Raw genomic sequence first — 61,190 nt, forward strand, 5'->3', positions numbered from 1 at the left:
TCTTCAGTCCTCAGCAATAAATCCAAACTCTGTCCGGCAAACCTGACGTGGCTATAAATCCCAAAGCCTCAAAGAGTTCTCTTCGAGTGTTCACTCCCAAAAATCACTTTGCTTCTGGCAAAGCTCGCCAGCCAAGCTGTTTCCTTTTATCCTCTATGGGGGCATGTTAATCTCCTTAATTAGTCACTGGCTCGACGCCTCCTCCCTAATTGAGATTGACGCCTCATCCACCGTCTGTTTCTCACATCTAACCAGGATCTTTCAAAATTCTCCTCCTCGCTGGAAAACTCTTGCATGTGTTCCTGGTTAGCTATTCCCGGCTGTTGCTCAGCCAGAGGAGAAAAATGAGAGGAGGTCGAAGGTCCTGACATCTCTATTAAATCAGGTTCGTCTCTCCTAGTTAAATCCATTTCCTCATCCTGACTACAATCCAAATCGCTCAGCAGTGGCGGCTCATAATTCACTGCCATGTCCTCTTCACTTGAGCTCGCATCTGCCAACGGAACAGATTCCAACTCCGGAGTCACAACACCAACAGTTGCCCATTGACCCCAAACAGCGGAAGCCCAGACAATCGTGACGCATAGGGGAGCATTCAAATGCAACAGACTACCAGCGTCAGCATAGCCCCAGGGGCATTCCAGAGCTTAATGGAACACCTATTGCAAGGAATAAAAGGGGTAGTTCCATACTTCGATGATGTCCTGGTATTAGCCAGGAACAAAGAACAACTACGTGATCACCTAAGGGAAGTCCTAGGTAAATTCAAGGAGGCGGGACTAAAAGTAAAAAAGGAGAAGTGCCAATTAGCTGCCAGCAAAGTTGAATTACTAGGATACCTTATAGACAGCGAAGGAATCCACCTCACTGAAAATAAAGTTAGAGCAATCAAGGAAGCCCCCAGACCCACAAATAAAACTGATCTACAAGCCTTTTTAGGACTCATTAACTTTTATAATATATTCCTATCACAGAAAACAACCATTGCAGAACCACTACACAGGTTGCTTGACAAGAAAGCAACCTGGTCCTGGGGGCAACGAGAAGAAACGGCATTCCAGGAAATAAAAAAATTGATCACATCAGACCGCGTACTAATACAATACAGCGAGACACTTCCAATAACACTAACCTGCAATGCATCACCTTTCGGTGTCGGTGCAATACTCAGCCATGTACTACCAAATGGGAAAGAAGCACCTATAGCCTTCTATTCAAAGACATTGTCAAAGCCTGAGTGGAACTACAGTCAACTAGACAAAGAGACATTGGCCACTGTCACTGGAATAAAACATTTCCACGAATATATCTATGGGAGAACTTTCACACTAGTCACAGACCACAAGCCACTCCTGGGCATAATCATAGGAAACAAAGCTACACCTAATATACTGTTACCATGAATGACAAGGTGGTTGGAATTCTTGGCTGCATATAACTACAAACTGAACTACCGATCTGGAAAAGGCATTAATCATGCTGACGTGCTTAGCCATTGCCCTCTACCTGACATAGAAGACAACCCAGCACCAACCACATCGACCCTTCAAATAGAGACATTAGAAAACCTACCCGTAATGGCAGCAGACATTGCTAGGGAAACAGCTAGAGACAAAACCCTGGAGTGAATTTTAAATTGGGTAGGAAAAGGATGGCCAGAAACAGAGAGCGACGAGACCATCAGATCATTCCAGAATTGACAAACAGAACTTTCAGTGCTTAAGGGGTGCGTACTATGGAGGAATCGGGGGATCATACCGGACAGAGTAAGGAAACACATACTAGAATTATTACATGAGGGACACCCAGGTATTGTAAAAATGAAAGCCCTGGCAAGGAGTTATGTATAGTGGCTAGGAATGGATAAGGAAATAGGGGATTGGGTGTCAACGTATAAAAGCTGCCAGGGATAGAGGCCAACACCCCCCACAGCACTAAAACTTGAATGGGAAACACCAAGGGGACCATGGTCCAGATTACACATTGATTTTGCAGGCCTGACCAAAGGACACACATTTCTAATAGTCATAGACACTTACTCCAAATGGCTAGAGGTAAGCATCATGCACTCCACTACAACATGAGACAGCTCATTAGACAGCTCAGGAAACTTTTTGCCACAAATGGATTGCCTGATTTGATTGTATCCGACAATGGGCTGCAATTCACGGCAACAATATTCCATGGATTTCTATCACAACAGGGGATAAGGCATGCACTAACAGCACTGGACACCCAGCTACGAATGGATGGGCAGAACGCATGGTACGTTACACGAAGGAAACATTACAAAAGCTGGGGCCTGGGGACACACAAGAAAAGATAAATAAGCTACTAACCATTCAACACATGATATCCGGTGCCACAACAAATTAAAGCCCAGCAGAATTACTAATGGGGAGGAAACTAAGATCACACCTAGACAGGCTACACCCCTAATATAGCCCAGAAAAATCAGCAGACTCCTCCAGTAATTGCCGCACATTCCAAACAGGGGACCCAGTTTATGCAAAAAATCACACAGGAGAACCACTGTGGATACCAGCAAAAGTAACCCAGATAATGGAGCCCCATTTGTACAGGGTAGACACCGTGGATGGGAGAAGCTGGAGGAGGCACATTGACCAGCCCAGAGCGAGAGTCACGAAGGGCGACCCAAGCAGAACCAGAGAAGAGGGGGGAGACCCCTCAAACAGACTAAACACAAGTAGGAAGGGAGGGGGAGACCCTCCATGAACAACAGAAATAACAGAACAAACCCTGACAACTATGCAACAACCAATACTAACACTAGCCCCAGTCAGGAAATGCAAACACGTACCTGAGACCAGGGAAGAGGGCAGGTCTGGAAGACAGAAACAGGCCCTGAAGGATAACGGGGAAGCAGTCCCTGGCGGGAGCAGCCAGGCCAACTCAACCAGCTAGGAAATTCCTGGTGGGAGCGGCATGGCTGACTCAACCTTACAGGACATTCCAAGAAGGTGGACGGGAGGAACAGCAGATCTGTCTGAACAGCTCAGGAGCCAAATGGAGACTGAGTTGTGCAGGTCCGGTAGAACCCATAAAAGCCCCCCCACCGATGTGATTACATAGGCTAGGCGAGGTTCCAATTGGTTGGACCGGACCAGGTGGGGAGGGGTGTTATGTATTAGCATACTTACCTTTAATTGGTTGGTCCGTGGCGGTGGGAAATTCGAAGAGCCATCACTGGCCACAGCCGCGAGCAGCCCAAGTATAAGAAAGGCTGCCGTGGTTTCTTCGCTGCTCAGTCCTAGACAGAAGTAAAAACAAATTAGAATCATGCTGGTGTCCTGAATCTCATTCCCGCAACATAACACCTTGTCTCCCTGGGTTCCCCCCCCCAAGTGCCAGCCACTTCATGCCAAGGATACATAGGTGGAGGGCACTGGGGACCAAGTTTTCCTCCACGTTCCACAAGAACTGTGGAAGGGGCACTAGGTTTCTTGATTGTCCCTTTTTTCTCTCCACACATTAGCATCAATTTGCACCTGCATCCTTCTATCAACATAGGACTGTTGCCTAGTTTAATAAAAGGATCCAAGTATTGTATCTCAGTCTGTCTCTCCTTTTTCTTCAAAACTGTCTTTAATTCCATGATCAGATGATTGTCCCCTGACCCTTGTGGGGGCTAGAAATCACTGGTCATGACAATCTCTCATGGGGCCACACTGACATACAATAATTTGACAGAGCAACTTTCGTGCCAAATTCCCCTCTCCTAATTCTCAGAAATTTGCTTAAATACATCCTATGGGATTGTCTGTGGGCACTGATGGCAGAGCCCCTCCTTTTACTGTTCTAGTATTAGATTTGTTATCTGAGATTTTACCTCTTTTTGCCTTGCCTCTTGGAGGTTTATTACCCATCCTTGTGACTATTTCTCAGGGGTCTTTCAGGGGTGAGATTCTACCGTCTCGAATCAGTTCGGTAGAACCGGTTGTTATGATTCTCTGTAGTTCGGAGAACCAATAAATCGGGCCTCTGGCTGGCCCCGCCCCTCTCCACCCATTCCTCTACTCTCTGCCCAGTCAGTCCTTATTGCACATGCATGACATCACACAGATGCACAACATCACTACCTGCAGCCTGTTTTTGCCTGCCAGGCCAGCCATTGCTGCCTGCCTTCCACTATGGCCCTGCCTGATCTGATCTCCCTGGGTGAGTGAGGCTCTGCAAGTCTATCTGCCACTGCCAGTCGCCTCCCCCACACTTGCCTTTTGCCACCAGCGGCAGTCACCTTCCCCCCACCACCACTTGCCTTCCACTGGGGAATATGTGGAGAGGCTTGTGTCAGTTCCAGCCAGGTCAGTGACTATTTCTCTTACCTGCTGCTCCAGCTGGGAGAGCGAGAGAGTCTTTCCTGGTACAGTGAAAAGCTTGCAAGTCCCCCTCTCATCGGGAAACAGCTCCCAGACAGCAGAGAAGTAGCCAGGTTGAATCCTGTTTCTCTCTGCTGCCCAGAGCCATTTCCCAATGGTAGAGGGGTGCTAAGAGGCAAGGGGGGGCATTCGAGGCACTAGCCTTGCAGGTTCACTCATTGACTGTAGCACCACTCCAGAGCCGGCGCCTCCAATGTGGAAGCGGTGGCACGTTACGTGCCGCCATGGCTGCGTTCGATGCGTCGCCGCCTGCCGCCTCTTAGCGCCCCTCTGCTGGCCCCCTTAGGGATGCTAAGAGGTGGCAGGGGGGCATTCGAGGCTCCAGTCCTGCAGGTTCACCCATTGACTGTAGCACTGCTCTGGAGCCAGTGCCTCAAATGCGGAAGCAGTGGCACATTATGTGCCGCGGTGGCGGCGTTCAATGCACCATTCCCTGCCACCTCTAAGTGTCCCCAAGTGGGGCAGCAGAGGGGTGCTAAGAGGTGGCAGGGGGGCGTTTGAGGCACCAGCTGGCCCTGCAGGTTCACCCATTGAGGCGCTGGCTTACAGTGCCAATTCTGAAGAAGGCAAAACCAAAATATACTGGTAAATTACAAGGAGAATACACACACACACACTCCCTTCTAACCCTGCTGGAGCAGGTGATTAGACTAGAATAGATATCTCATTATCTTTCTCCTCCCTCCCTCCCTCCTTCTTTATTTCTTTTTCTTTCTGTCCCTTCCTTCCACCACCACCCTCTTTCTTTGTCCCTTTTTCTTTCTTTCCCTTTTCTCTTTATTTTCTCTCTCTCTCTTTCTTTTCTCTCTCTCTTTCCCCCTGTCAGGCTCATCCCTTTGGATCAGGGGTCACCAAACTTTTGGACCTCAGGGACCACCAAACTCATAATTTTAAGTCCTGGAGACCACTAATATGTATTTTGACTGACAGTGGCTTTCTGGCATTGGTGGGAGAGAGAGATCTGATCCAACCTCTCTCTCTCCGTCTCTCTCACACACACAGGCAGGGGTAGGATTTAGACCCCTGATCTAAAGCTGTCAAAACTCCAAAAACTGGTCAAGTAGCTCAGGCGAGGCCAGTCATAAATTAGAACACTTGCTAAACAACCGGTCATTAAGTGAGGACCACTTATATTTGGTTTGCCAGTCACCTGGCCACACCCACCCAGTCACATGACCAGCAAGCCACACCCACCCAGTCATGTGACCAGCAAACCACACCGTCAAATTAGGCCACACCCACAGAAATTTGAATCCTACCCCTGGGTGGGGGGCACCGAGGATGAGTTTTAGCACCAAGGGGGCAGTGGATCGAAAAAGTTTGGGAACCACTGGACTAGATTATCAAGAAAGAGAGAATAACATGCAGCAGATATCTAGCAAAATATAGATTGCAGATTGGCTGTTTACATTGAAATCAGGTGCAAAATAGTGATGGTTGGTAAATTATTGGGCAGTTTAGTTTGGTATTTATTTCAGTAGGCTGATTTTAGAAAGCTAAACAGGATCAGACCTGGTAAGTACTTGGCTGGGAAGCCAACACAAAATAGGGTGTGGGGAGGAATGGGGTTGGGAAGGAAAGAAGGAAGATAGGATATGATGACTTTTATTGTCATTTGGCACTTATTAAAAGTGAAATATATATACATATCCATACACAAGATACATAACACACATATACACATACTACACACACATACACATAATCATTGCCCATTCTGAATACATAGTGGAAAGGAAGAAAGAGTATTGGATTTATATGCACAAATGTGTGTGAAAAAACTGCAAAGAAATAGGATTATAAAAATACAGCTTCCAATCTTAGCAGTTATAGATGAGAGAGAGAAAGAGAAATGAAAAACAGAGAGGGAGAAAGAGATAGAGAGAGAGAGATGAGAGAGAGATCAGAAAGAGAGAGAAAGAAAGAGACACACACAGAGAGAGATACCTGTTTAAAAGAAAATAGAAAAATGGCTCTTTGAGTGTTTAAGTTGCAGACCTCTGGGTTCGGCAAACACCATGGTTGTTAAGTGAACCCTGTGATCATTAGGCCAACACTGTGGTTGTTAAACAATTCCATTTTTCCCAATGAGCATTATTAACCAGAAAACAGAAGGAATTGTTGGAAACTGGCAAAAAAGATAAAAAACTTCAGTCACAAGACTGTGTGGGATGTTGTGACTGGTCATAAGTGTGTGTGTGTGTGTGTGTGTGTGTGTGTGTGTGTGTGTGTGTGCATAGCTGTCAAAACACCAAAAATAGGTCAAGGAGCTCTGGGGAGGCCAGTCATAAATTAGAACATTTACTAAGCAACTGGCCATGAAGCAAGGACGACTTATATTTGGTTTGCCAGTCACATGGCTACCTAGCCACCCAAACCAGTCACATGACTATCTAGCCACGTGCACCCAGTCACATGACCACCTAGCCACGCCTACCCAGTCACAGGACCACCAAGCCACACCAGTGGTGGGATTCAGATTTTTTTACTACCGGTTCTGTGGGCGTGGCTTGGTGGGCGTGGCAGGGGAAAGATACTGTAAAATCTCCAGTCAGAGGTGGCATTTGCCAGTTCTCCAAACTACTCAAAATTTCCACTACCAGTTCTCCAGAACTGGTCAGAACCTGCTGAATACCACCTCTGAGCCACACCCACAAATTAGGCCACACCCACAGAACCGGTTGTTAAGACATTTGAATCCCTCCCCTGGGGTCTTCCTAAAAGTGTTGTATTCTCTTCCACCCTGGACTTCACACCTTACAATCCCTGGGGGCGTCCCCCGCAATAGTCTCACCTCATCCTGTAGATGGCCAAGCTTGGCCACACAACCTGAGGAAGCCTGGTTTTCTTTTCCAATATCTTCCTCCACGATTAAATTGTCCACAACTTGATTTTTCTGGGCTTCGACCTTTTTAAAAAAAATTTTTTTTTACTGTTTACAACTATAAGTATCAAGCACAGTGCAACCATTTTGGCATTATTTTGCCTTACATACAAAAATAAAACCAAACCATTAACATTCCTATTATTGGTACAATATTTACATTTTGATTCTAATCCTCCTGGCTCTTTTTGGTCTGACCTTCCCATCTTTTTTGCAACAACAGGTAAAACTTATTCCAGTATCATAATATTCTGATTCTCCCTTATTTTTCAGTATTAAAGTTAATCTATCAGATTTTGCACAAGCCATTATTTTCCTTATTATCGGTTTTTTCAGTGGTATACTTTCATGTTTCCAGTATTGTGCATAAACCATTCTCGTCGCTGTCAATACATGTATACCTTTGCTATGACCTTCTGTCATTATTCCTAAGAGAAATATTTCTGGCTTAAATTGAATATGTTCCCCCACCATTTGCTCCACCCATGTCTGTATCAATCTCCAATCTTGTCTTGCTTGATTACATATCCACCACATGTAGTAGAATGTGCCTGATAGGTCCTTACACTTCCAGCATTTTGGTGATAAATTTTTGTACACTTTGATAAGCCTTGCTGGGGGAAGATGCCACCTATAGAATATCTTGTATAGATTTTCCTTATATGCCACCATTGTTAGTTTCCTATTATTTTTTCAAGGATTTTGCCATTTTGCCAATTCGATGTTATATCCGAAATTTTTAGCCCATGCCACCATTGTACTCTTTCTCTAGTTTATATTCTAATAAATATCTATATACTTCTGGGTCTTCCTCCTTGTGTTGGTTTTGCTCCAATGTACCTGGAACTGGGCACTCGGTCAGTCGAATGTATGGTGGTTTTGGGTGCTCTTTCTGGCAGTTCCTGGTAGCTACCTCTCCCTGGCGTTTGCTGACTCTCTTGTTGGGAGAGGGAGCTGATGAAGAAATTACACCTGCTAGGTTTTAAGGGGAATACCCTGGGAGATTATGGCCTTAAGGACGCCCAATTTAGGGTAGTCCGATGGCTTGTGGACATTGACTTGCAATATCTATTAGCCAGAGCTAACAAAACTTGCTCCCCTCTGATCTTCAGCCAATTTAATAATTACGGACTGAGGATGGCTTCTTATTTTTACACTCTAACCATTCCCAGGTATAGAAGAGCTTTCTCCCTAGCTCACTTTAATGTCTTGCCCTCAGCACTACTGGATGGGTGATTTAAGAGGCTCCCGATTAACGAGAGGCTATGCCCCTGTGACAGAGCTGAGGTTAAAACTGTGGAGCATGTCCTTTTATATTGCCCTATGTATAACACAGGCAGATCTAAGTTACTGTCTCTCCTTGAAACAGACCTTTCTAGGCCCAATGTTAATAATTTGTTCTTATATTGTCTAGGGGATGGCTCCTCATACATCACTTCTCAGGTTTCCAATTTTTTTTAAAGAGCTGTAACCATCAGAGGAGAATGCTGTAATTCCCCTTAGTCAAGTTTTTGGTGACCAATTGTTCATGACTAATTTTCCCATATTCTTTTTTTGTTGCACTTGTGTTTTGGTCTGTGACCGCAAATAAAGTATTATTATTATTTTAAAAATATAGATATCTATACAGCACCCTGTCATCAGACCTTGTCAACAGTTTGTCTGTGTTGTTGGTTCTGTATTAATGCCCCATGTTTTCCTATCCTGAATATATCTCGACTGTATTTGTAAGTAGGATCACCACTCCAAATTTACCCCTTGCGCTATCAGTTCTGTTCTTGTTTTCAGTTCTCCTTTCTCATTCAATATGTCTCTATATGTAACAATTTTCCATGTTTATCAAATTAGGATGTATTAGTGCTTTTAATGTGGAGGGCCAAACAGGGGTTTCCATATAATTTTGGTGTTTAATTTTATTCCATACTGTTAATAGTGCCTGTCTTAGATGGTGTCTCTGGAAATATTTATGTGCTGTGCCTTTTCCGTACCACAGAAAAGCATGCCAACGCACTTGGATATCATGACCTTCCAACGTTAGAAATCTTTTATTCCTTAATGTGATCCAAGTGAGTGTTGCAGCTTGGCAGTATAACTCCCATTCAGGCAGGCCAAATCCTCCTTTCTCTTTAGTTACCTGCATTAATTTCAGCTTAATACTCAGCCTCTTTCCCTGCCATATAAATTTTGACATTAATTGATTCAAGTTCTTAAAGAAGCTTTTCTCTAATTTTATCAGAATATTTTGAAATAAAAAGAGTATTTTTGATAAGACATTCATTTTTAGAACAGCTATCCTACCCATTAGAGAAATTTACAGGTTCTTCCATCTTTCTAAATCCATCTTAATTTGATAATGTCAGTCTGTGCTCCATTCAAAATCCAAGAAAGAAATACTCAGACTCCATAGATTAGAGCAAAGTTTTTCTTTTACTGAAATTCAAAGTGGAAGCTACAGGTAGAATTCTGAATCTAAGGAATTTGGAGCGCAGATCACATATACAAAGGGATGGAATTGTTCCCACCCCCGAAAGTCCAAAAGACTCTACCAATTAAAAGTTCTGAATATGATCATGTATATAGAATATAGAAACTTAAGAGCAGGAATTTATACCCCCCCCCCCCCGACTCCTCATTTATACAAGACAAGAATGTACCACCTCCAGTTCTCTTCCCACAAGATGCAACCCCTCCTCCCCCCGTTACTCATGGCAGCTGAAAGATGCAAAGCAGTAGAAAGCAATAGAAAAGTAGAAAAGATCTTGAAGGCTGACATTCGGCCCCCTAGAAAAAGGACGTTAGTCCTGTAAGAGAGAACAACACAAAAGCATTGATTAGCAATCATATACATTTTCTAGGGTTTATCAGGATACTTTGCATGAAAGTCTTTGATCAGCTTAGGGGCTCTAACATCTTTCTCATTAACCCACTCGGCTTGGGAAGATGGGAAATGTTTCCAAGCCACAAGGTATTGGAGGCGACCCCTCCATTTACGAGAGTCCAAAATCTCTTTAACTTCAAAATGTTGTTCACCCTCAATCAGCAATGAGATAGGAGGATCAGTCCGGGTTGGTCTCAAGGCAGAAGTGTGTTCAGGCTTCAACAAACTAACATGGAAAACTGGGTGAATTCGTCGAAGAGTTTTTGGTAGTGTCAATTGGACTGTCACAGGATTCACAATTCGTTCAATTGTGAAAGGACCTACATACTTAGGGCCAAGTTTCTTCGACTTTTGAGAGGTTTGTAAGTATCTGGTGGACGGGAAAACTTTGTCTCCCACCTGATAGGTTTTCTGTGGGGCTCTCTTTTTATCTGCAAATTTCTTATGGGACTGATGGGCGTCATCTAATGCTTTGCGGGCAACTGGCCAGTTAAGCTGGACTTGAGATATCCATTTGTCTAGTGACTGGATGTCAGGCTTTTCACGAGGAAGTTCAGGTATGGCTACAAAATCTTGTCCCGACGCCACTTTAAAGGGGGTGAACCCGGTACTACTATGAACAGAGTTGTTGTACGCCACCTCAGCAAACGGCAATAAGTCAGCCCAATTATCCTGTTGATAATTTATGTAACATCTGAGGTATTGTTCTAGCATCTCTCACAGGCCCCATTGGTTTGGGGATGGTGGGCGGAGCTTAAGCCTTGGGTGGAGCTTATCAACTTCAAGAACTCCTTCCAAAAGTTCGAGGTGAATTGAACTCCTCGGACAGAAATTGTACGTTCAGGGACACCATGCAGTCTATAAACGTGCAGTATGAACAATTTAGCCAATGACTTTGCAGAAGGAGCAAGGTATGAAATGCGCTTGTTTGGAAAACAAATCGGTTACTACCCAAATAACTGTGTTTCCGGCACTCTCGGGTAACTCTACTATAAAGTCCATAGAGATTTCCTTCCAAGGAGCTGTTGGCCTGGCCACATTTTGTAGTAGACCTGCTGGCTTACCAGGGGACTTTTTTGCTGAAGCGCAGACTGAGCAACTAGCCACATAAGTCTCAATGTCCTTTTTCAATGAAGGCCACCAAAATTGTTGCTTAATGAGATGCAAGGTTTTCACAAAACCAAAATGACCAGCCGCTTTGGAGTCATGGGCCTGTTGCAATACTTGGCTTCTCAACGACTCCGGCACATACAGTTTCGCTTCCACCCAGGCCAAGCCATCTCTAGCTGTACAATTATTCGAATTCGCCAGGAACCACTTATCCAGCTTCAGGGCTTCCTTTAATTGTGCTGTTAAATCACTCGATAAATCTGCTTCTTGCTTCTTCTTTTGCACTCTAGTGACCACCGGAGCGGCCAGCTGTTTGGTAGAAACAATCGGCCGTATCACTTCTGGATGAACACTGTTGTACTGAGGCAATCTAGATAAAGCATCCGCCATAAAATTCCTCCCCGCACCCCGGAATGTACTTTAGTGAGAAATTGAACCATTTAAAATACTGGGCCCACCGAACTTGCTTAGGAGACAGCTTCCGAGGCGTTTTTAAGGCCTCTAAGTTCTTATGGTCAGTCCATACCTCGAACGGGTGTTTCGCTCCTTCCAAAAAAATCTCCATGTCACTAGAGCCCAGCGAACTGCAAGAGCTTCCTTTTCCCAGACAGCCCATCTTCTTTCGGTGTCAGTCAGTTTACGGGAGGTGTAAGCGCAGGGTTGCAAAGTTCCATTTTCATTGATTTGAAGTAAGACCGCCCCCACTGCCACATCACTTGCATCGGCTTGGATCACGAACGGGGCATCCATGTCCGGGTGTTTTAGCACTGGTTCTGCAGTGAACAGTCACTTCAACTTTTCAAAGGTTGCTTGGCACTCCATGGACCACTCCAGTGGTTTACTGGGCTTCGGTAAACCAAAACCCCCTTGTATAAATGTTCATGTAACACTTGATTGATCATTTGCATAAATACGGCTGGTGCCCCCTGTAGGCCAAAAGGAAGAACATTGAACTGGAAACAACCCATCGGGCAATTAAAAGCGGTCTTCCGCTCACCCCCATCTTTAATTCGGATTCGATAATATGCTTCTCTCAGGTCCAATTTCGTGAAAAATTTTCCCTTAGCCAGGTGGGCCAACATGTCCTTCATCAGGGGGAGGAGGTACACGTTTTCCACGGAAATAGCATTCAGGTTTCTGTAATCGACCACCAAACGCTTGGAGCCATCTTTCTTTTCACGGAACAACACTGGGGCCGCTACCCGAGGCCTAGTGGGTTGGATGAAACCACGTTTCAGATTTTTATCAATAAATGATCTCAGCTCTTCCAACTCCTGTGGTGTCATCGAATACAGCTTCGGTTTCAGGAGCATTACCCCCGGCAGAATTTCAATGCTACAATCAGTTGACCGATGAGGGGGGAGCTCATCTGAAGCCTTTTTGCTGAACACTTCTTTTAAATCCCAATATTCTTTCGGATTTTTTTCCTCCCCCTCCAAGCTTTCGGTACCCATGGAGGCTAACTCAACCGGATTTTGAACCTCCTGCTGGAATCGCCTCTCCCCTTCCAGCCGCTGATTTGTGTATATGCGCAGCGACCCCTTTCTCCAGTTCACATGGGGATTCCATTTGTGGAGCCAGGGCAATCCTAGTATTAATGGTTGCTCCATCCCAGGGACCAAGATAAAACACAAAGTCTCTTTATGCTCCCCCATGGTCATCTCTAGGGGTTCCGTTATGAAGCATGCAGGGCAACCTCTGTGGCTATGGGCGTTTCTAAAGTTCTTAGTCTGATGCCCATTTCCTCAATCACTTTCATATTGATTACACATCTCGTGCACCCAGAATCTAACAAGGCTAACATCTCCCCTTTGGTCCCTAAAGTGGGTGCCCTTAATTTTACTGGAATGGTCATGGGGCCCTTACTTGGACTTACCAGGAAGTCATCTTCCGAATCGGATTCACTCTCTTCAAGGAGGGTTGGAGGTCCCAGCTCCTCTCCCGCCGGAGGGGCGACCTCTACAACCTCCCCCGTCTTTAGCACGGTTTCGCGAGGCTTGGCTGTGGGGGTTCAGGTTTCCTCCCTCCTCTCTGCACCCCCTTTGGATCCAACTTGACCCTGCAGTCTGCAATCCGATGACCCTCTTTTCCACATCGAAAACAGGCAGTGGATCTGGGTCTTGCCATCACTTCTCCTCTCAGCAGCTTAGGGGCCTCTTGGAAGCGTGGGGGGGATGGCTTGCTCCACCCAGAACCCCCCCTGCATCTATCTGTCTATCAAATCTTTCTCCACTTCTTCTGCCAGCAAGTACCACAGTTGCAAATCATTAGGATCCCTTCTGGAGATACACATTTGGTATACGTCTTCATTTAGACCATCTTTATAGGCTTCTATCAGGGCTCCCTGGGACCAGCCTCGGATATGGTATGCCAGCTGTCTAAACTCTTGGGTGTAGTCAGCCACTGACCTCCTCCCTTGATTTATGGTCTTTATCCTGATCCTGGCCTTTCTCTCCGCCAGTGGGTCTTCAAATCTTGCCCTCAACGCAGTTATGAATACGTTGTAATTCCGCAGTTGGAGGGAGTTATCATTATGCAAAGTCACCATTCTGCAGCTAATCCCTCCAGGGCCCTGGTAACACATCTCACTTTGGCTGCTTCAGAGGTGAATTTCCCCACCCCCCATACTCCTCCATATAGCTCCAGACTTGTGCTAGGAAGAAATCCAAGTCTTTGGGATTTTCTCCAAATTTCACTTCTAACAGAGGCAGCTTCAGAGCTATGCGTCTTCTAGGGATCACACCTCCTGCTGGGGGCCCTGGGGCTGCAGCCAATTGCTGCGCTGCCGCTGGCTGAGCTATGGGGGTGGGGGCAGCCTGGCTGTCTCTGGCTGAAGTTGCTCCCCCTTCCCCCTCATACCTTGGAGCGATGTGAGGCTGACCAAAAGCTTCATTCAGGAGCTGCCTGGCTTGATCCAGCATCAATTCTCTCTTTTCCTTCTCTTGCCATGGCCCGTCTCTCCCACGCCTTCGGGTCATGGTGATTCCAGGAGGGGGGGGGCTCATCGGGATCCTTCCAGCCAACACCCAATGACCATCTGGGCCTCTCAGCTGGAATTTCCTCCAGAGTAAGGTCGGCTAGCAAGTCGGCTGCTGGCACCTCCGGTATCAGCAACGATTGCCCCCCCACAGCTCCAAGGTCCTCTTCTTCACTAGCTGGAGATGACATGATGTCAAACCCCCTCAGTAGAAAACCGGATCACATATACAAAGGGATGGAATTGTTCCCACCCCCGAAAGTCCAAAAGACTCTACCAATTAAAAGTTCTGAATATGATCATGTGGGCATCTTCAGGTGGTGATGAGGCCTCTGTCCGTTGACCTTGACATATTTTGATAAAACTTCGCAGCTGCGCAAAGGAAAAAAAACTAAGCAAGGAAATAGAAACTTAAGAGCAGGAATTTATACTCCCCCCCCCCGACTCCTCATTTATACAAGACAAGAATGTAACACCTCCAGTTCTCTTCCCACAAGATGCAACCCCTCCTCCCCCAGTTACTCATGGCAGCCGAAAGATGCAAAGCAGTAGAAAGCAATAGAAAAGTAGAAAAGATCTTGAAGACTGACAGATTAATTTAGATTAATTTGTTAATTTAGTGTAGTTATCTTCTCTGAAAGTTATACATCTTGCCGTTAGGTATATACCTAAATATTTCACCTTTTTCACTATTTGGATATTCATTTCCTTTGTGAATTCTTCCTTTTGTTTATTTTTCATGTTCTTGACCAACATTTTAGTTTTTCCCTTGTTTATTTTCAGTCCTGCTACTTCTCCATACTCTGCCAATTCCTCCATAAGCTTCATGTCAGACATTAGAGCAGGGTCAGGGAACTTTTTACCTCTTACCCCCAAAAATTTATAACGCAGAGCGTTACCCTCCCTGCCTCTCCCCTCCCGGCCACCTCAGGCTGCTGACACATAATTTGAGGTCGAGGCGGGAGGAGGTGCCCTCCCCGCGCTGGGAAGAAGGCGGGATAGCTCGCTCCAGGGAATGAAATGTCACCCAGGCTTCCGAGGGCTTCTGGGAATTTTCTCGGGGCCAAGGCGGCAGTTGCAGGTGCCTCTTCGCTTCCTGTGTGCCTGGCAGTGATGAGAGGCTTCGGGAGGGAGCCGGGCTGGCTGGCTAGTTGGCAGGCAGGCAGGGCCTGGGGGCGAGGAAGCGGGAAGGGAGGATGATATTTGGGAGCCACGGTGACACAAACTGCGCGCGAAAAGCGTGCGCGGTCATCGCACGCTGGGAAAGCGTCCCTTTTCCCAAATGCTCTGCCCTATGCCAGAAGCTCGCCTTCCCTAAAAAACGGGCGGCGGCTCTTGCAGAATCTAGCCTGGAGTCATTTCCCACCCAGGAAACAAGGGTGGGGTGGAGGGGATAAATTTGCCTCAAGGGTGTTTTAATAACTGCTGCTATGCCGATAGTTCCGCCATTGGCCAGCGCAACCTCCTCATTACCCCCAGATTTTCACTTTTACCCCATTTGGGGTAATTTACCCCTGTTCCCTGACCACTGCATTAGAGGCTTCTCTAAAATAAAGACTAAATCATCCACAAAAGCTTATAATTTATACTTTTCTTGTCTGATTTCCAATCCTTTAATCTGTTCCTCTTTTTGGATATTTCTTTTCATTGCTTTTAACGTTAAGATAAAAAGCAGCAGGGATAGTGGGCAACCATGTCATGTACCTTTTTGTATTGTAAATTTTTGTGTCACCTCCCCATTAATTATTACTTTGGCCTATTGTTTTATATATATTGCTCTAACCATTTTAATGAATCCGTTGCCAAAGTCCATATGCCTCAGTTGAATTCCCAATTTATATTGTTGAATGCCTTTTGGGCATCTAAGAAAAGCAGTGCCACTTGTTTTTCATTATTAGTTTCATAATACTCTAATATATCTAATATTGTTCTCACGTTGTTCTTTATCTGCCTTTTGGGTAAGAAGCCTTTTTGATCAGTATGTATAAAAGTGTTAAGGAAACTTTTCAGACGTTCGGCTATTATATAAGCAAATATTTTATAATCTGTGTTCAGTAATGAAATTGGTCTATAATTTTGAATTAATGATTGATCTAAGTCCTCCTTTGGGATCAGCACTATATTAGCCTCTATCCATGATAAAGATATATTCGCTTCTGTGAGAACAGTATTCTATACTTCTAGTAGTATTGAACCAAGACTGTCCTGAAGTTCTTTGTACAGTTCTGATGGTAATCCGTCGGGCCCCAGTGCTTTATTGTTCTTTTGTTTTTTGATAGCTTCAATTAGTTCTGGCATTTTTTTAAAATAAACTTTATTAATTTTACAATTAAAACAGACAAACAACATGTATATAAATGTGAAAAAGAACAAAGAACAAAAAAAGAAAAGTAGGAAAAAAGATAAGAAAACAGTTAAAAACACTTTAGTCCTCGACAATTTGTGGGACCTTATTTTCAACCTTATCTGAAACCTTCTATTCAATTGATCTTGTGCAAATATATATATATATATCACTGCTACAATTATAACTTATCTTCTTTTGCCCTTTATTGTTTAATCGATCTTTGTTCTATCCATTCGTACCAGCAGTTCCAGCTGTCATAGTACATTGATGTATCTTTTCCTTTTAATGCCAAAGTTAATTTGTCCATCTCTGCATAATTTGCTATTTTTTGAATAATCAATTCCTCTGATGGAATATGAGGTTGCTTCCAACATTGTGCAAAGGCCAGTCTGGCCATTGTCAAAATATGTACTATTGTATAGTTCACTTTTTCTGAGATTTGTTTATTAAAGATCCCTAATAGAAAGAGTTCTGGTTTAAATTTGATCTGTTCTATTGTAATTTCCTCCAACCATTTTCTAATTTTCTGCCAATATTTTTGTGCCTCTACATAAGACCACCACATATGGAAGAAAGTTCCCTCCTTTTTTTTTACATTTCCAGCAATTCGGACTCATACAGATGGCACCTTCCCCCCTCAAGATTAGCATTTTGCTAATCTTGAGGGGGGAAGGTGCCATCTGTAAAACATCTTATAGGCATTTTCCTTGCAGGCTGCTGATTTTGTGATTTTATTATTTCTACTCCAGACCTTCTCCCATTCTATTAAAGTGATACTATGTCCTATATTCCTATTCCAGGCTATCATATTCCCTTTGACAATTTCTTCCTCTAATTATGCCTCTAATAGGTAATTATAAAATTTTGTTATATTTTTTTTGTCTGGACCTAATAGAATTTTATCTAGTTGCTGAAGTTTATTATTGATTCTAAATTCTTTCTTATCCTGTTTGTATCTACTCTGTACTTGAAGATATGCCCATCTATCGATTTGTAGTCCCTGGTCCTGAAGATCTTGCCACAATTTCAAATTTCCTTGTGCATCCAAAAAGTATTTAATCATCTTAATAATATCCAAATTATTTGGGTGGATCATTGCTTCCATTGTTGAAATCCAGATTGGTATCTTTAAATAATGTTTTCTCCTTATTTTTTTCCAGTTCTTATTTTCTTCCAATAATGCATCTCTAATTAAGTATTTCTGGGTGGTTTTCCCGATATCCCATAGAAAAGCATGCCACCCCCTCTGTAGGTCATGGCCTTCTAAAACTAATATTCTCTTGTTTGTTAAGTTCACCCATTCCTTCAACCATACTAAGGAGGCGTACAACTCCCAATTTGGAAGGGCTATCCCTCCCCTGCTCTTCATATCTTGCATTGCCTTTAAATTTATCCTCGGTTTTTTCCTTTGCCAAATGAATTTTGTGATTATTTTATTAAGTTCTTCAAAATACTTTTTGTATACTTTAATTGGTATCGTCTGAAATATATAAAGAAATTTTGGAAGAATAGACATTTTAATTGTTGCAATCCTGCCTAATAGTGAAAGTTGCAGTTTACCCCATGTTTCTAAATCCTTCTTTACCTGTTGCAATAGTTTGTTGTCATTATTTTCCTTTAGTGTTTTGCAATGTGCTGTCAACCATATTCCTAAGTATTTAACTTTCTTTATCACTTGAAATCCCATGACCTTTTCTAACTTCTGTTTTCCTGTTAGATTTTTAGTCATTAATTTCGTTTTCTTTCTATTAATTTTTAATCCTGCAACTACTCTAAATTGTTCTAACTCGTTCATCAGTTTTTGTCCTCTTTCAATTGGCTCTTCAATTAAAAAAAAACATGTCATCTGCAAATGCTTGCAGCTTATATTCTTTCTTAACCTTTAATCCTTTTATGTATGGATGCTGTCTAATATATGTTAGTAATGTTTCCAATGATAATATGAAGAGCAGGGGTGAGAGTGGGCAACCCTGTCTGACTCCTTTCTCTATTTTTATTGGGCAGGTATATTCCCCATTTATCGCAATGTTTGCCTGTTGTGTGTCATAGATAGTGGTTATAATATTTTCAAATTTGGTGCCTAAGTTCATGTTATAAATTCTTTGGATTAAAAATTGCCAGTTCAAGTTATTGAAGGCCTTCTGTGCATATAAAAACATAAAGGCTATTTGTTTCTTGGGAGGGGGGGTGTTCATAAAATTCCAGAACATCTAATACTATTCTTAAATTATTCCTGATTTGTCTGTTCAGGAGAAATCCATTTTGGCCTTGGTTTATCAGGTCATTCAAAATTCTTTTTAATCCGTTTGCAATAATGGAAGCAAATATTTTATAGTCCGTATTTAACAAGGAAATTGGCCTGTAGTTTTGTGTTTATTGGGAGTCCAAGTCTTCCTTTGAGATCAGCAAAATCAATGCCCCGCTCCATGAGTCCGGCATTCTGGCTGTCAGTAGGACATCGTTAAAAACTTCCACCGTATGGGGTCCTATTAGTTCTCCTATTGCCTTGGGATCCCGTCTGGTCCCAGAGATTTACTATTTTTCTTATTCTCTATTGCTGTTTTCAATTCAGACCAAGTAATATCTTTGTTTAATAATTCTTTCATCTCTTCCCCAATTACTTTATCCTTCATTTTATCTAAATATTTTCTTATCCTATCCTCATTGACCTCCTCCTTTTTATATAAATCTTCAAAATACTTATAGGCAATTTCTTTTTTCTATTCTATCCCCTGTTGTGTATCTCCATTTCCATCTATTAATTGGTAAATCAATCTTTTTTCATTCCCTTTTTTAAGTCTATAGGACAACCATCTCCCTGGCTTATTAGTGTGCTCAAAATAAGTATTCAAATTTATAATCATTCTCTCTTGTTCAATTCAATTCAGTTTGTGTTTAATTATTGTCATCTGGTTTTGCAATCTTGAATCCTTTGGGGTACTTTGTAATTGAATTTCTAATTCTTTAATTTTTTGTTGTAGTTTATTTTGCTGGGCATATTTTTCTTTATTCCTCTTGGCATTATAAGAGATTGTTATACCTCTTATTACTGCCTTGTGTCCCAAATGTTTTGTTTCGTAGTTGTTCCATTGTTATTTTCCTTTAAGAAAAAGTTTAATTCCTCCTTAAGTTTGTTCGTGTATTCTTTTTCTCTAATTAACTGCGTATTTAATGTTACCTTTTCCTAGTTTTTTTCCCTACCTTTCCAGATTATCTGAATTGGATTGTGGTCTGCCCATTCATTGGGTAGAATTTCAATCCCTTTTATTTCATTTGCTATTTCCCCATTCATCCATGCCATGTCAATTCGTGTCTATATTTGGTGGGGGTTTGAATAGAATGTAAGTTGTTTTTTCTCAGGGTTTAACCTTCTCCATATATCAATCAAATTGAACTCCCTCATCATTTCCATACATATTTTTGGAAGCTCTTTTTTTTCTGTTTCTCCCCCAATACTGTGGTCTTTTTGGTAATCAGCAAGAGCACTAAAGTCCCCTGATACAAATATTTCTTTTTTCCAATCCTACTAATTTTTCATATAAATACTTAAAAAACTCTTTTTGCTCTCCATTCAGGGCATAAATTGCCACTAAAAGGATTGGAATAGCATTAATCCAGATCTGCAAAACCAGAGTTCTTCCATCAGGATCTGACCATATTGACTCTGCTTTCATGTCCTCTTTCACATACACTGCTATCCCTTTCTTTTTCCCCGCATCTGCCGATGCGGTAAATAGCTTCCCTAATTTTGGGCACTCTAAATATTTTTCATCTGATTTCTTTATATGGGTTGCTTGTAGGCATACTATGTCAGCGTTTTGCTTAATTAATTTGGCTATTGTCCTTTTCCTTTTTATCATAGAGTTTAGACCATTTATGTTAATCACCTTTCTTCTTCCATTACTTAATTTTGTTTCACTCTTTCTCTTGTGACTGCTCTGGTTTCTCTTTGTGCCTTTCTCTTTCTTGTTGTTACTGGATGATTTTTCTTACTTCTTGTTTTTCTTCTTTATTTTTGATTGGTCTTATTCTTCTTGAAAGTTTAAGTCTCTCTCTTTGCCTTGTAGTTACTCCAAGTTCTACTTGTGGTTGATACTGTGCCTCGCTTTCTTCTTTTTCTTCTTGTTGTTGCTGGTTGTTTTTCAAGTTTTCTGGGGTCTTCTATCCCTTCTTTTGATGCTCTTGGTCTTCTTGGGATTCCGGTTCTGATTCGTCTTTACTGGTCTGCTCTTCAGAGCCTACCAGGCTTTCATAGAAATCTTGGGCTTTTTCAAAAGAATCTACTTTAAGTTTTCTTTCCCCCCCAAGTAATTAACATCCCTTCTGGGACAAGCCATTTAAACATAATACCTTTTTGATTTAATTGGGCCGCCAGGGATTTGTAATCTTGTCTTGCTTCTCTAACCCTTCTTGGGATTTGTTTAAGAACTGAGATTTCTTTGTCCTTATACTTGTTTCGTCTCTTGATATTTTATATATAATGTCCCAGACCTTTCTTCTTGCAAAACGTACATTGCGCAAATACATTCAAGGTATGATGATTCTAAAACAGAGGGATTCTATGATAAACTGATGGATTCTATGATAAACTGATGGATTTAGATAAGATTTTGACAGGTACTGATGAAAAGGTGATTAAAAAATTATACGGTTATTTACTGGGAATTAAACTAGAGGAAGAACAAGTTAAAGAAACTATGCTTGGAGGAAGAATTTTGGATTTAGAGAAATGGCAAAAACTGTGGTCTCAAAATTATAAAATGACAATGTCAATAGCTTATAAAGAAAATTTGTATAAGATGTTTTACAGGTGGCACTTTTCCCCAACAAGAATAGCAAGAATGTTCAAGAATAAATCTGAAAAATGCTGGAAATGTCATCAGAAACCTGGCTCATATTACCATATGTGGTGGACTTGTGAGGATGCTAGAAAATACTGGACTAAAATTCGCATGTGGTTGGAAAAAATGACAAAGAAACATATAGATTTGAAACCAGAGATCTTTTTATTGGGAATCCTACCTGATACATACAGTAAAGACTTGAAATACCTGATTGTAAATGTATTAACAGCGGCTAGGATTGTATTTGCTAAAAATTGGAAAAATGAGAAAATACCATTGCAGGAAGAAATTATTAAGAAAATATTGGAATGTGCTGAGATGAGTAGATTGACATTTGAAATTAGAGAGCAAGAGGATAAACAATTCTATAAAATTTGTGACCTTTTCTACCAATGGTTGGATGATAAAATACAATAATAGAATATTTAGAATTTTAGATAATAAGGAATATATAAAAAGATATTTTTTCTTTTCTTTGTTATTTGATATCATATTTATAAAATGTTTTTAGGATAGATTTGGTATGACTATATGATTTGTTATAAAATAAATTACGTAAATTATAGTTATCTCGTAAAGTATGAATGAATAAAATTATAGTCAAATGATTGTTTAATAGTGATACTAGGATATATAATTTTTGATTGATAATATGAGTTATTGTGTAACATAACTGTAATTGAGACCACGAAATGAATGCACAAAAACTGGTAAACCAACCGACACACTGTTTGTATATATTTATGAAAGAAAGCTGATGTTTTTATGTTTTGTCTGTTTTTTTTGTTTTTAAAAACTAATAAAATTGTTTAAAAAAAAAAGATTTCCACCATCACCTGATCTAAGTCTTCTTTTGATTCCACTCTATTTTGGAATCTTAGATATGTTGCAGCCTTGTCCATTTCTAAATACACCAGGGAATCTTCCATTTCCTTACTCACAGTCTTTAAGTGTTCATCCACTCTTTCCAATTTCTTTTCAGTTTGTTCAGTTTGTTTCTCTACTTCTTTTATTATCAATTTGTTTTTCTCCAACGCTTGCTGTAATGTTTCATTTCTTTTCATCTAATTTAGAAATATCTACTTTCATTTCTGCTTTTAATTTGCCCATCTCTTCTTTTAGTTCATTTATATCTGCTCTCATCTCTGTATGATTTTTGAGCATTATTTCTTGTAGCTTTGACATAGAATCTTGTAGAGTGAGCAGTGTTGAATGGCTATTGGCATTTGTAATAGAAGGCTGTTTCTCCAATGTTAATGATTTCTCAATTGCCTTCTGTGATGTCTGTGAGGGTATTGCCATCGGAGTTGTTAATGTCGTCTTCTTTCCAGCTTTGAGCGTTGTAGTAGCTATGGAAGTCATTTCTCCTAAGATTTGTTTCTGTTTTTATATTATATTAGTTATGTTGTCCCAAATTAGCATTAACTGTTAAATAATATATTGTAAAGTTTTCCAATAAGCTAAATTGACCGATAAACTAATTAACTAATTTTTGTATCTATCTCTTAATTTCCTAAATTCTTTAATATATTCAACAAACTTGTAAGTGCAAATACTATCCAATATAATCTCAAATTAAAATTCTAAATTAAATATATGCATATGTAAAATCTATTATTTCTCAATATTATAAAATCCATGTAATAGTAATGATACCTTCTCCTATCTTTCTAATTATATACAAATCTTATCTATTGTATATTCTATACCATTCCACATATGTATAAAGATATATATCTATATATGAGACAATATTATATTATAGTATTATAAAGAATTCATCAATGCACATAGAAAAATTTAGAAATAGATTAATCTGAAAAAGTCAATTATTTAAAATAATAAACAAGATATATTCAAATATTAATATGTAGTTAATTATAACTATAAATGTAGTAAATAATATAAATATTAAATGATTATTGTTATCAATATCAATGTTACTTGACAAGTTGCTGATAAATCAGCTAGGTCCGGCAGAATACCTCACAATTACACTCATCAAATGTCTCTCCTTCTTCGGTTAGTACATAGGTAAAGGATAATAAAATATAGAATAGTTGATCCAAATATCTAAAATTGAAGAAAGGGGAGAGTCTTAAATTAATTGTCCAGCTCTCCATCTCTGAAGCTAGATGATTTCACTTCCTCACATTCAGACAAAAAAAAAAAAAGAATTCCTGAATAATGTTTATGGCTTCCTAATATCTCAACACACTCAGCAGTACACACTCCTCCTTCCGTCTTGGGTTTCAAGCAAATAGTTTTTCCAAAATTCTCCACTAAAGTACTCCCCCAGCCAGCAACCCCTGTTCCACATCCAGAGAGACTTAAATCAGTTATTAATATCATCTATAACCACAAGTCTTTAATCTACTTCAAAGGTTCAAGTCTTCTCCCGATCTCAAAAGTAGCCAGTCCAATTCTTCCAAGCAAAAAATAATCCAAAAGCACCCCAAACCTCTGTGTGTCAAACTTTTTTCTCCAACTGGCAACAATATAGCAAACCCCTCCGATCTGAGCATCCTTCTCCTCTAAGTCACTACTGTTAATCTTCACTTCCTCCTCTCGAGCCCTTTCACTTTCACACACCTTTGCATTCTCTCTTATTCGCCGCTTCTTTTCAGGCTCCGATCAGCTTGTTGTTTCTCAACAAATCTCTTCACCATTCAACAATCGAACACTCTCGTAGGATCTCCGCACAAACCTCTTCGTTATCCGCCACAGGCTGTCACTCATTCTCTTCCTTTCGCAGGTGACAGTTCGGACTATGGGATCGCCATTACAAGCCAGCAATCTCTTGCTGGTTAGCCTCTACAGGGTTTCTCTTTGTTGAATGAGGAGTTTCCCTCCCCTCTCATCGCAGCCTGAGTCTCCCTACACTGGCATGGTTCTCTACGGGAACCGTGCACCCCAAGGGATCACGCCAAACAGCAAAAAGGATTTAGAAGGACTGGAGACGGGCTTCTACACCTCTGTTCAACCTCACATCATCACCAGAAGAAGCAGTTCTGGCATTCTTATTTCTTCATTAAGCATATCTTTTATTTCATCTGGCACTTTTTTGGTAGTCCAGCCTTTTCCAGATAACATCGAATTTTTTTCCTCTGAATAACCTCTACTTTTTTTATATAGGGACTTTGAGTCCCACACCATCCAGGACCTTATCTCAGGGCCAAGTCCAAAAGTAGGCAGCTTATGGTTATTCAATCACCCTTTCTCTAAGCCAGGATGGCATGCGTGTCCACTCCAGGAGCCCTTGCTATTTAAGTTCCCCACTCACAGCTCAGACAAGCTCATGAGGACTTAAGGGTGGCTGCCTCTGGATGAATGCACACCAAGGTACCTGGCCGGATATTATTCTTAGGAACCATTCGCTCTCCTCTTAACTGACAACTTACATGGCTGGAGGCCTCCCCTTTGATTTGTCCCTCAGGCAGTGGTGGATCCAAGCGTGTCTGCCCACATTCTCCACCAAACTGTTGTCCCCAAAACTGGGCTTTTGCTTGGTGTTGAAGCTGATAAAGTCACTGGACACAAGGTGTGGTACTAATTATACATTTATTTTGGTACCAAGATATAAGGATACAAGATACAAGGCCCTGATTACAATCTTACAGCAATTTTTACAGTCAAGGTGTGGTCGCATTCAACCCTTTGCCCTTCCACTAATAATGCATGCATAACAGATAATATTGATTGGTTATTTGGATATCAGCTCCCTAAACCTTTACATTTGTTATGCTAAACAGCTTTTCACCCCAGGTCATGGGTATCCCTAGTTACATGTGCCAGCTATGTGGTTTAGGGGTTTTTCCTTATAAGCGAGCTATTCTTGTTCCTAATATCCTGGCTAGTGGTTTTCTAACAGGTAAAGTACTAACTTCTGCCTCGTTATGAATGTGCAGTCCCACCCCCTTCCTACTGCAGAGCAGCTCAAGGCAGCACCCCCACCCCCTGCAACCCCCCCCTTCCACAGATAAAAGTAAAAGCAATTTTAAGTCTTTGTCTGAGGCAGCAGCCCCACTGCCCTGCAACCCCCCTCCTTCTGCAGAGAGAGAAGACAGGAAGGAGCAAGGCTGCTTAATTGTCTGTTTTAAGACCAAGAAATGAAGACAAGAGAAAATTCATATTCCTCACTCTGCCATCCTAGTTATGTGTCTGCCTTTCATAACTTACCCATCAGTTCACCAAACTTTTATCAGTGCCATGCCTAGCATTCTTCCTGCCAGACCCAACTGTGTCGTTCAAACAGAGCACTGCCAAACTGGTGCTGGAGCAAAAGCATCTGGCCAGGCACTTACTCAGCAGGGCACAGCGATTTATTAGCATATGATTTCATCAGCAAAAAGACTTCACTGAATATCTGACCTGAAATCCTTTCACAAACAAGTAGGTGAGCAACAGAGGTGGTATTCAGCGGGTTCTGACCAGTTCTGGAGAACCGGTAGCGGAAATTTTGAGTAGTTTGGAGAACCGGCAATTACCACCTCTGACTGGAGATTTTACAGTATCCTTACCCTGCCACGCCCACCAAGCCACGCCCACAGAACCAAGAGGAAAAAAAATTGAATCCCACTACTAGTGAGCAACAGGTGCTTGGCATAATAAGTTTTCTATCTATACCACCCAGCCTGTTACCCTCCTGGCTACCAGCCCCTGCCAGGCAGATGCGCAGAACAGGAAAGCCAGTGAAGCAACTGTGAAAGGGATACACAAGTGAGGTTGGTTATGCATCTCATGAGTGATCAGGTAGAGAAATGAAATTCATACTGACATTCTGCATGCTGCCTCATGGACTGGTGGACCACATCTTAAACTAACTATCTGGACATGCCAGAAGAGTACAAACTGCAAGAGAAAACAACAATAAACCAATTGAGGAACAGATAATGGCTGTTTCCCTAAGGCTATGATCAGCCAACAGAAACTTGCACAGTGCATTTTGAACTGTGTGATGCAAGCTGATGATATGAGCTAATTGAGAGAAGAATGGGAGAACAGCAGAAAAAGTGGGTGTCCAGGAACAAAGAAGCAGCTGGAACGTCATTGGAAGAAGTTACAGACCTAGAAGCAAGTCGTGATGACAAAGCATTTGTCCCTCTGATCACCACGTGAACAGCCACAGTTACAAAGAACATAGAACAAAGAATCATAGGGCTGGAAGGGACTTTGGGACTCTCTGCTCAAGGTAGAAGACCTTACCATCCCAGCCAAATAATCTTGTCCACTCTATTCTTGAAAACATCCAGTGATGGAGCACCCACGACTCCAGGAGGCAAGTATTAATTGTTCTCACTGCCAGAAAATCTCTTACTTTTAGGTTGGATTTCTCTTTAACAAGCCTCCACTCATTACTTCTTGTCCTGCCCTTTGACACTTAGGAGAATAAGTCAATCCCCCCTTCTTGGGACAGCTCTTCAAGTACTGATTTACCAACTACCAGTTTATTGGTCAGATGTACTCAACCCGCTCCCCAAAAAACTCGTCTGAAATCGAGGAAAGAACAAAAGTGAGATAACACATTTGCAGTATGTGTACAAATGAAGGTGGTGTGGCCGGCAGCGTTAACTGCCTGGAATTTAGTTGACAGTAGCGTAGTCGGATATGCGCAGGATTTCCTCGCAAAAACCATTTTACTGGAGTGGTTTAAAAAAAAACCTAGGCAAGTGAAAATTGTCATCTCCAAAAGGCAACGAACTTCCAGCTTCCAGTTGTAGAACCTCAGCCAAGAAATGAAAGAGACAATCCCAATCGAAAGAACCCCTGGGATCCGCTCTATCCATTAACGATACCGCTGGCTATGGAATTCTGGGAGTTGAAGTCCAACACTCTTAACGTTAGTAGGGTGGAGCAAGACTGCGCGCAGGAAGCCTCCCATGCGCGGTGGCTCTCGCGGAACTCCAATCGAATATGAGAGGAGGCGGGACTTTAGACAACAATCTGAGCAATTGGTGGAGAAGACGTCACGCGGAGCAATCCCAAGCATGGCGGTGCAGACAACGGAAGGTCAGAAATACAAGGGGCCAGCTTGCGGGCGCCCCTCGGGGAAATGAGTTGGGCTGCTTTTGAACAGGAAGGACCTTGCGGGAGTAGGACAGAGGAATGTGCCAGAGCTGGGAGAAAGTCTGATAGTAATCGTGACTGTCCATGTGCATTATTCCATTTAAATATGAATTAGGTTTGACAGTGCAGTTAACCTTTAATATATCATTATATCTCTGTGATCAATATGTATACGTATTTATTTCTCATTGGCTCTAGGTTTTAGTATATATTTAATATTTCCTAGCTTTTTAAAGGAGGTGCAGGCTGAATTCAGAGTGCTGAGCGTGAGCTACAAATAAGTGGAATGGGCATAAATATTTAAAAGAGCTGTGAAGAAGTTAGCTAGAATTCTGAATAATCATGTATTACTATACTTGTGTAATCTAAAAACTAGATGAGAGTTGCTATGTACTATTGAGTTGGGAATCGAAGTATAGTACATATTTCAAATCTTGATTGCAGACCATCAAGTAGTTTTTGATACTTAGTGGCCACATAAGTACATTTTGTTATCGATGATCTGTCCCTAGCCTGGTGTTACAGTTCTTCCAACGTGCTCTCAATGTCACTGTAACTGAGCCTATCCACATTGCTGCCAGTCGTCCTTTTCTTCAATCTTTCCTAGCATCGCAGCCTTTTCCAGAAAGCTAGGTCTTCACATAACACGTCCAAAGTAGGACAATTTGAGTTTGATCATTTGTTTCTCATCAAGTGGGAAAACTCTGAGCCAATATGTTCAATGATCAGTGTATTTGTTTTCTTGGCTGTTCATAGTATTTTCAGGATCTTCTCCAACACAAAAAATAAAGTGTCAATACTACTCATATCGTGCTAGGTAGATAGGTATATCCTGCTAGGGTAGGTAGACCACAACCTTCTTCTTAATTAGAAAAATGTGAGATAAACACAATCACCACCAAATGGATTTGTAACTGGCTGACAAACCACACACAACATATAGTCCTCAGTGCAACTACATCCACATGGAGGGAAGTAAGCAGTGGACTATCAGAAGACTCTGTCTTAGGCCCAGTACTCTTCAATATCTTCATCAACGATCTAGATAAGGGAATAGAAAGGGAACTCATCAAATTTGCAGATGGCACTAAACTGGTAGGAACAGCCAAACTTCAGAAGACAAGTTCAGGACCCCAAAAAACCCTGACAGGCTTGAACAATGGGCCCTATCCAACAAAATGAAATTTAATGTGGAGAAAAGCAAAGTTTTACACCTGGTCCAAAAAAACCAAATGTACAAGTACACATTAGGTGAAACCTGGGTCAAAAACAAAATCCCTGAGAGGGATTTTGGAGTCCGAGTGGACAATCACTTAATTATGAGTTAACAGTGTGCGACAACAGCTAAAAAAAAAACAAATCCTAGGCTGCATTAATAGAGGGACAGAATCAAGATCATGTGAAGTATTAGCACTGCTTTATAAAGCCTTAGTAAGACCACACTTGGAATATTGCATCCAGCTTTGGTCATCACAATATAAAAAGGATGTTGAGACTCTGGAAAAGGTCCGGAAAAGTACAACAAAGATGATTAGGGGTCTGGAGGCTAAAATATATGAAGAATGCTTGCAGGAATTGTGTATGTGTAGTCTTGTGAGAAAAACTACTAGGGATGACATGATAGCAATGTTCCAATATTTGAGGGGTTGACACAAAGAAGAGGGGGCTCAACCTGTTTTTCAAAGCACTAGGAGGGGAGAAACAATGGATGGAAACTAATCAAGGAGAGAAGCAATCTAGAACAAAGAAGAAATTCTCTGACAGAACAATTAACCAGTGGAACCTTCAGAAGTTGTAGGTGTTTCATCACTGGAGGCTTTTAAGAAGAGACTGGACAGCCACTTAGCTGGAATGGTATAGGGTTTCCTGCTTGAATAGGGAGTTGGACTAGAAGACCTCCAAGGTCCCTTCCAACTATTCTGCTTTTTCAACATCTAACTTTTGCTTCCATACAAGTCACATGATTTGTATAATTTTGATATTTTTCAAATCAAAATGCTGCAGCAAATTACATTCTCTAAACATCACTTCTCCATCATCATTAAGGTTGGGGATGAAGATCATAACATGGAAAAATAGGATAATCTACCATTATTTCATGTTAATTTTCCTGCCAACTTCTGACTGCTTGCTTTTAATTGTTTTATATGTTTTGCTTGGCCTCAGGATTGGTCTATGAAAACATTTTTGTGTTGAAGGAATAAGTTGTTACAACACTAGAGTTACCTTTTTATGTCACACACTTGGTTATAATGTTTAGACAATAAAGTTTTATGACAAAGCAATTTAGAATGTTTGAGGGAAAGCTACATAATGTACTTGATCTCTTAACTGTGGAAGGGATATGCATTGTGTATGTACAAGAATGGTGGAAAGTTAATAGCATCCTAATATCTTCTTTTAATAAGGAATCTTAATTGTTAGCAAGTTCTGCATCTCCAGGGTTATTGTTGTGCTTGCCTTGCAAGCCCCTCAATACAACTAGTTTTTCCCAAACTGTGAAATCCATGGTTGTCCACACTTGGTTGTTTGCTCGCAGATGTTTAATTGCCCAACTGGTACATCAGCACAAGTGTGGCCTTTACTCCCTGTCTATATACAATAGCCAGTTTTGGTGATATCATACTTATCTCTTTGATAATTCCTTGATTGTTTTCTGTTTGATTGGCCCAGGGTTAATACCTGTTGATTTGTGTGTTGGCTGTCGGAGATGTGTTCTGGTCTTTTCATTTCCTTCTTAGCTTTTTTATTGTCCATTTTAATGAAACTATGGTTGAACCTGTCCATGTAAATTATGAAGTTTAAGAGTTTTCACTGTGTCTTCTGATTGGTAATTGGCATTTATGGATAAGCTCTGCAAGTCTTGGATCTGCCCTACATAGCGACTGTTATAATCCTTACAATATATGTTGTAGATCAGTGGCCCCCAACCTTTTTTGTGCCACGGCCCGGTACCGGCATCACAAAATGATCCGTGGCCCGGTACTGGCATCAGCATGCATGACAAGGCAAGGCGAGCCAAGCGAACGGCCAGCCAGCCCTCCCCCGCTTCTCCCCACCATCTTCAACTCCTCCTTTGTACCTTTGTCGATGGGCTTTGCTTCGGGACGGTCGCTCGGCTCGCCTTGCCTTGGGTGCTGAAAGAATCCTCGCGTCTTAGTTTCGTTCGAAGCCGCCCCCCTTCGATGAAACTAAGGCGCAAGGATTCCTTCAGGACCCAAACGCTGCTTTCCAACCGGAAAAGCTCACCCGGAAGCACTTTCTCGTCAAACAAGATGGCGGCACCCAGCAAACCGGCAGCCCGGTAGGAAATGTTCCACGGACCGGTACCGGTCCGCGGCCTGGTGGTTGGGGACCCCTGTTGCAGATGACTCCTGTTTTTTCTTCCTAGCCTACTGAATCTGTTGGTTTACTTAAGATATTTTGAAGGGTTTTAGTTGTTCAGTGTATTACAGTGATGCTATGTGGTTGCCATGGTTTATTTATTTATTTATTTAGGAAATTTATATGACTACCTACTCTCTGATAGAGGCTCTAGGCAGCTTACAAGCAATAAATACACAGTATAGAAAATAAAATAAAAACAATATCCTCCCACTCTCCCCCAGGATCAGGGATGGGATTCTACCAGTTCGCACCTATTCGCTAGAACTGGTTGTTAACATTCTAAACAGTTTGGAGAACCAGTTGTTAGAAGAAATTACTGGCCTAATCCTGTAAGGAAGGCAGGAAGGAAACATTCTGGTGTTGCTTACAGAAACTGCCTCTCCGTTAACCCTTATTACATTCTTGGCAGGACTAGACTTCCTGTCTCTGGAACTTCTCTGGAGTTTTTTCCCCTCCTTTACTGGTACTTTGCTTGTGTGGAGTGAGCATTCAAAGTTACAATGGCACTGAAAAAAAGTGACCTATGACCATTTTTCATACGACTGTTGCAGCATCCCCACAGTCATGAGAGGCCAGGCGAGGAGATGCATGCCTCGATGTGAGTGATATTGAGTTGGCCATGCCCAGCCAATAACATGACCACCAAACCAAGTCCACTCAGTCACATGACGCCCACCACCTAAGCCACGCCCACAGAACCGGTTGTTAAAAATTTTGAATCCCACCCCTGCCCGGTATGTAATATGCTGGTTGTTTCAAATATTATATGGTAGAGTTAACCTTTTCCTAACTTGTGTTATGTTAGCAAGCTATGAAAAGTGATTTGGTTAATTGAGTGGCCAGGCTGTTTTGAATAAAGTTGCATGGGAAATGCCAACATCTATTTTGTTGCCTGTTTCCTTTTTCTGGTGTTCTGGGTGCTGCAGTACATTTTGACTTTTGTGAACAATGCTCTTATATAACTCCTTTTGTGGGAGGTTGCATTGTTACTTTGATAATGGAACATTTGGTTAGAAAGGAATAATAATAAGAATGGGAATCGGAATCAGAATCAGAATAGGAAATGAATGGAACAGAACAGAGACTTTGGAGGTCTTCTAGTCGAGTCCCCTGCTCAAGCAGGAGACTCTATACCATTTCAGACAAGTGACTGTCCAGTCTCTTCTTAAATACATCCAGTGATGGAGCGCCCATGATTTCTGAAGGCAAGCTGTTCCGCTGGTTAATTGCCCTCACTGTTAGGAAGTTTCTCCTTAATTCCAGGTTGTTTCTCTCTTTGATTGGTTTCCCATTATTGTTTCTTGTCCTGCCGTTTGGTGCTTTGGAGAATAATTTGACCCCCTCTTCTTTGTGGCAGCCCCTCACTGGAATACTGCTATCATGTCACCCCTAATTCTTCTTTTCCTTAGACTAGCCAAACCCAAAACCTGCAGCGGTTCTTCATATGGTTTAGTCTCCAGCTCTTTGATCATCTTAATTGCTCTTCTCTGAACTTTTTCCAAAGTCTCAACATCTTTTTTGTAGTATGGTGAGCAGAATTGGTTGCATTCTTCCAGATGTGGGCTTACTAGGGTTTTATAAAGCGGTACTAATACTTCACGCGAACTTGATTCTATGCCTCTGTTTATACAATTCAGTTACTGTTTTTGAGCCAGGTCTCACCTAATGTGTACTTATACCTTTGATATATCCTGCCTAAATGTAAAACTTTGCTTTTCTCCATATTAAATTTCATTATGTTGGATAGGCTCCATTGTTCAAATCTGTCAAGACCTTTTTGGATCCTGAGCTTTTCTTCTCCTGCCAGTTTAGTGTCATCTTCAAATTTGATGAGTTCCCCTTCTATTCCCTCATCTTAGTCATTTATGAAGATATTGAAGAGTATTGGGCGTAAGACAGAGCATTGTGGTACCCCACTGCTTACTTCCCTCCATGTGGATGTAGTACCATTAAGGACTACTTGTTGAATATAGTTAGCCAGCTACAAATCCATCTGGTGATGATGATGTCTATTCCACAGGTTGTGGTCTACTTTGTCAAATGCCTTATTGAAATCAAAGTATACTATGTCCACAGCATTTCACTGGTCTACTTGTTAGTTAGCTGGTTGGTGTAGGTAAGGGATGTGAAACTTGATTTCATTGAGCGCTACATCAGGGTTGTGTTTGACCTGGGGGAGCGTGGCCAGCTCAACATCACTCATCACGCGACGGCCCCCTGCAGCCTCTGCTAGTGAAAACAGAGCTCAGGGAGTCTGTGTATCTGCGGCCTCCCTGGGCTCCATTTTTGCTGGCAGAGGGCTGCAGGAGGCCATCATGGCCAAAAATTGAGCCTGGCAGGCCGCACGCAGCCTCCCAAGCTCCGTTTTCACTGGCAGAGGCAACGCAGGCCAGTCATTCACTGTTTCCAGGGTGGGCCCATGGGTCAGATCCTAGCCTCATGTGAGCCAGCCCCAGCCTGCAGGCCTTGAGTTTTATACCCCAGGTGTAGGTTGTTTTTCGATAGACTTGCATTTCTAATTTGCTAGTGTTTCCTCTGTTGATGAGGATATCCAGGAAGGGGAGTATGTTCTTGCTTTGTTCTTCTCATAAATTTTATTCTTTTGAAAATGTTGCTGATTGTTTCATGGTCTTGTTGTTCCTTTTTATTATGACAAACCTGTCATCTACTTTTACTGGATCCGTACTTTGTTGTATGTGTTGGAGTGCTATTATTTCTAGATGCTGCATTACAGTCTCTGCTATGAGTCCTAAGAGTGGTGATCCTTTGGGTAATCCTGACTTGTTGGTATATTTGTCCATCAAATTGAAAGTTGCTAGTGAGGCACAGGTTGATGAGTTTCATGATTCTGGGTATCCTCATCTTAGTGGGGATACCCAGGGGTTGCCACAGAAGGGCTGCCACAGAGAGGAGGGTGGGTCAAGCTATTTTCTTTTTTTTTTTGTAATAAATTTTGTATTTTTACATTTTAAGAACATCTCTTTCAGTGAACAATGTGGTTCTAGGTTTTTACACTTCAAAACAAACATGACCTTAGTATATATCTTTCACATTCAATTCTATATCATATCATTTTTTCCATTTTCCAATAAATTTTCACCAATATTCTTATTTTCTTTATACTTATTAAATGCATTTTCAATTTATATCTTAATTCCTTTTTCTTTAAATATTCTCATATCTTGTTTTATAGTCTAACATCCTTATTTTTTCTAAATTCATTGTACCTTTATGCTTTTATCTGTCACATTTGCAATTTTATCACATACTTGTGTTTCATTATTCAGTAAGTTTCATCTTAAATCTAATAAGACAAGGAATAATGGATGGAAACACAGCATTCTCAACCTAGCTAAGTACACTAACAGATAATCAGAGTTGGAAGGAACCTTGTAGGTCATCTAGTCCAACCCCCCACCCAAGCGAGAGACCCTACACCATTTCTGACAAATGGCAGTCTAATCTCTTCTTGAAAGTCTCAAGTGATGGCGCTCCCACAACTTCCGAGGGCAAGGTGTTCCATTGGTTCATTGTTCTGTCAGAAAGTTTCTCCTTATTTCCAGGTTAAATCTCTCCTTATACTGCTGCCATGGATTCTTTTGTTAGTTCTGGTTCTACGGGTGTAAAGAGTATTGTGACATTGAATGAAACCATAATTTCATCTTCTTATATTTTTAGGTCTTTGATTTTCTGGAGGCACTGTAGCAGGAACTTGATAGATCACAATTTTTTGTTCTGGAAAACAGATGGACTATCATGAAGTGCCTCAGGGCATTATTAGTGGCTGGGGAGCTTTCTGCAAGAAGAGGCTCCTTTCTTAAAAAGGATCTTCTACAATTACAAAGAAGCTCTTCTTTCCAGGTACAAAACAAAAAATCCTAAAAACTTCTCTTAATTTCTGAGACTGCATAAAAGTGTGAGTCTATTTATGTGTAATATTTTTAACTATATTCTGGTCTGTAATTCTTACATCTCTTCAATAAACTTTGTCTACTTGTCTTAGAACTCCAGGTTGGTTCCTGTGAGAACTATCCAAGTGAGCAGAGTTCTTGGCACTTCTAACTTTGCTGTAAAGAAGCATGAAAAAACTGACAAAGAATCTGCCAACCAGTCATTAGTAAAAATTGAAGATATCTTCGAGACAACATCTGTACATGAAAAAACTAAAGCTACATTTCAGGAAGCCGTGGACATCTTCTGCAAGCAGGATATCCGCCGCAAGGGTCACGTAGAATTCATCTATGCAGCTCTGAAGAAAATGCCAGAATTTGGAGTGGAGAAGGATGTTAATGTGTACAACAAAATCTTGGATGTCTTCCCTAAGAAAGTGTTTATTCCTCAAAATGTTTTTCAAAAAATGCTCAAATACTATCCCAGGCAGCAGGATTGTGCTGTCGTGCTACTTGAACAGATGGAGCACTTTGGTAAGTGCATAGGAATAGCAAGAGGGCCCCCAAAGTGGGGACATTTTTTATGATATGTATATCAAAAAACATGGGATCCTCCATCTCCACAACTTGCTCTTAATCTAAAAATGATTCCTTGTATTACATGAATAATCTTAGCATATAATGCTGACTAACAATGCTGATAAAATAACTGTTAATGGAGAACCTTCCAGTCACTTGGAGAAGTTTTTTTTCTGGTTTTTGCTTTGGAAATATGATGCCTCGACAAAGTACAGTGGAACAATGAAAATGGTACCACATGGAAATGTATGCAAAACACACGGAAAATTTGCTTAGGTCCTATAAAGCACTTGGTGCAAACACGTCACTGAAAATTCACTTCTTACACTTGCATGTAGACTGTTTCCCTTTGAACTGTGGGGCAGTGAGTGATGAGCCTGGGGAGAGATTCCACCAGGATAGCACAGACTTGGAGAAGAGATACCAAGGGAAATGGAGTCCATCCATGCTTGCCGATTACTGCTGGAATCTCCCCAGGGATGATCCTACTGCAGTTCACAAGAAAAAAGCCAAAAAGCACAATCTAGATACCAAATAAAGATGGAACCTTGTTGTTTAATCAGGTATTAGAGCTAGTCAGTTTTTCATACAAAAAGCATGAAAATGTTACATGAAAAACTAATAAATGAATGGAAAGTTGTTATTAGTATCAGTAAAAAGATAAATTTATAATTATAGGTTGTGGCACCATTCTCATTGCTACATCACATTTTGCAGAAAAGTTATGGAGCATAATTGCAGATCCCCCTTGTAATTTTGAATTATTTTGATGCAATTTTGACCTGAAGCTGTATCTTTGAAACTGGAGCCAATTAATACTCAGGACTTACTTTTCCTTTATTAGTGACCCAATTCTGGTAAAATTAAGCTACTTTTATTTCCGAGGCTTTCTCCTTATAGACCAGTGTAATTGATAAATAAAAAGCTTCTTCCCATTCCTGATAAGTTTGTCTTTTCTCTTGTCGTAAAGGTGTCATGCCAAATCAAGAAACCAGGTTTTTGCTGCTCGAGATCTTTGGTAATAAAAGCTACCCTATAAGAAAATACCAGAGGATCATGTACTGGTTCCCTAAATTTAAGCATATCAATCCTTATCCAGTCCCAACTCCTCTGCCAGAAGATCCTATTGAACTTGCAAAGTTGAGCTTGCAGAGGATTGCAGCTGACTTGAATGCCAAGGTTACAGTATATCAGGTAAATTGAGAAATTTGTGGTCTTACTAGTATAGGAAATAATCTACTGCGCAGATTGAAATGATTAGTTTCTTCTCTAATTTAAAGTGCTGATGTTTCTTTTGGATATAGTAACTTTCCTTTATCATGTGTCAAACATTCAAATTCTTTAATAGAAAAACTCAAAATCTTGAAGATTTGGCCACTGGCTTTGTGTGGAATGTATAGATATATTCCTGAAATCTGAGAAAGCTTAATTATAAAAATCTTAACTTTTTAAGAGAAAACAAAAGTTTGGAGTTCTCAAGTAAATGAAAGCTAAATCTGAAAATATTCTGGAAGCATGTAAAAGAAAAATACTTCCTTTCCTTACCCATCTATTCCTCTACTAATACAGATAGTCCTCAACTTACAATTGAGCCCAAAACTTATGTTGTTCAGTGAAATTTCTTAAGTGAGTTTTGCCCCATTTTACGAATTTTCTTGCCACATTTGTTAAGTGAATCACTGCAGTTGTTAAATTAGTAACATGGTTGCTAAGTGAATGGATTTCCCATTGACTTTGCTTGTCAGAAGGTCGCAAAAGGGAATCACATGACTCTGGGACACTGCAACCGTCATAAATACAAATCAGTTGCCAAGCATCCACATTTTATTCACATGACCATGGGATGCTGCAACATTCATAAAGAAAAACGGTGGTCACTTTTTTCAGTGCTATTGTAACTTAGTGAATGGTCACTAAATGAACCATTGTAAATTGAGGACTACCTGTATTTCACCTCCTAATCTTCCTGTTTCATTCTCACCCTTATCTTCTGTCCCTCAATGGCTTCCTGTAATGTATTATGTTGCTACTTTAATAACTTTCGGGTCGCCAATGAATTTAAACTATCCTAACATTTTGCAGATCTCCCACTCGGAAGTCCTGGATTCTGGAAAAGAAATCAATCATCCACATATCGTAGGTACTGAACTCTTTCTGTCATTTTTTTATACTGACTGGATAATCCTAGATTTGAGGACCAAATGAATATGCAACAAAATTGGGATTTCCATCATAATGTCAGTAGGTGCCACTGTAGCTGCAAGTAAGACAATAAATGAAATTGTGAAGGGATAAGGCAAAAATGATGGCAAAAATGGTAAGAAAATACCCCTTTATTTGAATGATTGTAAATCTCCAAGACCAGATTTTCTCCTGCACAGGTTTTCCTCTTGTTGCAAATTAACTGATTTCCTTCTGTCAAATGCATATAGGAAGTGGGCCAGTCTGGTTTCTTCCTTCTTGCTTACCTTCTCACTCTGCCATTGGAGACAGAGAGAACTCCACAAAAATATGTGACTCAATATATATATCTGCAACAGCCATTGGTTGCATAATTATTATTTTTACAATGCATACAGCAGGACCAGAAATAAAAATTACAGATAGAAATGCAACAAGGCATTGCTTGACTTGAATAGACGTGGGAAGCATGAATATTTGTGCATCAGTTGGGGAAAATTGTGTAATCTTCATTCTTCAGCTCAGAAACACAAATGTTGAAACTGGAAATTTAACATTTCCAGTTCAGAGAGGAAAGAACAAGGAATTTCCTTTGCATGATTTTTTTTTCTGTGCGCTACTTATTTTTCTCATAGCTAGCATTTAATTCTCTGTATTCTAGCTATTTCATTTCTTCTACGATAGAGGTGTCAAACTCAAGGCCCATGGGCCGCATCCAGCCCGTGGGGTGCTTAAATCTGGCCTGCGGGGCTGGCCTGGAAATATCAAACAACCGGCCCATGGTGCTTTTGCCAGCCACAGCCCCCCACCAGCCCCCCCCCCCGCCACGGCCCGTTTTCAGCCTCTCTGGCCTCCAGCAGCACTCTGCTGGCCAAAAATGTTTTGGCCACATGTGGTCCCCCTGTGCCCCATTTTGGCCAGCAGGGTGCTGCAGGAGACGTCCATCCTGTCTCGCCCCCACACTTTCCACCCCCTCCCCACTGGCCTGCAGAGGGGAACTACAATGCTGATCCAGCCCTCAAAGAAATCCAGCTTGGCACTCCTGTTCTAGGGCTAGAAATACAATCACAGGAGAATCATATAGTGACAGAAATGCTGTGGCAATGAAGTGAAATACTGACTCATAAAATTTCTTCACAACATAGTCTGCCAGCTTCAGAGTTGATAATGAGTCAACATGAATGGATAGCAGGATCTAAGATTTGAAATACTTGTGGACATTATCCAGAAATCTCAGTCTGGATTTCTTGAAATTTGGTTTCTAAACTCCTCTTGGACATAGCTGATAATGCTCAGAATTCTTGTTTTGATGAAACAAAATACTACACATCTCTTTTTTTTAATTTACTAAAGAGCTAGAGTTGACATGCTTTTTTAATATTTTAGAATAATGGTGGTGATTAACCTTTGTTTTATAACCGGCTCTTTTTGTGTCTCCTCTGCCTTTCAGGAATCCAAAGCCCTGATCAGCAGTCACTGCTTGCTTCTCATAACACTGAAAAGCCCATTTTCCTTGAGGGCCCCTTTCGCTTATGGCTCAAGTCCAAGTGTGTTTATTACTATGTGCTCAGAGCAGAGCTTTCAGAAGAACATGTAAATTAATATTTGGTATCTTCTCTAAAGGCTGCTTGTAACATTGAGCTAGACATGAAAGGATGCATTTAATTTTTCTGCTAGCACACCAGATGGAGTTGTGTGAGCATGTGTCAGTGCAAAATAAACATGAAAAAATGATGAACTATGATTGTACACTGAGCATGCAAGGAGTTAGTCATGTGGAGAGGGGGGAAACAATTCAGGATGTGAAAATTTATCCCTACCTGATAGGGTTTGTGTAGCCTAGACATTTTAGAAATGGCAATAGTGTAATTAAACAGGATACCTACAAAGGAATTTGATAACTGAATGGCTTGTTTATTTTTAGTGTTAAGATCTTAGTTGAGAGAGAAGAGTAATTATTGGTTATTTTGGAAGACAAAGACTAAATTTTGTTCAAGAGCACGTTAAAGCTCCAACAAAGCACTTCCATTTACTTCTGATCAGTTATTTCGAAGTGAGGGGGGCAACAAAATGATGACGAGTTGTTTTTGTTTAAATAATTCAAAATCAAGCACATTAAACAAAATACCTATTGGACGTGTTTAGGTTCAAGTACATAGAAGCCAAAAGAAATGAAACTGGGGATCCCAAAATCCTAACTGGGGAATAAAGAGGGCATCCAGCTATATGAAAAATCATTTCGTAGATTTAGCTTAGTATGGAAAAGCTTCCTGATGATAGAAAAAAACCACATGGAGCTATTGATTGTTTATATGGGGGAAATGGCATTTTTATACTTCAGAGGACATCTGAAGGGGTAAGCAGGCTCTGGAAGAACACCCTGAGCAGTACTATAAGTCAGAAATAGTTGAGACCAATAATATTACTGTCCTTTGAGTATCTCTAAAACCTTGCTGAAAATTTGAGATAGTTAGAATAAAATACTTCATAGAGGTAGATCTGCCATATCCTCTAAAGCATGTAGCTCTAATGGAGATGAACCCAGGAACCTGAATAAGTGATTGGATGTTCCTGTTTGCTTTTCCTAACCAAAAATAGTAGGGTTCTGGTCTGAAAATTTGCTATTGAAAAAATAATTAGTATTTCCTTGCTTCTGTTCACAGATGGTAGAAGTGATTGACCCAGAAAGGAATTTCTACTACCCGATGCATCTGGATATTGATCTGGAACGGGATGTTCTGGATGATTATGAGTTTTACACAGATAAAGGTAGTCATCATATATGTTGGTTTTGTGCTTTGAATGCAAAAATACAGTCTCGATCATCCTTAGCAAGCAGGATGAAATCCTTCCCAAAGTAAAAACTAGGAAAGGAGAATCAAGTGAAATGAGTTTAAATTAACAGCTTCTTACATGACCATTTGGTAGAAAGACCCCTGCCTGCTTGTCTTATAAAAATATAAACTTCCAGGATGTGGAATGTGGGATCTGTGTAAAGTCCCATGTATATACAGGTAGTCTTCGATTTACAACCCAAATTGATATTAGAATTTCCATTGCTAAGCAAGGTCCAATTTTATGACAATTTTGTTAAGTGAATCATGCAGTCATTAAGAAATCTAGCTTCCTTCATTGACTTTGCTTGTCAGAAGGTGGCTGGGAAGGTCACAAATGCCAATTGTTTGACCCCAGGATACTGCAACTGTCATAAATACATGCCAGTTTCCAAGTTCCCAAATTTTGATTATTTCACTATAAGGATTCTGTTATAGTCATAAGTGTAATGACCACTTGTTTAAAGTGCCATTGTAACTTCAAACAGTCATTAAACAAATGGTTGTAAGCAGGGGTGGGATTCTACCGGTTCTGTCCACCTCTGTAGAACCAGTAGTTCTGAAGAGCAGCAGGCATAGAACCGGTTTGTGTCTGCTGCTGTTTTGGCCCACCCACCTGCCCGGGCTCTTACCTGACCTTTATTTCCTGCTTTTTCAACTGCAGCTGCTTTGCGTGACACAGCTGCAGTTGAAAAAGCAGGAAAAAAGGGCTGCTGAGCACTTGCCGTAAATTGTACTAGCACATCCACGCGCGACGCAGAGCAACAGAACCAGTAGTTAAACCAGTCAGATCCCATCCCTGGTTGTAAATCAACTGCATGCAAGTAATGTAAGCTGTATTCTGGGATTTGACAGTGGATGATGAATTGGCCTTGAGTTGTTTGCATTTGTCTGTCTGATGCTCAAATTGAGTATTTCACACCTGTAATTCTTTGTAATCTTTTTTTGAGTTGCCTTAGAATGCTGACACTGTATTTTGTGCTTCCTCTACAGTTAAGGAGGGCCCTGTGTTTGCCATGTGTATGGTTGGGGAAGAAAACAAGGCTACCTTGGCCAAATGGATTGTGGGTCTTCAGGAAACAAATCCTATTTTGCGTGATATAGCTGTCATATTCCGTCTCATGCACAGACCTCGGGAGCTGCAGTGTAACGAAGAAACAGAGAATGATAATGCAAGAACACAGGCCAAATTCTTCAAACAAGAAGTTTGAGACTTCACTGGTCATGCTTTAGGTTTCAGTCATGTTATATGAGGGCTTTAAGGGCATTTGAGCCAATAAATTCCTGAATTGTAAATCAGGTTAAAATGTAGATTAATATAATATGTTTCTGATTTTGCAGATGGAGGAAGATTGAGGCTTTGTCAAATAAGATCAGACATAAAACCTCCAACTGTATATATTTATTTTCAGTGCTGGATGCCTGCAGATTAAACAAATTTGAGAATGTTCAAAATGTTATAATCCTTCAGTTAGTTCCAAGGTCAAGCTTCATTCTATAGATAATAATTAACATTTTTGGATGTTACTAAATCTGGAAGGAAATCCCCTTCTCAATGCATCACACTTTATATGTCAACCAAGTTGCCCATCTTTTCATGTGTTGGAGGAAGAGCTGAAGCCTGTAGTAGTTAGTACAAAAAAGTGGTTGTATTCTTCTCAAGGACACATCCTTGTCATCAGAATTTGGACTTGACTTAGGAATAGGAATAGAACAAAGCTGGAAGGAACCTTGGAAGTCTTCAGCCCCCTGCCCAAGCAGGAGAACCTATACTATTTCAGATAAGTGACTGTCTAGACCATGGCTGTCAAATTCCCAGCTACAAGCGAGATGCATCATGCGCTGGCCAAGCCCATGCTCAGTTTAACAAAGAGGGGAAAAAGTACCACTGTGACATGGATTTGACATCCCTGGTCTAGACATTTTTAAAAACATCTGGTGATAGACCGTCCATGATTTCTGCAGGCAAGCTGTTCCATTGAATAATTGTCCTCACTGTTAGGAAGTTTCTCCTTAATTCCATGTTGCTTTTCTCTTTGATTAGTTTCCAAACATTGTTTCTTGTCCTGCCCTCTTCTTTGTGGCAGCCCCTCAAATACTGGAATACTACCATCACGTCGCCCCCTAATTATTCTTTTCCTTAGACTAGCCAAACCCAAATGCTGCAGCCATTCTTCATATGGTTTAGTCTCCAGGTCTTTGATCATCTTAGTTGCTCTTTTCTGAACTTTTTCCAAAGTCTCAACATCTGTCTCAGAGTTCTGAATTGTTTGGAGGGTTGACTTGGAACGCTGACATTCAGCTCTTTATCCTGTGTATGTTCCCAGATATTCTCTCTCACATCCGTTATTTCTTTTGGAAATAATCTATCCATAGAAGACACCATTGATGATATTGTAACTTGTAGTTGTATTTGAAGGTTTACCTTGTACTGCAAAAGAGTTTTAAACTATATGCTTACTGGGGGAAAGTTGTCTAGAATCCTTATGAAATGCAGTTTGTCATTTTAAGGGGGGGTTCTGTCCCTTTGATTAAGTGGACAGAAAGGAGGAGGACTTTGTTAGGGCCAATAAGCCTTCTTCCTATCCATATTAACTGGTAATTCTTGGTGGGATGTTAAGGACTATTAAGAAAAGTACCATCCTTTGCAGAGAGTGAAAAGCAAGAACTCTTGATCCCAAAACTGGAAGAAATGTAGTACAGGTATTTGCTACATCTTCCTTCCCTACATCATTTTGATAGACACACAGACTTTTTATAATAGGTAAGCTTTAAAATCAATAGGACAATACAAATAAAGGCAATTACAGGAACAATGGAAGTGGCATATTCTGATCACCATTTGTAGTCAAGATGAATTATTACCAACAAAAATGGGCTACAATGATTCACAGTATTCAGATACAGCATTTAACAGTCTGGAGTATAAAAAGGAAGGATTGGAAAGGATTACTTGTATGTTTGTGATCAGAAAAAAATGGTCTCTGTGGAGCTCCATCTGAGTGAATTAACCTCAGCGATAGAGGAAATATCCACCAAAGTTGAGGATGCACTGGTATGCGGAAGTGGAAAAGGAAGGAGAGAGATCCAAGGAACAAGAAGGAAGAAAAGAAAGTGATAGGCTTGTACTTTTCTAAACCCAAGATGGTCACAAGTAAAACAAGGCTTGCTCCCCCCCATCCCTACAGTAGTATATAGTGGAACAGAGAATACAGAATTTTCATAACAAAACACAGGAACAATATACGCATCAACTGAAGGAATCTAAATGGTATTTGGACCTAAGAGGGTTTAGGACAATTCGTAGTAGCCAAATAGCTGCCATGGTTAACTTGCCATGGCAACAACTGACCACAGGAGCTGGCAAGTGAACAAGTGGCCAGAGTGCGAGGTACAGTGAGAGGATGGACTGCACAGGCATTTGGAGGGAGAGCCAGGTGGGTGAGCAAGTGAGTGGGTGGGCATAGTGCACGGCTAGATAATGGACTTGGCAGGCAGCCGAGGACGAGCCAAGTGCGTGAGCAGAGCATGCGAGGTGTGGCAAGAGAATGGACCATACCACTAGCAGAAGTAGCAACAGCAGCCATCACCACCGCCCATCGGCCAGAACAAGTTGGCACAGGGTGCAAGTCAGCACCCCTTTCCCCGGCACATCTGATCTGATCATGGCAATGCCTGTGACACTCATCTGCCTCATTGCCTGCTTCTGCCATCCCTGGCCTCTTCCACATAGAGCCCAGAGAGGGCAGCATCGGGTGCTAGCATTGCCATAGTGATATCAGATGTGCTGAGCAGAGGGAGGGATGCTCTGGGCAGTTTCATGGCGGCCTGCACCAGTTTGTGTTGAGCACTGGCTGACCAGCTTGGGGGGTGGCAGGCAGCTGCTGTTGTTACTGCTGCTGCTGTACTCCATCCTCTTACCGCACCCCCCACACACTGCCCACCTGCTTGACCAGCTCCTGCAGGGAGTTGTCGCCAAGGCGAGTTAAACATGTTGTCCTGAGGTGAGTGGTAGCAGCAAGCTTGTGACGACTAGTTGATCGTGGCAAGTTTGCCACGGCAAGTTGTCCCATTTCAGACCTAAGATCCTCCATATGTCATGCAGAAGAAAGACAGCTGATACTAGGAAACATCTCTTGCTGCCAATGTCACATTTTTTTTAGGTTCTATTCGTATAACAGAATTAAACCAGTGATTTCAAGTCTCAGTCAGTAGTTTAGACCCAGACACCCCAAGTTAAACTAATACCCTCATAGTTAATCAGCTGAGTCAATTCAATTTTATGGTTTGCATAACATGCTTATTCCCAATAACAGAGTTAAAAATACCATGTGAATTAGAGCCTTTCCAGCTCTATAATTTAATTACTTCGTACTTCTGGCTTCTGATTTCTTTTAAAATAGTTTTCCGTTAATATACTAACATTTTATTTCTGAATGTGATCCTGAGAATGTAGAATCCATATTGCTATTTGTTGGAACTTTTTCAATGAATAGGTATTTTATTTACAGAAAATACTGAGTAATAAGCAGTTTGCTTATAAACAGGCTGATTGCTCCTATAACATGATTTGAGGTAGGGAATTGAATCCAGTCCAAGCTCAAATTTAGGCTTAACGTTCATACTGGTCTCCTCTTCGAGAATCCCTGTTGTTATATGGACCTTGCCTCCTTGAAGTAAGTATTGGAAGTTTCTGCTTCCACCAACTATTTTCTCGAGGGCACTTCACTTGGCAACCCCCCCCCCCCCAAAAAAAATCTGCATGAGAGTATTCTTACTACCTGTATTGCTTTACTGACAGTAAAAAAAGCAAATGTGAAAAAAATGAAACAATTTCTGTGATGCAACTTTTTGACTTTAAATTTTATAGGCACATGACTAAGGTATTTATTTATTTGATTTGATTTGTCAATTGCTTACAAAGTAATAGATATAAGTATAAACATGAGTAAGAATACAGGAAATAGGTACAAATAAATGGGGACAATAGGACAGGGACGGTAGGCATGATGGTGCACTTGCGCACGCCCCTTATAGACCTCTTAGGAATGGGATAAAGTCAATAGTGGTTAGTTTGAAGTTAAAGGAGTGGGGGTTAGAGGATGTAACAACAGAGCAACAGAGTCAGGTAGTGCATTCCAGGCATTGACCACTCTGTTGCTGAAGTCGTACTTTCTGTAATCAAGTTTGAAGTGGTTTACATTGAGTTTGTATCTGTTGTGTGCTCTTGTATTGTTGTGGTTGAAGCTGAAGTAGTCATTGACTGGTAGGACATTGTAGCAGATAATTTTGTGTGCTACGCTAGGTGGTGTAGTTCAAGGTTGTCCAAGCCCAAAATCTCAAGCCTGGTGATATAGGGTATTCTGTTGCGAGCAGAGGAGTGTAGTACTTTTCTCGTGAAATACTTCTGGATTTGCTCAATTGTATTATCTGATATGCAGTGCGGATTCCAGACTGATGAGCTGTATTCGAGTATTGGTCTGGGAAATGTTTTGTATGCTCTAGTTAGCAATTCGATATTTCCGGAGGAGACGCTTCGTAAGATTAGATTTACAACCCTTAATGCCTTTTTGGCAATGCTGTTACAGTGAGCTGTGGCACTTAGGTCATTTGATATGAGAATTCCAAGGTCCTTGACAGAGAGGATTATCAACAAGGTCATATCCTCCTAGTTTGTATTTGGTGTACTGATTTTTTTTTTATCAATGTGTAGGACAGAGCATTTGTTGGTCGAGATTTGGACCATTCTAACACATAATCAAGGTCGCTTTGAAGGATAGTAGCATTGTCAGTGGTGTTGAATAGTTTTAAGTCATCCACAAAGAGGATGCAGTTGCTTATAAGGTGACCGCAAAGGTAATTTATATAGAGGCTAAAGAGTGTGGGTCCAAGAATGCTGCCTTGGGGGACACCACTGTTAACTGGAGCAGGGTTTGATATAGCACTCCCTATTTTTACTTTTTGTTGCCTGTTTGACAGGAACGCAGTAATCCACTTATGGAGGGATCCGGAAATGCCCTTAAGAGTTTAGTTTTAACAGTAGTTTTAGCCTTTCTTTTGTCCCCTTTTGGTAATTAATTCTGCAAGACATAAAATCAAACTTTTTAAAAAAACTTGAAGATATATGCAATCCAATTTATAAATCTATTTGTGACAGACTTCTAAGTTATGATTAGACTGAAGGCCTAGCTGAAGCTCACAAGAATTCTCATAAGAGCAGCTATTGAGGACAGTCCTGGCAGCAGTGGCTGAACGACTGAACAGCAAACAACAAAGACTTTCTTACTTATCTAAATGAAGAAATTTGAAGAGCTTTCCATATACATAGATGAGAGTTATGGCAATAGTTACGTGAGAGGATCAAGAGGGAAAACCTCCCCACCAAAAGGCAGGATGCTCATTTTCAGGCAGAGCCATTCAATTCGAACTTTGAAAATCCAGAGGATCACCGACTACTAGAAGGCAGGAGAGAGAGAAAAAAAACACAACTTTTCGCTATCGTTGCCCTTGCAACTTGTTTAATAGTCCTACCACAGGTAAGCATGTTGCACTTTTCTTTTTTCTAACGGGGGTGCTCCCGCCTGCCAAAATACACATTCCAGAATCTGGATTCGATTACCTGCGACCCGGAAGAGACTTTAGGGCCAAAATTCCCTTCCCCCTTGGGCTCGGTCGCCCCGTGACGTCACTAGGGCGCGCTCCTAACGAACGACCAGGTTTCGCGAGAGGCGGGTTCCCTGGTTATGAAGCAGGGATGAATGGTTCGGAGCGCGGCCCAGCCCCAGGTGAGGAGGATGGTGGGGAGCCCGAGGAAGAAGGGGAAGAGGAGGAAGAAGAGGTCGCTGCTGGGGATGTGGATGCCGAGACTGCGCCGGGTGGGCGGAAGGTTCGTGGTGGGCGGAAAGCCCGGGGTAGGCCGCGCCTCACCGAGTCTGACCGGGTACGACGACGCCTCGAATCCCGCAAGAAATACGACGAGCGGCGAGTCTACCTGGGCGAGTCTCACGGCTCGTGGGTGGACCTGAGGCAGCAAAGTGGCTGGAGTGACGCCAAGCTGGCGGCTTATTTACTGGAACTGGAACGAGAACAGCGGGCCGGGCGCCGCGGGTGAGAGTCGGCAGCAGGGGCTGAGAGGGAGGAGATGGCTAGACGGTTAATGCGAAGGTGGGGAGGGGGTAAGGGGGGAAGAATTCAGCCGCATGCGCCCCGGAGGCCTCCCGAGGGCCAATTGCGAGCAGGCCAAAGGTATGAAGGGTTCTCCAAAAACACGAACACGGAGAGAGAGAGAGAGAGAGAGACAGACAGACACGAGGCCTTTTTCTGCGCGTGGGGATGGGAGGGGGCGGTTTTGCCAGCAGCAAAACTGCCCGGCGTTTTGGAGATCAGCGTAGGCGCGATTTCCAGTTAGTCCTCCGCTCCCTGGGTACCTTCGAATTCGGGAAAATATCACTCTGGATTTCAAGGCATTTGACAAAAGGAGGATGAGATGGTTAATTCTACAAATAGGCATCTTATGTCATCTTGTCATTTAGAAATGGGTAGTTGGAAACAGGCCTGGCAGACTAGACTAGAACCATTCTATTTTTCCCCCCATTATCATCAGGGAGGTACTTATATGGCTGTTTTCAAATGTAGTAATATAATTTGACTGTCACGTTTGAATATTGCATCCTCCATAACTATTCATCCTCACTATATTTGTGCTGCCAGTAATTATTTATCAAATCTTTTAAAACATTTCCTAAAAATGTTTAGTCATATGCTTAGTTTAGTTTGTAATGCATGCATGTATTCTCTGATAATATATATAGGTCTGAAAACTGAAATTTGGAGACTAATCCATGTTACTATGCAAGATGACTTGGAAATTATACCAGACCAAGTAATAGTGGATTACTGTTATAGATAGACTCTTTGTTTGCTCATTGGCTGTATTTTCTCTAACTGACAAACTAAGAGCACCTTTGAATTCTGTTTTGAGTTGTTTGAGTTGTAGAGGCTGTTAGAAAAGAGAGTGCTGATTATTAGGATATAAACTAGGTGTCTTCATAAGCACAATTTCCTTATTTCTTATCATTACTTTCTGTGAATGACAGTCTTATTGAAATATTATATTAGAAGAAGTTTTTCAAAGGCTTTTAGTACCTCCTTTGGCTGAGACTTTCCTTTGGCAAACAAGTCCTAGCATTCTGGAAATCTACATGCATACCATGATATGGTACCATCTTTACTTGCAGAAAACCATGGGAGCAGATCCCTTATGAACCACAGCAAAAGAAAAGTAAGTGTAATCTATGCATTCATATGTCAGATTTTATTCTACTCTAAAATGCAGACAATCAATTGCTATCAGTTTTTAAATTTAAAAAAACATTAAAAAGCTGAATGCTACAAAGTATAAAGAAATCAAGAAGAAAGTCTGGAATGAATTTACAGTGATACATAAATTTTCAGTACGTCTTTACAAAGTAAATCTCAGAAAATTTGATTGAACATATATAATTATTAGCATAAATCCCTGGTATAAGAATCTTCACTTATCTATGTAATGATTTCAGAAATATTTGTGCAAATTTATTGTAGCTGCCGAATTCCAACGTCTTCTAATTTTCACTTGTCTCCTATTAGTTTAAAATTCTCCCATCTATAGCCCAATCTGGTTTATTGGTTTTGTTGCATCTAATGTTCTCTATGTTTTGTTTGTTTAATATTTGCAGCTAAAAATCAGTTAATTTTTTTCTTGACTATAATCACCTTTACTCCTATCAAAAAGAATCAAGACATCAAAGGGCATATTATAACTTATAACTTTGTTTATTGATTATGCTACATTTGACCACAATAAATAACACTGAAACTGTTCAACATTCATTACAGTTTAATTTCATATAAGTGGTTCAATTATTTTTAACACTAAAAATGCCAAAATGTATATACTAAAAAAATCTTCATATTCTCATAATATATCATTATTGACTTCCTGAAATTACATTGCTTTGTTTTTTAAAGTATCAATAGAGATTAAAATCATTTATAGCTCTTATATTGACACAATTTAAATGTTAAGTACATATTTAAGTTAGCTATTTGGTTTTTTTTAAAAATGTTCTCTTTGTATTGACATGAGCATTAAAGGACCAATTCCCAACTGTTGGCGCTTGGTGGCCTGGCATGAGAAGGGGAACTTGGCCGTGTGAGCAGGGAGGGCACGCATGCACACACTCACAGCTCAGTCTGTGTGAGCAGCAGGGCGGGGTGCTCACACATGTACACACAGCTCAACTTGTTCATGCTGTTCCACTGATCTTGTGAGTTAAGCTGCATGCACATGTGCCAGCCTGCTGCCTTTAATCCCATTGAATTAAATTGTTATAATCACTAGAACCAGCATTTTTCTTTATTCATTTACAAATGTTTTGATTTCTGTTGTAAGACATTTCCAAATCTTGTGAGTTAACTAGATGTGGGAGAGATAGATACTGGTCCCTGTATAATTTTCAGGGCTGAACATAGCCAATTAGGTCAGTTTATTGCCTAAGCTAAAGCAATTGTTTGTAAGACTTAACTTATGTGCAAAATTAGACAGAATGGATAAAGGACTGCATTTTCTAAAAGGAGAAGAAATACATAGTGTTGAACCTAAATATCAACACTATTCTTACAAAACCTGCAGCCTGCACAGTACTTCTCTCTCATAAAGAATAATGTACAAACTATCTTAGGAAGTAGTCAAGTGCTGTAAATATTCAGCATAGTGTAGTGATCAGAAATATGTAGTTGGTATTGTGATGCTAAGGCATTCTATGACTTTGTATTATTCCAAAGTGCTGAAGTTGCAAAGGAAAGTATGGACTGTAACTTCATGTATGTATGCCTTCTGATGAAATGCAAAATGCTACCCTTTATTGTCATTAATTATAAAGAACATTATGAACAATGATAATACATTGAGGTGTACCATATTTACAGTTTTGCTGTCCTAAAATGGGTCTGTTTTCTTTTTTTACATTCTATTTGACTGAAAATTGAAATTCATTTGGTTAGTTGTTTTCCTAAATATAGAAATAACATAAAATTACATAATATATAAAGACAGATGGATTTCATCATTAGCTTTCAGAGAGAGCATACCATCTGTTCCAAGTTTCTCAAATACTTTTTTTTTGCTTTGTTTTGTTTTTTGCTTCCCATCCTTACCATGTCCCAAGGAAGAAGGCGAAATGTGAACTGCCTGAAGAACACCGTCATCTGGTATGAAGATCACAAGAATCGCTGCCCTTATGAGCCTCATCTCTCTGAGCTGGATCCCAACTTTGGGATGTACACCACAGCTGTGTGGCAATGTGAAGCAGGGCACCGCTATTTCCAGGACTTACACTCCCCACTTAAACCACTCAGTGATTCTGAAAATGAATGTGACAGTGGTAAGAGTGGATGTTAAAACTCCAACCTGACTTTTTTTTTTTTGCAGTTAATATGTAGCAAATATTTCTATGTAGCTTTCGCAAATCATATAGCTAGCTGTTTTCTGAATTATGCTTTAATGCAGCTGAGCTTGGAAATCAGACAAGATGGGATAACTTTGGAAATGTGTGAACACATTTACTTTAGGGCAGTTGGAGATGTCCCAACAGAACATTAATTAAAAGAAATTCATTTCTGAAATAAATAACATCATGGATAGTCCAGAATTCCTAAAGTTTATTAGCATATGTTAGTTTTCAGTTATTTTCCTTTCAGATTGAATATTGTAAGGTAAGATATCTTTAAATATTTATATTAAAATTATGTAATATTGCACCATTTTAACCAGTGTTTTTTTCATAATTTTCCCCAGAACTGTCATTTCTGATAGTTTGTGACAAATAATAAGTTATTTTTAAAAAGATTTGAATGATTTTTAAATGCCACATTAGAACATTTCCTAGCACATTAGAACATTTCCTAGTGCCAACCAGAAAATAATTAATTTTCCAGACTTGATATTTACAATCACTGATTATATAGCATGCTGTTTTTCCAACAAGTATTCTTGGCTAGTTGATGTGTCTGTCTGATACTACGTACTACAGACTGCAGAATACCATTCAGAAAATACTGTTGTTTATATTCATTTATATAGAGGTTGAGGAAGTACAATGGAGAGAGAACAATAAATAACTCCTAATCTCTTCTCAGTAAAATCAGTTTTGGATATGCTTATTCTCTGCACAGAGTAATGGTGGAAGACAGAAGGCAACAATATGCACTTTTGGCCTTATTAAGTGATCTAAAATTCTTAAATGATTGTGAAGAGGAGGCCTTTTTAAATGGAAGCAAATAGAGCAGTCATTCAGCAGGTGTTTAGATATCCTAATTTATCTATTTTGAATAGTGTAGAAACCTGGATAAAGCTAGGAATGGTAAGGAGGTTAAGTATCTGGCTGTAAGGTTTGTCTGTGTTCCTAAGAAATTATCTACTAATTTTCTGATCCTTATTGAAATTTGTAGTTGCCAATGGCACTGAAGCTGGAAGCTCTGAGTCTTCAGAAGAGAACTCTAGCTCTGAGACAGAGGAACAGCTCGAGAATCAGAAAGACAAACCCCAGGTTCGACAGCCCTCAGCAAATACAGAAGGAGAAAATACCAGTGGCCTCATCACACAAGATGGCATTCATATTCCATTTGAGAACTTACGAGAAGAACAGAGTGCTAGCATGTGCCACAATACATCCCTCAATGGACCAGAGACAATGGAAGCTGTGGTATGCATGCCAGTGCCCATGCAGATGGGTTCAGGTCACGGAACACTGTTTGAAAACGTTTCACAAGAGACACTTGGAGAAGTAGTAGCTAGCTGCCCTGTGCAAGATATGATGCAAGGTTCACAGGTGATCATCATTACTGGACCTGGTTATGATTCTCTCACAGCAGAGGGAATCCAGCTGAATGTCACCAGCACAGGAGAAGAGCTGCCTTGTGCTATGATTGAGGATGTAGCACCTTATACTCAAGAAGAGCCTGAGAATGGAGAGCAAAGTAGCACGGAAAATATGGAATACATCAAAACCAAAAAAGGTAGTTTCTACCATCCACCTTGGCTGCCTATTCTCAAATGACCAGGTATCTAGCTTTAAAATGTGTAGGTTTAATTCACTGTTGTAAGTATAAGAGCAGCATTTTTGCTATAGAGCAGGGGTCCCCAACCTGTGGGCCATGGCCTACTACTGCACCGTAGGCTAAATGCCAGTGGGCCTTGTGAGTGGCCGGCCAATGTGTGCACCTCTGCAGGCATGCTAAGTTCCACTTAGGCGAGCCTCGTCGCAGATGTCGCGGCCAACTTGCACAAACCTCATCATGGGCTCTCATGGTCCCACTTGCAAAAACATTGCATGCAAGCATGCACTTGCCTCTCCCACAAAATCTCTTCCCCCCCCCCCCCCACCAACCCAGAAAAGTTGGAGAACTCTGCCATAGAGGAAGGAATGCAGGAGCCTCCAACTCTGCTTTAAAATTCAGAAGGGGTAGGAGGAATCCCAGTCTACAAATTGTTGCATGCAAATTTACATGCAACATCTGTGAAGAAGTTGCGTTCCTCTGAGGGACTAAGACACAGATCTGTTCTATACTTTTTCACTCATCTTGCAATAGCACATTTTGTGATTCTTTTTGTGTGTCATGCCATATCAGTTGAACTACAAGTAATATCAGCAATTGCTTATAAAGTCCGTAATAGAGAAAATCAAGAATTGGAGGGTTTGCCTCTATTTAATATTGTTGCAAGGATAATGTTAATTTTAAAATAAAGTAGATTATTTGATATCTTTATATTTGGGACATGAAAATGTATATTTTGAGTGTGTGCATATTTTTAATCTCAATATTTATGGGTTTTTCATTTTTTGATAGCACTTGTTAGTTTTATGTGCAAATCTGGCTTTATGTGAAAGTCATGTAAAGAAATGATGCAAACTTCTTTTTGGAGTGATGTATGTTCGACATTGCCTTCTGTTTCTTTCCATGGAGGCTTTCTGGTTTATCTTCAATAAGCTGCTTATTTAGTTTGCCATTTCTCCTCGAATCACTTGCACAATATTTTAGGAAAGAATACATTTCAAAAGTGATTGATTTTTCGCAAATATCCTTTTATAACTTGAGATAGAGAATGTCAGCATTTAGAATTACAATTTTGCTTTCTGATTGATGACAGAAAAAAAGGCATTCTTTAAACTCAAAAAAGAAGGGCATCCTCCTCCAACAGAAATAGAAACATCCTGTGACTCAAAACCAGCCCCTGAGAGCAGAGAGCAGGAACCAAAGCCTGAACCTGAGGAGGAGATGGAAGGAAACAACATGTCATCCATTATTTATGAGATTCCAAAGGAGCCTGAAAAGTGAGTGAACAGCAGAAAGAGATGCGGCCATCTAGATTTCTATATTTAGGGAAGCAATTGGATGCTACTCCTTGGAAAAATAGGAAATGTTTATTATGTGTTTTATAGAGTAATTTGTCCAACTTTTGAAGATTCTGGTTATTTTTCCACAATTGCTACCAAGTGGTAAACATCATTACCCCTGATCAGTTGCACCTGTAAAAGGGACCAAGGGGAAATACAGAAAATTATACAACCATTCAGATTAATGTTTATGGCAGACATATTGTAGTAATAGTAATCTATGCAAAAGTAGATAGGCTTGTGGAGGAGCAAATATTGCTGAAGATGAATCAGCGTGGTTCTGCAAATCTAGATTTTCTGTTGAGCGCCTCCCCCCGGCTGCTCTGTAAGAAAAAATACTGGAATAATTGGGTCTCAGCTTGGTCCAGCATGGTATTTGTGATAATCTAAACCAGAGAAATGTAATTAATTTTTGTTGGATCAAAGTTCAGTAACTGTTAAGTGGTTAACAAAACATTTGGCAGAATTTAGTGCTAGTTTCTGGAAGTATCTTAGACTTTCAGAAATGAGTGTCTCAGGGTTTTTTTCCCAGTCTTCTCTGCAGCCCTTAAACTGGTATTCTTAAGATTCTCTATAATTTCTGTTTATTGTGATGCAATGGTGAAGCTTTTTTTTTAGTCTTTGGGGTTTTTTTCATAGAGCACAATACAATAGAATAGTTTTGTGACATTGAAGTAGATTTATGGATAATGTAGCAGTTTTCCTTTGAATAATTTTTCTTCTCCTCTTAGGAGGCGGCGGAGCAAAAGAGGTCATGTCATAGATGCAGATGGCATGTTGGAGATGTTCCACTGTCCTTATGAAGGATGCACCCAAGTCTATGTAGCACTTAGTAGCTTCCAGGTATAGTTCCTTTGACCTGATAGATTGATTAAAATTATGGTGGTAGAGTAAAAGAACTATTGGTCTTAATTTGACACTAAATTATATTCTATGCTGGGGAGTCAGGCAAAATATCAGAATTAATAGAGCTACTTTTTTTGTAGTGGATCTAATAACCTTTGGTATGTTCAAGCAGAATTTAGACAGCCCTCTGCTAGGGATTCTTTAATTTGGATTCCTGCATGAAACATTGGGTTAGACTCCAGGATCTAAATGGTCTAATTAAACCCTAAGATAACTTTTCATGCAACCAAGGCATATTATATATAATTTTGTCCATGTTTGTCTTTTAAAGTCAAATATGTTGAAGGACAGGTAGTAACGTACTCCAATTACTATAGATTTGTGTGCTTGTGAAGAAGTATAATTTTCTGGTTTGTACAATAAAGCAAGGGTTCCGAACCCCTAGTACGTGGACTGCCACCGGGCCACAGCATGCCAGAAACTGGTCCGTGAAAACAAGCGAAGCCCTGTCTGTGGGATGCAGGCAGGATGTGAAACCATACCCCTTCCAGTCTGCGGAAAAACCTCTCTCTACAGAACTAGTTCCTGGTACCCAAAAGGTTGGGAGCCGTTGCTCTAGAGGAACAATATTGATCTCATTTCTTTCTATCCTCAGAATCATGTTAATCTTGTTCATCGGAAAGGAAAAACAAAAGTGTGCTCACACCCAGGTTGTGGTAAAAAGTTTTACCTGTCTAATCATCTCCGAAGGCACATGATAATCCATTCAGGTATATTGTCACCTCTAAGTTTTTCTATTTATGATATGTTTTCATCACCTCGGAGGCTCCATGTTTTCCCAAAAATAAGACTCAGCCTGATTTTTAAGCATGTGCCTAATATAAGTTCTATTCCCAAAATAAGCCCTAGTGAAGATTGTCATTAGCATGGGGGTAGGGAATGGGCGTGGTCAGCACTGGAGGCTGTGAGGGTGCGGGGGCTGACATAGCCTGTGCAGTGCAGGTGAGTTGATTACTTGTACAAGCAGCAGGCAGGGGTGGGGAGGCAGGCAGTTCAGACGGGCTGTGGGAAAGATGAGTGTCGGTGGGCCAGAGCAGACGGCTGGCCATGGGAGGTTGTCTTCGCATGGCAGTTGAAGGCAGAGGTTGGGGGAAGGCAGGCGATCTGGATGGGCTGTGGGAAACCAAGAGTCATTGGGTCAGAGCAGACGGGCGGCCTCAGGAAGCTTGTCTTTGCATAGCAGGAGGAGGCAGAGGCATGGGGTGGGGGAAAGGCAGGTGGCCTCTATGCTCTTTATGGGCTGCTGGCAAGCTGAGAGATGTAGAGATGAGCCTCCTGCAGCCGGCCACCCACTCTGGTCCACTGAACTGGCAGTTCAGACGGGCTGTGGGAAAGATGAGTGTCGGTGGGCCAGAGCAGACGGCTGGCCATGGGAGGTTGTCTTCGCATGGCAGTTGAAGGCAGAGGTTGGGGGAAGGCAGGCGATCTGGACGGGCTGTGGGAAACCAAGAGTCATTGGGTCAGAGCAGACGGGCGGCCTCAGGAAGCTTGTCTTTGCATAGCAGGAGGAGGCAGAGGCATGGGGTGGGGGAAAGGCAGGTGGCCTCTATGCTCTTTATGGGCTGCTGGCAAGCTGAGAGATGTAGAGATGAGCCTCCTGCAGCCGGCCACCCACTCTGGTCCACTGCCTCTCAGTTTGCCTATGTGGCATGTCTGGATTGCGTGCCTTCCCCTCACATCTCTGCCTCCATCTGCTGCTTAGACAGGTAATCACCTGTGCTATGCACGCTGCGTAGCCCCAGGGGTCTGCAACCTTAAACACTCAGAGCCATTTGGACTCATTTCCCACAAAACAAAACAGTTTTCAAGATTCTCTCAATCCAGTGTAGAAAAGGGAATTTCATTACCATCCGTTGTTCTGTTCCCTTTGTATTTTTATTGATTCCTAGAAGTTGTGTAGAACCAAACTATTCTGACTTTTCTTTTGGGTACAAGTCGGTAAAAAGTCATGAAACATTATTTCTATAGAGGACAACTGTAGTAAGACTATGTGCTCAAAAAATGGAAAGGCTAGCTCTACTCACAGTGAAGGAATAGTTGGTAAAGATTATAAAATTTTCTGAGATGGTTAAATTAATTTCTCTGATTTGAGAAAAAAAAACTACACTTATGGTTGACTGGAAATCCTCTATAGATTTTTTGCACAAAACAAAATGCATTTTTGATAGTGGTTTTGCAATTAGAAAAATAACCTGGATAATAGAAAAGAGTGGAGTTTTTTTAATAATCATAGTATTGTGTTAATTTCATCTTTGATTCGGGATGGGTTGGCAGTCCTGGAGCTGGTGCCAAATTTGGGGGTCCTCCTAGACTTGTGGCTCCAGCTTGAGGAGCAGGTGGCAGCCATGGCCTTTGTACAAATTCATCTGGTGTGCTGATTGTGGCCTTTCCTGGACTGGGAGGTCCTTTGGTCATTCATGCCCTGGTCACTGGATTACTGCGGTGTGGATTGTAAGTTTTGAAGGCCACCTGGAAGCAACAACAATTCCAGAATGAGGTGTTGCACTCGGCGAAGGGTGTTCCTAGGTTTGCCCTGGGTGCAATTCAGGGTGCTGATTAACATCTTTAAAAGCCTCTCTGTCACAGGGCCACATATAATCTTTATTACTGATGTTGTTTTAAACCTTGATTGGGAGCCACTCAGAATTTGGTATAAGGTGGGCAGTTACATAAATGTTTTAAATAAATAAATCATAGTAACCGATTATTCTTTCTATTTGCTCTTTTACTTTTTTCTCCTTTCTATTGTGCTTTTGCTCTATTAATTTGTGTTAATTTTTATGCTCTATGAAACTTTTAATAAAAAGCTTATTAAATCTAGTTTTCTTTGAATATTGAATTTATGGACCAATGGGATTGGAACTCTCTTTTTATTATTTTTATCTAAGTTTAAAGCAATATTATATTCCTTTAAGTGGTGTATGGTGTCTTAAGGTTTAATTCGATTAAATTAATGGCAGTGCTGCTCATTCAAGCAAGTTATTTCAGGAGATGTCTCTAGATCTAATCTATTTTCTTTGGGAACAGAGAATGTCCCTATGTTAGCTATTGATGGGTTTTGCTGTTCATTTTTTTTATTCCTGTATCTTCCCAGGAGTCCGTGAATTTACCTGTGAAACTTGTGGAAAATCCTTCAAGCGGAAGAACCATCTGGAAGTTCATCGTCGAACACATACTGGAGAGACCCCTCTCCAGTGAGTGACCTGGGGCATGACAAGAAAGACTGGGCTGAGCCACCCTCCAAGATGAGAGCAACAGGGCGAGGTCTTTGGAGCCTGCTTGCTTTGCCTTCTTTGTGCAAGTTGGCCAGCACTCAATCTGGCTGATCATATCTAACCATTTTTTTAAAAAAAGTTTTGTAATTATGCAATTATTAATTACAATTGTACTAAGAAAAGCTACTTTCAGTACTTGATAGGAAAAGTAGATAAATTGAAATACATACTCCGCTTGATTATGGTAGTAGATGCTGAATAGTTTATTGGTAGTGATTGGGGCTGTGGGTGCTTTCCTGGTTTCTAGATTGGAGTATAAAGGAATGACGACTCTTTCTCTCCACAGGTGTGAGATTTGTGGCTATCAATGCCGTCAGAGGTCTTCTCTCAACTGGCATATGAAGAAGCATACTTCAGAAGTCCAATACAACTTTACTTGCGAGTACTGTGACAAACGTTTTGAGAAGCTGGACAGTGTCAAGTTCCACAAACTAAAGAGCCACCCAGACCATAAGGCTGCCTGACCCTGATCATGAGTCACTTTAATTATTGTTCCTCCAAATAACTAAACCAGTTGAGGGCGTATCTTACATAGTCACAGCTGAAAACATGGTATGTGCTACCCACAGCACAAGGGCCCATTCTTCTGGTTAGGATGATACGGAGTAGATTTTTTAAGACCAGATGATGACTGACAAAAACTTTTAAGTATGATATGCAAGTGTGCTCAGGGTGTTCGGACAGCATAAATTAAAACATCTTATAACAAGATTAGGGTGCTAAACTGACCTGTTTTTCAAGGGGAAAACAACAGCGGAAGTAATAGTCAAGAGTGACTTTATCCAATTAAAGTATCAGTACTTTGCTATCCACTGGCAGCACCTTCTACATTTTAGCCACCTGATACTTGATGTGAAGGAGGAGTGCAGTATGAAAGGTCTAGTTGCATATCATTTAACTATGGAGAGACTACTTCCAATGTATAGTTGCAGGTTAGTTCAAGTGAATGTTTTATATCTATTGACAACAGTGAAAGAAAATTATTGGCTGATATGCATTAATTCAATTTCCTTGAAATAGTTGGTTGAACATTGTCATATATTGACCTAAGCATGGTTCTGTTTCAGGAACTATTTTCCCTTTTAACACTCAGGGCTATTGCATTTGAAGACAATCCAGAGTTGGCATTTATCCCTGTTTTCTTGAAATATTGGTGTTTTGTAAAGCACAGATTCCTATACTGGGTAGACTTGGATTCCAGCTGTAAGTTACTTTATTATTCTGGTTGTCTGTGGCCATCCTCTATAGTATGCTATATTCATAATCTTGTTTGCAAATAAGAAATTTCTAAAATTTAATGCCATCGGCGTATTTTTATTATACTATTAAAAAAACATGGCTTTTGTCTTTAAAATGCCATTCAATCCTTAGGTCTAAGTTAAAAAATATTAAATGTGAAAATTGATGGAGATTTTTTTTCTATAGCTGAAATTGACATGGCTCTGTGAGAGCACTCATAACTAGGTGTGTGTCATTTCTTCACCACTACCACCACTCCTAAAATATCATCTTTTTGAAGAACCTTTTTATATGGAATTGTCAGCAGACAAAATAGCTTAGGTGGGTCAGAATTTTGTGGGGCCCCTCCATTCTGGGATGGAGGAGTAGGAAGAGCTCCTTTATGTTAGTTTAGATAGTTCTACTTTTAGAGATTATTTTGTGTGGCTGTTCTTGCCACGTTCCTCAAAGATGTATAAGCCATTGGTGAACTGAATTTAAAACTTGCCAAACTTTTGCTTCCTGTTTTCTGAACTTACAGGTGCTAAAATGGACGGACCTTCCAGATACTGCATTCCAGCTCCCCATCATGTCTTAGTAACCATTGTTGCTCTTGGTGAAGGATCAAGGCAATGTGGAGGCAGCTCCAGATATTTCTTATCATTTTGAGAGAGAAGCTGGCTAAATGAAATTAGCTTGTCGTCTTGCACATTTTTTTCCTTAGCCCAGGCAAGGATCACCCTAAAATCCAAATAGAACCAGATCAGAGTGGAAAGGCAAGTCTGGAGAGATTCTTAAAGAAGCACAATAGTGTGTTCACAGACAAATCAAGGACCAAAGAATGATGAGCTCACTATGCTCCTGAAGAGGCCAGCCACAGCTGCTGGTGAAACATCAGGTCAGCAGAAAACTAGATCACAGCCATTCAGCCTGAAAGTTCATCACTCCTTGATTAATGCTAGCTGTGAAAGCCTATCAGCAGTAAAATGGGGGTCATTATTTTTATTGAATACTTGATCAGCATTGGAATACCCAGTAGGAAAAAGAATTATATCCTTGAACAGATGAGAAGCACCCTGGAGAAAGGAGACTCAATACACAGTGGAATTTGGTGATTTTGAACCCTCTGTCAAGGTTCCAACTGACGAGCCCAACCAAGCCAGCAAGTCAAGACAATCAGATCTCTTTAAGCATAACTTCATTGAGTACATCATTTCGGCACGCATGAAGCAAACCCAACTCTAGCTAGTTCCCAGTTTGGGGCTAATTAAAGAATGAATTCTTTCCTTCCCACCTTTGACCAGGTCACATTGTCCAATTAATTGTTTTGGTCTCTATGGCCACTCCTTCAAGCTATTGCCAAACGTCTTTTAAGATTACCTTGGTTTCCATGGGATGATTTGTTTGGGCTAACATTCCAAACCTTCCCCCCCAATAGTCTGTGGCAAACAGAGAAATGAAAAGACAGCAACAGCAGGGCACATTTTGAAGTTGACAGTCAGACCCCCTAGAAAGTCAGCACCTCGAAAATAAGCACACATTAGATATTTCAGGTGTTCCTTGGCTTCTGGGGATATTTCTTGTGAAATTTCTGTACTGATTTATCTACTCTCATGTTCTGTGCTTTTATCCATTGGATTCTGACATTGAGTACCTAGACTAGGTATTGGAGTTTTCCCGTGTATCGTCTGGAATCCAGAATCTGTTTAACTTTGTAATGTTTCTCCCAATGGCACCCTCCCTTCTCCCCACTATGATGAGGCCTGGGGTAATCCTAGCCACTGATCTTGGTTCAGACCCACCATTGGCTTAAATAAACTGCAGTGGAACAAATAGGTGAGATAGTTTTAACTGTATTGTGACTGGACCCTTTTTGGAAGGAAATTTGAACTTGTGATGAAGTAAGCTTGCTTGGAAAATAAGTCTATTACTGTCCAAATCACAGTATTTCCCCCACTCTCTGGGAGTTTGACTATGA

The 61,190-nt window shown here is 40.9% G+C and overlaps 2 protein-coding genes across 7 annotated transcripts; both read left to right on the forward strand.

The window, feature by feature from the left end:
- The first annotated feature begins 27,319 nt into the window (after nt 1-27,319).
- Nucleotides 27,320-41,832, forward strand: ECSIT (ECSIT signaling integrator). 3 transcript variants are annotated; one of them, XM_026716731.2, is made up of 8 exons: nt 27,320-27,449; nt 34,572-34,754; nt 34,897-35,317; nt 36,333-36,556; nt 37,445-37,502; nt 38,994-39,136; nt 40,207-40,312; nt 41,371-41,832. In XM_026716731.2, the coding sequence occupies exons 2-8, from the start codon at nt 34,650-34,652 to the stop codon at nt 41,586-41,588; spliced, it is 1,275 nt and encodes a 424-aa protein (XP_026572516.1). In that variant the 5' UTR covers nt 27,320-27,449; nt 34,572-34,649; the 3' UTR covers nt 41,589-41,832. The 3 variants fall into 3 exon arrangements, with proteins under 3 accessions (XP_026572516.1, XP_087782080.1, XP_087782079.1); XM_087925954.1 differs by having other exon boundaries at nt 27,418-27,621; XM_087925953.1 differs by having other exon boundaries at nt 27,418-27,574.
- A 5,220-nt stretch (nt 41,833-47,052) lies between these two features.
- ZNF653 (zinc finger protein 653) lies at nt 47,053-60,503 on the forward strand. 4 transcript variants are annotated; one of them, XR_015742024.1, is made up of 10 exons: nt 47,061-47,484; nt 48,615-48,658; nt 50,586-50,801; nt 51,868-52,434; nt 53,567-53,750; nt 54,545-54,656; nt 55,315-55,429; nt 57,814-57,913; nt 58,281-59,197; nt 59,754-60,503. XR_015742024.1 is itself a non-coding variant. In XM_026716730.2 (9 exons), exons 1-9 carry the CDS (start codon nt 47,132-47,134, stop codon nt 58,456-58,458), a joined length of 1,869 nt encoding a protein of 622 aa, XP_026572515.1. In that variant the 5' UTR covers nt 47,061-47,131; the 3' UTR covers nt 58,459-59,312. The 4 variants fall into 4 exon arrangements, 1 of the variants encoding a protein (XP_026572515.1); XR_015742023.1 differs by having other exon boundaries at nt 58,281-58,926; XR_003375540.2 differs by lacking the exon at nt 59,754-60,503 and having other exon boundaries at nt 47,053-47,484; nt 57,814-57,983; nt 58,281-58,464.
- Nucleotides 60,504-61,190: the final 687 nt, after the last annotated feature.

Source organism: Pseudonaja textilis, chromosome 2 (genome assembly GCF_049901715.1).
Source record: "Pseudonaja textilis isolate UNSWEBS1 chromosome 2, rPseTex1.2, whole genome shotgun sequence".
NCBI classification, from domain to species: domain Eukaryota; kingdom Metazoa; phylum Chordata; class Lepidosauria; order Squamata; family Elapidae; genus Pseudonaja; species Pseudonaja textilis.

Bases quoted from the DNA above. Each gene is read 5' to 3' on its own strand.
- ECSIT (XM_026716731.2), top strand. From the start codon at position 34,650: ATGAAGTGCCTCAGGGCATTATTAGTGGCTGGGGAGCTTTCTGCAAGA. The intron at 37,503-38,993 runs GTACTGAACTCT...TCTGCCTTTCAG, and splicing joins CAATCATCCACATATCGTAG to GAATCCAAAGCCCTGATCAG. The intron at 39,137-40,206 runs GTAAATTAATAT...TTCTGTTCACAG, and splicing joins CAGAGCTTTCAGAAGAACAT to ATGGTAGAAGTGATTGACCC.
- ZNF653 (XM_026716730.2), top strand. From the start codon at position 47,132: ATGAATGGTTCGGAGCGCGGCCCAGCCCCAGGTGAGGAGGATGGTGGG. The intron at 48,659-50,585 runs GTAAGTGTAATC...CCATGTCCCAAG, and splicing joins TGAACCACAGCAAAAGAAAA to GAAGAAGGCGAAATGTGAAC. The intron at 54,657-55,314 runs GTATAGTTCCTT...TTCTATCCTCAG, and splicing joins TAGCACTTAGTAGCTTCCAG to AATCATGTTAATCTTGTTCA.